Genomic DNA, 71607 nt, shown 5'->3' with positions numbered 1-71607 from the left:
ACAGTCAAAACTCTCTGTTCAGCCAGGCAGGCCTTCCCCTCTGGGCTTGTCTTTTGGCACATAGAGACAGCTTGCTTCTGCACAATTAAGAATTCCTTCTTAAAGAATATCCAACCTTTCTGGACTCCTTTGCCCTACAGGAGTGCACGCAGGCTATAAAAGAGGTCCTTATCTCCATGAAGGCGTAATGTTGAGTAGATATGCATTCAGATTTGACAGTAGACTTACAATAGTATCATGTTCAGTTTTCAGGCAGGATGCTGAAAACTGGAAATTGGTCATGGAAGAGCCACAACAATAAAGCAGATATCAGGTCTTATACTGGAAAATTCAAGGAACTTAGTCATCTTTCTTCATTGAAGGGAAGCTTAACTGGAGGTTGAGGTATCTCGTGTCCAGAGAAGGGCGACGAGGCTGGGGAGAGACCTCGAGCACAAGCCCTACGAGGGGAGACTGAGGGAGCTGGGATTGTTTAGCCTGGAGAAGAGGAGGCTCAGGGGTGACCTTATTGCTGTCTACAACTACCTGAAGGGTGGTTGTGGTCAGGGGGAGGTTGCTCTCTTCTCTCAGGTGGCCAGCACCAAAACGAGAGGACACAGCCTCAGGCTGCGCCAGGGGAGATTTAGGTTTGAGGTGAGGAGGAAGTTCTTCACTGAGAGAGTCATTGGGCACTGGAATGGGCTGCCCGGGGAGGTGGTGGAGTTGCCGTCCCTGGAGCTGTTCAAGGCAGGATTGGATGTGGCACTTGGTGTCATGGTCTAGCCTTGAGCTCTGTGATAAAGGGTTGGCCTTGATGATCTGTGAGGTCTCTTCCAAACTTGGTGATACTGTGATACTGTGATACTGTATCAGTTTACAAGAGTCCATGTAAGTCATCTCTATTCTGGTAGGCAGTATCTAGAAACTTAGACTTCAAATTAACATGCAGAATTTTAACTGGAAAGTAGATTAACTGTTGAAGCAACTTCTTAAAGCTTCTCATCACAGATTCATAAAATCAAAATAGATAATTCCTTTAAATCTAGTGTGTGATGGGGACCAAAACAAAGAATGGCTGCAGCTTTGACATTGAATTATGTAATGAAAACTAAAACCTGGAAAAAAAAAGAAATTTAGCTTCCAGTTAATTTTATGCAATGAGTTTGATCTATTTTGCAGAGCATTCTATTTTTTTTTTAATTTTGTATTTCCTCTGCTCCTTAACTTTGCTTATTTCAGATATTCCTTTGTGTGATGCAATGGCCTAGATAGTTTGCCTTACAAAAGATGCCAGGGAGTTTATGCTAACAATATTCTTACAGTCCAGATGACTTGTATTCCATCCCTGCAATAATGTTCTTTCAATAAACCAACCAAATTAGAGTATTAGAGTATTCCCTAAGCATCTATTGGTGCTTACAGAATCTCTCTGAATAAATCAATCTCAGCATTCCAGACTCCATGCTGATCTGTTTCAGGAGTGTGATCCACTCTTTTAGATAAACAGAATCCTTCCAGGCATGTCCCTCAGGAAACAGAGTCTGGTGCAGGCAGGTTGGGAAAAAAAAGTATATGAGTAACCAGAACACTTTTAAAGACAAAGGTTTAGTTGTTTGGTTTTGTTGCCCCCCTTTTTTTCCTTCACTTTAAAATGTGGCTATGTGATGTCACGTTGTTTCCATAACAGCTAGAAAAGTTCCTCAATCTGCTCTGTGGTCCATACCTCAAAATTTCCACTGAGCGTGAAGTTCAGCCATAGTTTCCTTTTCTATTCTTTGTAAGCGGAGCAGGCTGCTTTGTGAAAGGCATCTTTAGCTAATCTGAGTTTTCTTACTACATGAAGAATGCTAAAAGGCATTTTGCAAACCATTGGGAGAAGCCCAGAATGATAGCTACAGTCAAGCATGTTTCACAGATTTGTTTGCAGGGTGATAGTGATGAAACTAAAACAACAGCTATCAAAAAATAATCAAAATATGTAATACTGTTCACTTTATGGGTACAAATGACTTGCTCTGATGCCACTCTAACAGATTCTGTGACAAATATGCTCACTTGTATGTAGAAAACAAATTTTATTTTATTTCTGACTTTACAAAATTTCCTTGGCAGTTAGGCACATTTTTTCCCTTGGTTTTAAGTGTCATGTACAAATGAAGACTCTGTAGTTTGAGACCTTGTCATAAGACATCCCTGGAGATGCAAGAAGGACAGATACAAAAAATACCCCTTTGGAAGGAGTAATGCTAAATGCTGTTGAGTTTTAAATCTGGGGGAGCATCTCTTAGCCTGGAGAAGAGGAGGCTCAGGGGTGATCTTATTACGGTCTACAACTACCTGAAGGGGCATTGTAGCCAGGTGGGGGGTGGTCTCTTCTCCCAGGTAACCAGCAATAGAACAAGGGGACACAGTCTCAAGTTGTGCCAGGGGAGGTCTAAACTGGATATTAGGAGGAAGTTCTTCACAGAAAGATTGGCATGGAATGGGCTGCCCAGGGAGGTGGTGGAGTCACCATCCCTGGAGGTGTTCAAGAAGAGACTGGATGAGGCACTTAGTGCCATGGCCTAGTTGACTGAATAGGGCTGGGTGCTAGGTTGGACTGGATGATCTTGGAGGTCTCTTCCAACATGGTTGATTATATGATTCCATGATTCTACTCTGCTGAAAAGGACCTGAAGATCTCAGTGGACAGCAGTGTGCCCTGTCAGCAAAGGTCAACAGTATCTTGGCCTGTATTACAGGATCACAGGATGTTGGGAGTTGGAAAGGACATCCACCAAGTCCAACCCCCCCTGACAGAGCAGGACCATAGAATCCAGCTCCGGTCACACAGGAATGCATGTAGACAGGGCTTGAAAGTCTCCGGAGAAAGAGCCTCCACAACCTCTCTGAGCAGCCTGTTCCAGTGCTCTGGGACCCTCACAGTAAAGAAGTTTTTCCTCATGTTGAGGTGGAACTTCCTGTGCTGTACTTTATACCCGTTGTCCCTTGTCCTGTCACAGGGTGCAACTGAGAAGAGTTTGTCCCCTCCCCCTTGACCCCCAGCCCTTAGATATTTATAAACATTGATTAGATCCTCTCTAAATCTTCTCTTCACCAGAGCAAAAAAGCTCCAGGTCCCTCAGCCTCTCCTCACAGGGCAGTGCTCCAGCACCTTCATCATCTTCTTAGTCCTCCCTTGGACTCTCCACAGTAGATCCCTGTCCCTCCTGAACTGGGGAGCCTGAACCTGAACAATATTCCAGGTGAGGTCTCCAGGGCAGAGTGAAATGGGAGGAGAACCTCCTGTAATCTGCTGGCCACACTCCTCTTAATGCACCCCAGGATTTCATTGGCCTTCTTGGCCACAAGGACACATTGCTGCCCCATGGGTGGCTTCTTGCCCACTAGGACTCCTAGGTCCTTCTCCACAGGACTGCTTTCTACCAGACCACTTCCCAACCTGTATTAACAAGAACAAGGGTAGTAGATTGCAGTCATCACTGATTATGTCTAGAATTTGTGTTCAGTCTTGGGCCTCCCAGTCCCAGAAAGATGTAGACAAACAGCAGAGGAGTCAGTGCAGTGACACTAAGAGAGTTGGAGGCTTGAGCATTTGCCATATGAGGATACACTGAAGGAAATGGATTTGTTCAGCCTGGCAAAGAGCAAAGTTTGGGGAAATCAAACAGCAGTTTTGCAATACCTGTGAGACAGTTATCAAGAAGATAGAGTCCAATTATTTACTGTGGCCATGGAGGACAAGAGACAAGGGGCACTATTTGAAACTAGATTGGCTGTGAGCAAATATAAGAGAAAACATTTTCCTCATGAGAACAGTTTAGTGGTGGAACAGGTTATCCAGATTGATACAGGAAAAGGGATAGAGAACATAGAGTGTAGGAGCCTTGTTAAATCATTAACTGTGTGAGAACTGATATAAAGCATCATCGATCAGATAAACAGAAAGGAGGTGGGTTAAGATTGAGAAGGTCTTGAAACACTCTCATGGAGAAGAAGAATACTGTAATATGTTGGTTCACAAGCAAGAGGCCTAGACAGCCCAATACATAGAATCATAGAATCATAGAATCAACCAGGTTGGAAGAGACCTCCAAGATCATCCAGTCCAACCTAGCACCCAGCCCTAACCAATCAACTAGACCATGGCACTAAGTGCCTCATCCAGGCTTTTCTTGAAGACCCCCAGGGACGGTGCCTCCACCACCTCCCTGGGCAGCCCATTCCAATGCCAATCACTCTCTCTGTGAAGAACTTCTTCCTAATATCCAGCCTATACCTCCCCTGGCACAACTTGAGACATAACATGGAACTGGGAGAATAATCCCTTGGACCTAAGTGGACCAGACCATTCAAGTCCTATTGACATCATCCACTGCCATCAAAATCAAGGAGCGAACAGCATGGATTCATTATTCAAGAGTCAAACCTGCCACAAAAGAGAAGTGGAAGGTGAAGAATTTGGGAGACAACCATTTGATATTACACAAGGATGGGAACAGCCCATCATAATCATAATTTGGATGATGATACAAGGGGTTGAGACATGGGAACAAAATGCATTTTTTCAAGTGAGAAGAGTACAAAGCTGGTGAAAGGCCTGGACAACAAACCCTATGAGGAGAGGCTGAGGGAGCTGGGGTTATTTAGCCTGGAAAAGAGGAGACTCAGGGCTGACCTTATTGCTGTCTACAACTACCTGAAGGGAGGCTGTAGCCAGGTGGGGGTTGGTCTCTTCTCCCAGGTAACCAGCAACAGAACAAGGGGACACAGTCTTAAGTTGTGTCGATGGAGGTCTAGGCTGGATGTTAGGAGGAAGTTGTTGCCAGAGAGAGTGATTGGCATTGGAATGGACTGCCCAGGGAGGTGGTGGAGTCGCCGTCCCTGGAGGTACACCTGGAGGTGTTCAAGCAAAGCCTGGATGAGACATTTAATGCCACAGTCTAGTTGACTGGCTAGGGCTGGGTGATAGATTGGACTGGATGATGTTGGAGGTCTCTTCCAACCTGGCTGATTCTATGATTCTTTGATTCTATGAAGTGGCACAGTCAATAGTACATAGCTTAAATGTATGTGACTGTTGGGTATGCATGGCTCTTCCCAGAGGACACAAGGAGGTGCCCCTGTTTAGAATACCACATGGTAATTGGACACAATCTTCAAAACACAGAAGGGCAATGTAAATAAGGGCAAGGCATGGGGAAAGGAGTCCAAGATATGAACTGCTGCTCACAAAGGCCACAGCCCAATAAAGATTGCCACTGGATGTGTTATAATGCTGAAATTTTGCATCAAATGACATTGGATAATACTTCATGAGGACTCCAGGAACTTTGGGTAACAGCTTACTTCATGGTTACCCAACTTAAAATGGTTAAAACAATTATTGTTGTTGATTTTGGCTTTTGTACTGTTTTCTGGAATCACTAATTGTTGTCTGGTCTGATGTACCTTAAGTATTAAGAGCATACGTAGGACACAAAAAAGGGGGAACTGATATGGGAAAAGGGATAGAGAACATAGAGTGTAGGAACTTAGTTAAATCATTAACTGTGTGCGCACTAATATAAAGCATCATCGGTCAGATAAACACAAAGGAGGTGGGTTAAGCTTGAGAGGGCCTTGAAACACTCCCATGGAGAAGAATACTGTATTCAAAGATGAGAACATCAGAGACTCTAGCCAAGAATGTGACCCACAACTGATGCCCGGTGGACGAAAGGTAGAGAGGTCAGACTGAGGAAGACATTGGCCTTCCTCCCAAAGACCCCAAAAGGCAACCACCAGGTGGCAATGAGCATGCGTAAAGAGATGAGACATTATGGAAGTCAGTTCCAGGAACTGATTGTAATAACTCCACCAATTCCCAGAACTAATTGAAATAACCCTACCCCTATAATGAATATGTATGATTTTGTAGTATAAGCATTTCACCTGAACAAGGTGAAGTTGTGCAAGGGCTTTGGAGGATAACCTCCGCTTGTCACCCAGTGCCTTACCTAATAACACTTTGCATTTTGTGAGGTCTCATTTTGCATAAGTCAAGGTAAGCTGTGCAGTCTGTCTTCTTGAAGGTTTTCAAGACCTGACTATGTAAAGCTGAAAATGAATGAGATGCTGTCTAGCATCTTTGCTTATTTTATAACAACTGTGATGAGAGGAATGAAAAGTGTGCCCAGGTGGCCAAGAGAGCCAATGGCATCCTGGCCTGCATCAGGAACAGTGTGGCCAGTAGGACAAGGGAGGTTATTCTTCCCCCGTACTCAGCACTGGTCAGGCCACACCTTGAGTGCTGTGTCCAGTTCTGGGCCCTTCAATTCAAGAGAGATGTTGAGGTACTGGAACATGTCCAGAGAAGGGCAACAAAGCTGGTGAGGGGCCTGGAGCACAAATCCTATGAGGAGAGGTTGAGGGAGCTGGGCCTGTTTAGCCCAGAGAAGAGGAGGCTCAGGGGTGATCTACAACTACCTGAAGGGACATTGTAGCCAGGTGGGGGGTGGCCTCTTCTCCCAGGTAACCAGCAATAGAACAAGGGGACACAGTCTCAAGTTGTGCCAAGGTAGGTATAGACTGGATATTAGGAAGAAGTTCTTCACCGAGGGAGTGATTGGCATTGGAATGGGCTGCCCAGGGAGGTGGTGGAGGCACCGTCCCTGGGGGTCTTCAAGAAAAGCCTGGATGAGGCACTTAGTGCCATGGTCTAGTTGACTGGCTAGGGCTGGGTGCTAGGTTGGACTGGATGATCTTGGAGGTCTCTTCCAACCTGGTTCATTCTATGATTCTATGATTCTATGATTCTTTCATTACTGAAATCAAAAAGTATGACTTTTGCCATCTCCAGGTAGCACTGTGGTTAAACAGAAATGGCACCTCTCAATGTCACTTTTAAATGTGTGCTAGATTTCACCCTTGGCTTTGCCTTACAGGCACTGTGAATTTTATCCTTAATTTATAGAGAGAAATCGATCCAATAGCATTATAACTAAGAAAATGGAAACAGTCCATTGCTACCTCCATTTAGTTCGGAAGCATTCATACTGTGAAGGGAAATGTAAGGGGAGTTTCGTGACCTTCAAATAGTCTACTCTTCATTTAAAGATTCTCTGAAATGTTTTGAATGTCATTTCCTTTGTCTTCTGTAGTCACTTTGCATTCAAGATTTGTCATTGTGGTGGCTTTGCTAGCAACGTTTTTAGATATGCTTTAGAACAGCAGAGCTTTGACTTAATGACTCAAGACTTGACAAGCTTATGGCCTTGCTACATTAACATAACACGAGTGGTTGTGTGTACTTTGAGAAAAGCCTGTACTTATCTTGTACTACAAACATCACACCTGTTAATTAAAAAAGTAACAGCAGGACTTGTCAGCATCTAAGACTATGCTCACACTCACTTCAGTTCAACATGGGCACTTTGTCCTTTCTCTCTGTCTTGTAACACTGGTTCATCATTTCTTTGTTTTCAATATGTGTGTATGTATATATGTAAAGAGATGTAAATAGGTGTATGTATGTATATGTATATATATATGTGTGTGTGTATATATATATATATATATATATTTATACACAAACATGAAGAAAGCAAAAGCTCTCCTTGCCCAGTTATAGATAGGAGTACATTTTCCTCTAAAGAATTTTAGCTGCAGCCTGGTTAGCCATTAATTGCTGCTTTTCTAGGAAATTACTGCAGAACTTCACAGATATTATTAGTATCATACAGCACGTTTAGAATTAGGTCTTGATCATAGTAAGTGCTATAGAAATATTGCTATTTCCAGAGAAACAGCATTTAATTATACCAGTGCAAGATTTTTCTTGGGCACTGTTAATAGACTTAAGAGTATGTATAAAAATCAGATCATTGTAATATGTATTTTAAAAGCCGAGTGTGCTGAAATCACCTGGAATTCAAGGAACTGTGTCCTCAGGACTAGATTAAATACACAGCAAAACTTTGCAGTGCCACAAGAGCTGAAGTTCGGATAGCACATGTTGCAATTGATTTGCATTTTTCCTTTTTAGCCTTGTAATGATTAAGAGTGACACAATGAAACCAGCATTTCTCTCAAAGTGGGCATGTCATTCACAGTGTTTCTGGGAGGAAGCTTAACAGGGAAGAAGGATGGTCTTGTGGTTGGGGTTCTACAGTAAGGATATATCTCTCTGTCAAGTGAAACATAAAACGGAAGTGTTGAAGCTGGCTTCAAGTGAGTTAATTAGCCAATTCAGGCACTGGGGTCTTGCTAAAACAGAGGCTAGTAATCATAGTGCCATGGCTAAATGTGGAGCAGCTGAGCTTCATTCTACATTACGTGGCAGGCACAGATCCTCAGAAGAAAAATTCATCTTTCTGAAAAATGAAAAACACCTTTTTTCTTTTACATCCTTCCTTTGGCAAAGAAATCAGGAAACAGAAGCTTTCAGCTTCGTTACATGTCAGTGAGATCTCAAAGAATCCATAGCAAGGTTTTTTCTTTAGTTTCAGAGGTAGATATTAATCTCTTTAAGTTATTTGCTTAACATCTTCAGCAGCAATTATTTTTTACTTTAAAAGAACTAAGGTTTTAGTACCTCAGCCTATTTGGCTTATCTTCTCCCTCACCACTTCCTTTAAAATTTGTTGAATGAAATGCCCATGGCATATTTTTTACCTTACGTTGTTTGGATTACACAGGCTGCTCAATAATCAGCACAGCTTTGGTTTTACCCCAAGCAAACTACCCTAATTTAATATTTGTCTTTATTTGATTCAGTGCTAAGGAAAGAAATTAAACATTATGTTATTTCATTCCTCTCATGCTTGATTGTGTGCCCAAATGGTTAAAATGCAAGACTCCTTAAAAGATCCAGAGCTGACAAAGGAAGGGCTAGGGTGGGTTCTCAGAACCAGATGAATTAGAAGTAAGAAACAAGTTTCCTCTTCTCTACCACTACCCACATCTGAACATACAAACAACAAAAACAATGGTAAGGTAAGGAACAAAATGAGGACAAACTCAAAAAGAAGAAAAAAAAAAGAAAAAAGAGCTGGTACTCAGATAAGATCAAAGATTGCCTCTTACCATCAGTTTGTTTTGGAGCATTTATATTCACAAGATGAATTTTTGTCTCTACTAAAATCAGGGGATTGTTTGTTACTGATTTCAAACTAAATCAATTTTTCATCTGAAGATTTTACCTTTTGGTTGCAGGAAACTTCATCCTAAAGTTCCCAACAAAAAGCCAGTCATGACTTTTTTTTAGAAAAAATGTTCATCTGTGATTGCAAGAGATTAGAGGAGAATGCAGAACATCAGAAACTGATTTATTCTAACATTTGTTTTTTAAAAGGTTCACCTCTAGTTTAGATTGAATTCCAACTTCACACTCCAGTGCCTGGACTTCAATATGCTTTGTATTGTAAGCTGAAAATCCTTCTTTCTTCTGGAAGCTAGATGCAATGACCAAATGTTTTCATAATCTTTCACATATGGAACAAAAATAAATTTCTTCTGTCTCTCTCCATATCATAGAATCAGCCAGGTTGGAAGAGACCTCCAAGATCATCCAGTACAACCTAGCACCCAGCTCTAGCCAGTCAACTAGACCATGGCACTAAGTGCCTCATCCAGGCTCTCCTTGAACACCTCCAGGGATGGCAACTCCACCACCTCCCTGGGCAACCCATTCCAGTGCCAATCACTCTCTCTGGCAACAACTTCCTCCTAACATCCATCCTAGACCTCCCCCACCACAACTTGAGAGGCTGAGGGAGCTGGGGGTGTTTAGCCCAGAGAAGAGGAGGCTCACGGCAGAGCTCATTGCTGTCTACAACTACCTGAAGGGAGGTTGTAGCCAGGTGGGGGTTGGGCTCCTCTCCCAGGCAACCAGCAATAGAACAAGGGGACACAGTCTCAAGTTGTGCCAGGGGAAGTATAGGCTGGATGCTAGGAGGAAGTTCTTGACAGGGAGTGATTGGCATTGGAATGGGCTGCCCAGGGAGGTGGTGGAGTCGCTGTCCCTGGAGGTGTTGAAGCAAAGCCTGGATGAGGCATTTAGTGCCATGGTGTAGTTGACTGGCTAGGGCTGGGTGCTAGGTTGGACTGGATGATGTTGGAGGTCTCTTCCAACCTGGTTGATTCTATGATTCTGTCATTCTATGTGAGCTTGAGTCTGCATTTCTAAATATAGAGGGTGCAAGTAACTCTGTTCAGTTCTGGTATCAGCAGTTGCCTGCAGATTATAAAAGGATAAATGAATAATCCAGATATGCAAGGCAGAGTTACAATGTCTAAGTCCATTTAAGAGTGTATCCTGTTGTCTAGCTCTGAGAGTGCTTAGACCACTTATATGAGTATATAAAACTAACACAGAGATGAGCTTGGTGCTTCATAACTAAGCCTCCAAGAAGAGTGATGTGACCAAGATGAACTGTTATGCACATCAGCAAGGAGTTAAGTGCTTTTGTCTATTAAACAGTGCACCTTCATGTGAAGAATGACACATACTTTCTGTAGTGAAGTGCTAAGAATACTTATCTTGTAGTGCACTCATATAATCAAAAAATGAGGCAGTGATTGGTGGCTGCCAACATGGCTTCACCAAGGGCAAATTTTGTGGCCTTTTTTGTTGGGCTAACAGCATTGATGGACAAGGAAGAATAGCTGACATAGTCTGTCTGGACTTGTGCAAAGTGTTTGACAGCCTCCCTCATGATACCCTGGTCTCTAAATTGGAAAGGCATGGATTTAATGGGTGGACCACTCAGTGGATAAGGAATTGGCTTGATGGTCTCACTCAAAGAGTGATGGTCAATGGCTTTGTGTCTAAGTGGAGACAAGAGATGGCTGGTGTTCTTCAGGGGGTTGGTATTGGAAATGGTGCCATTTAACATCTTTGGCAGCAACAAGTCAAGTGGGATTAAGGGCACCATCAGTGAGTTTGCCAACGTCACCAAGCTGTGTGGTGCGATTGATGTACTGGAGGGAAGGAATGCCATCCAGAGTGACCTGGACAGGCTTGAGAAGTGGGCCAAGTGTCAACATCATTAGGTTCATCATAGCCAAGAGCAAGGTCCTTCATCTAGGTTGGGGCAATCCCAAGCACAAATATTGTGTGGAGAAGGGACAGTGAGCAAGCCGAAGGAGAAGGATTTGGGGGAGGTGGTTGATGAGAAGCTCTACATGAATTGGCAATGTGTGCTTGCAGCCCAGAAAACAAACTGTATCATGGGTTGCACTAGAAGTATGGCTAGCATGTTGAGGCAAGTGATTCTTCCTCTCTGCTCTGCTCTTATGAGATCCCACGTGAAGTAATGTGTCCAGCTCTGGACCTCTCAACACAAGAAGGACATGGAACAGTTAGAGTAACTCCAGATGAGGGCCATGAGGATGATCAGAGGACTGGAGCACCTCTGCTATGAACACAGGCTGGAAGAGTGGAAGTTGTTCAGCCTGGAGATAAGAAGGCTCTGTGGAGACCTTATAGCAGGCATCCAGTATTTGAAGGGGGTCTACAGGATTGCTGGAGCAGGACTTTGTACAAAGGCATCTAGCAACAGGAGAAAGAGCAATGGTTTCAAATTGGGAAAAGCTAAGGTTAGACATTAGGAAGAAATTCTTCACCCAGAGAGTGGGGAAGCACAGGAAACAGGCTTCCCAGAGAAACTATGGTGTATCCAACCCTGAAAGTGTTCCAAGCCAGGTTGGATGGTTTGAAAGATGTTGAGGTGCTGGAACGTGTCCAGAGAAGGGCAACAAGGCTGGTGAAGGGCCTGGAACACAAACCCTATGAGGAGAGGCTGAGGGAGCTGAGGTTATTTAGCCTGGAGAAGAGGAGGCTCAGAGGTGACCTCACTGCTGTCTACAACTACCTGAAGGGAGGTTGTAGCCAGGTGGGGGTTGGTCGCCTCTCCCAGGCAACCAGCAACAGAACAAGGGGACACAGTCTCAAGTTGTGCTGGGGGAGGTCTAGGCTGGATGTTAGGAGGAAGTTGTTGGCAGAGAGAGTGATTGGCATTGGAATGGGCTGCCCAGGGAGGTGGTGGAGTCACCGTCCCTGGAGGTGTTCAAGAAAAGCCTGGCTGAGGCACTTAGTGCCATTGTCTAATTGACTGGCTAGGGCTGGGTGCTAGGTTGTACTGGCTGATCTTGGAGGTCTCTTCCAACCTGGATGATTCTATGATTCTAAATGGTCTTCATGCTAGTTGTATTGCATTAGTAGAGAAATGTTAATCAATTTACTACATAAGTATCCAAAAAGCACAGCTGTTCAATTAGGTTTAAAAAAGCATCAGATTCAAAGTATAGTGAGGGAAAAAGCTCTTTGTCTGTGAAGAGAAAGTACCAATATATCACAGTATCACAGTATCACAGTATCACCAAGGTTGGAAGAGACGTCACAGATCATATTTCATATTCTTTACCAAAGAATGCATGAATGTGAAAAATTACTGCTTAGAAATACTGGGATACTTCATAAAATTAAACATAAAGAAAGTTTTATATTGCTGGGTTTTTTTTCTGTATAAGCAGAGAACATATTGCAGAATGCCCTGGATGATTAAGAAATTATATTAAGGCAGAGATGCAATGGAAATAAACAGGTAAATGGCATTGAAGGAGGACATTCATAATCACATTGCCTAAGGAAAGATATGTTGCTGGCATGTGTTCTCATTTCCATTTTCAAATACCAAATGTGGGTACACTGAACTGAAACAGAAGATGGTGTGCTCCCAAGCTGCTCTGGCAACCGTTTGTGCTTCAATGGATTATTCTTTTTTAAATGCCCTGTTCTAGAAGCATATTTCAATAAGCAGGATACGGTGAACTGACCTAGTTTGATCCAAACAGGTTGCACTTCTAACACACCCACAAATACAGGCTGACCTAATTTGAATCATATGTTACTGGGGCTGACTGGTCCTTGCATTAAATTGGTTGTCATACTTATGTAAATGTGAAGGGCTTTGGAAGCTCTTCAGACAGCCAGAATGAATGAAACTGATGTCTCAGTAAATGCTGAAGCCAAGGTGACTTAGATGTAATCATTCAAATATATGAGTGTAACCAAGATGTTAAATATTTGAAATATTCCCAGGAAATCCCATATCAGGTCAGAATCTTTCTTATTTAGAATCATAGAATCAATCAGGTTGGAAAAGACCTTCAAGCTCATCCACTCCAACCTAGGACCCAGCCCTATTCAGTCAACTAGACCATGGCACTAAGTGCCTCAGCCAGGCTTTGCTTGAACACCTCCAGGGATGGCGACTCCACCGCTTCCCTGGGCAGCCCATTCCAATGCCAATCACTCTCTCTGCCAACAACTTCCTCCTAACATCCAGCCTAGACGTCCTCCAGCACAACTTGAGACTGTGTGCCCTCATTCTGTTGCTGGTTGCCTGTGAAAATAGACCAACCCCCACCTAGCTACAGCCTCCCTTCAGGTAAGTTTAAAGAGCAATGAGGTCTCCCTTGAGCTTCCTCTTGTCCAGGCCAAACACCCCCAGCTCCCTCAGCCTCTCCTCACAGGGATGTGCTCTAGTCCCCTCACAAGCTTCATTGCCCTTCTCTGGACACATTTAAGCCCTTCAACACCTCTCTTGAAGGGCACAGAACTGGACACAGTACCTAAGGTGTGGCCTGACCAGTGCTGAGTACAGGGCAAGAATAACCTCCCTTGTCCTACTGGCCACACTCTTCCTGATGCAGGCCAGGATGCCATTGGCTCTCTTGGCCACCTGGGCACACTGATGGCTCATCTTCAGCTACTATCTATCAGTACCCCCAGGTCCCTTTCTGCCTGGCTGCTCTCCAGCCACTCTGTCCCCAACCTGTAGCACTGCTTGGGATTGTGGTGGCCAAAGTGTAGAACCCTGCACTTGGCCTTGTTAAATCTCATCCCATTGGCCTGTCACCTTGGATTTGAAAAGGTGACAGACACCCGTTGTAAGACTGCTGCAGTACTGAGGACACCTTCAGCCTGTTTTACAGAGTCTTCCTTGGGTTTTGAATGCAGTCAATAGCATAGATTAGGAACTTGCTTTCTCCACAGATTCTTGCCTTCATGCAGTCAGGAATGGCAAGCGTCTGTCAGTTCAGAGAGACTATAAAGGACATGAAGTTAGAACCAGTTAACCTCTTCTCATCAAATGGCTTTTTAAAAAGTGACAGTAGCATTGTAATCGAAAGCTGATATTTTTTCTTCCTCAGTTCTGCAGGTGAATTATTTTGAGGTTCAGCTAGCATTTTTGAACAAAACCAATGAGAAATCCTCTTGAGGGTCATCCTGAGAGAGAAAAGAGGGGAAGGACAGAAACAGAATGAGACAATTCCCAGAGAAGGGAGTGGAGGTTGTGCATTGAAGGCGGTGAAGGGAAAAGGCAAAGTGACAGAATAACAGGGAAGGAGGTGATAGAGGTTATTACCTGAAGTATTTAGCAGACCTACTTTTAAGCAATAGAAAGATACCCAGGCTATGCCTATATTGCTACAGAGAAAACAAAGACTATCCTGCCCCGATGGTAAGCCCAGGCTGGCTGGAATCTAGGTTGTGTAGGATTAATCTCTGAAGTGCATGGTGTTTGCATCCACAGGGAGAAGGAAAGGAAGGGGAAGAGAGGGGAAGGGAGGGAGAGGGGAAGGAGAGGAGAGGGGGAGAGGAGAGGAGGGCAGGAGAGGGGAGGGGAGAGGAGGGCAGGGAAGGGGAGGGGAGGGGAGGGGAGGGGAGGGGAGGGGAGGGGAGGGGAGGGGAGGGGAGGGGAGGGGAGGGGAGGGGAGGGGAGGGGAGGGGAGGGGAGGGGAGGGGAGGGGAGGGGAGGGGAGGGAAGGGAAGGGAAGGGAAGGGAAGGGAAGGGAAGGGAAGGGAAGGGAAGGGAAGGGAAGGGAAGGGAAGGGAAGGGAAGGGAAGGGAAGGGAAGGGAAGGGAAGGGAAGGGAAGGGAAGGGAAGGGAAGGGAAGGGAAGGGAAGGGAAGGGAAGGGAAGGGAAGGGAAGGGAAGGGAAGGGAAGGGAAGGGAAGGGAAGGGAAGGGAAGGGAAGGGAAGGGAAGGGAAGGGAAGGGAAGGGAAGGGAAGGGAAGGGAAGGGAAGGGAAGGGAAGGGAAGGGAAGGGAAGGGAAGGGAAGGGAAGGGAAGGGAAGGGAAGGGAAGGGAAGGAATTTTGCACCTTGCTAAGCATTACTGTTTTCTATTTTCACCGTTAAGAAATAAAACTTCTTCAAAAGAGAGTTTTGTCTGATGTAGATAGCTGTAGAGTGCTGATCTATGAGAAACAAGCAGACCACAACCATTCATTCCCAACGCATGCACCCAGCAGCAGATTGCCTGTATGCTTGTGGCTCGTATAGAACAGTTCTAGCACATAAACCACAGGCAAAAGTGTCACATCGCACCCATGCCTAAATGAACCACTTGTACATCTTTAAGGTAAATTAAAAAATCTACACTGATCTCTTGGGGGTTTGGGGTTTTGTTTGTTTGTTTGTTTTTCCAGAAATGCCTGTGGTGGTTTTTTTTTTTCAGAACAAAATAACCCACTAGTTAATAGGTTTAAAAGAAGATGTGGTAGCATGAATTTCTGTATCTCTCCAAAGACAGGAAACTCAGTAGAAGAGCTGAGTTTTAATTAAGGTGATCAACTGGAGCTTGTAATCTGAAATAACTGTGGTAGACTATCTTTGCAGATGTAGTAAATGCTTGCAGCTGATTTGAAGACACTAGATTTTGTGGTTTTGCAGCAGATGAAAGGCTTTCAGAGTAAACTGTACGACAAGCATCATTAGGAGTGTCAAATCCATCGCTTGATGTAGTCGTTGTAATTCTTATTTTCAAATGATTTTTTTCAGGAGTCTTAGCCCCTCTCATTTTTGTCAGTCATTCACAAGCTGATCCAGAGATGTAGCATCACATTTGCGACTCAGAAACTCCATTTAGATTTTGGATTAAGAATTTTCACTTTGTATGTGTCGGTGCTTTGCAGCTTTAGTAACTCAAAGGGCTAACACGAACTACTGTAACAGTCCTGTTCGTACAACGTGATAAAACAGGAGGGAAATGAGCAACAAATAATCTAGTTGATGTGTTAGTAACAATTGTTCCCTTCAGGTCCAAGTACAGATGTTTGCAGCAAGTAAACTAAAAAGCATGTTTTGAAGTGTTGTATAAAACAACTATTACTCCAAAAACTATTTGTTAGTAACATATTAAGAGAGGTTGAAAGCTAAATGGATCCACTGTGGGGAGCTACCTTTGCCTCCCTGATGTCTTATGACAAAATCCCAGTGGTGCAGGAGGCTCCTCACTTGCTGCAGGGTTGCCTGGCCCTTGAACATCAGAAACAACCTTGTTCACCATCAGCATATCTGTTATCAAATCAGTTTCTTTCAAACAGCCCAGCTAAATAACCAGTTCGAACCAGCTGAAGTAGTTTACTCTCCATAGCCCCAGTGCAGTTATCTTCTTTCTGGAACCCTCTCTTTCATCAGGTAGATATTCTTCTGTTCATAGAACAGGAAATTTTGGGTGTTCAGCACTCAAAAAGTGTTGGCAATTTTTTGTTAGTAAGAACATTTTCATAGCATTCAGGACTATAATAGACTTTTTAAGCTACAAGTATTTGCTCCACTACATAAACAGGAAAACACAGGGTTTTGATAGCTTCCTATCTGAGTAACATTTTCTTGTTTGCATGTGTCTATGAGTCAATCATGAAGGAAATTGAAGATTCTGCATGAGTTTGTTAAAATACCATGTCTGTGGTGGTAGAAACCACTCTGAGATAGGAAAGGTGCCTGGGGCAGTTTCTTCACATGTATATAGGACCCAAAGCTGTGTATTTGTGGCAGAGACAGAACACGAGTGTGTCTTTATCTGATTCACAGTGCATTTCCTACCTTATATCCCTTACTGCTGCAGTCATCTACTTAATTAGAGTAAGAGCAATTTCCTGGTTTTACATGGCTGAACATTTTCAAAGAAAATAAAGTGAAGCTGACATAAAAGTACAAATCAAATTTCTTTGTCCAGATCAAGAAGTGCCTTTTTTTTGGCACAGCTTTTATGTGATTTCAGAAAGGAGTACAAATGAAAGGTTTTGTTATTCTTACTATTTTCTGAGCAGAATATCCTGAATTTCCCTGACTTAGTTTGAATGCTACCATGAATTCACTGGAAATGTACATTCATACATTCAGTGCCCTCATCTACTAATTAGTGCCTTTGTTAAGTCTCCAGTAGGGGAAAAGGACAAACTACTCCAAACCATGCAGCTGTTAAAATGCTGGTGCTCTTTCCAGTTTGCTTTCCTAACCAATGGTGTTCAGTATTTAATTCTTCCAGATTTCTGATCCTTTTCGGGTAATTCAATTCCAGAGATGAGTAGACCCAAAAAAAACCCAAAGAAATGAACAAAAAACTAAAGGTTACTACATAGTTCAGTTTGGCCACAACAACCCCAAGCAGTGCTACAGGCTGGGGACAGAGTGGCTGGAGAGCAGTCACATAAAAAGGGACCTGGGGGTACTGGTAGACAGTAGCTGAAGATGAGCCAGCAGTGTGCCCAGGTGGCCAAGAGAGCCAATGGCATCCTGGCCTGCATCAGGAAGAGTGTGGCCAGTAGGACAAGGGAGGTTATTCTGTCCCTGTACTCAGCACTGGTCAGACCACACCTTGAGTACTGTGTCCAGTTCTGGGCTCCTCAATTCAAGAGAGATGTTGAGGTGCTGGAAGGTATCCAGAGAAGGGCAACAAAGCTGGTGAGGGGCCTGGAACACAAACCCGATGAGGAGATGCTGAAGGAGCTGGGCTTGTTTAGCCTGGAGAAGAGGAGGCTCAGGAGGGACCTCATTGCTGTCTACAACTACCTGAAGGGAGGCCAGGTGGGGGTTGGTCTCCCAGCAACAGAACAAGGGGACACAGTCTCAAGTTGTGCCAGGGGAAGTCTAGGCTGGATGTTAGAAGGAAGTTGTTGCCAGAGAGAGTGATTTGCTATTGGAATGGGCTGCCCAGGGAGGTGGTGGAGTCGTTGTCCCTGAAGGTGTTCAAGAAAAGCCTGGCTGAGGCACTTAGTGCCATGGTCTAGTTGACTGGCTAGGGCTGGGTGCTAGGTTGGAGTGGAGGATCTTGGAGGTCTCTTCCAACCTGATTGATTCTATGATGATTCTATGATGACCAGGTTGGAAGAGACCTCCAAGATCCTCCACTCCAATCTAGCACCCAGCCCTAGCCAGTCAACTAGACCATGGCACTAAGTGCCTCATCCAGGCTTTTTTGGTTGATTGTGGAATTCTATTCTGTGATTCTATTGCAGTGAGTTTCCTTTCTGTGAGACAAAGCTAACAATTACCTATCTTAAAATTTCAGGGTTTTATAATCAATAGGTCCAAATGAATCTATAGAGATTGATTTCACTTTGTCATAACAAAGCATGTCTGGGATAATGTCAACATTCTCTGCTGTGAGCTGAAGGTAGCTGCAACAGAGAGAGGGATCCTGAGCAGCCAACCAGCCTCGGTACACAAGGGGTGGCTGCAACATCTGCATGCTTTTAAAACTTTTGTTAGCCATTCACTTCAAGTGAATGTACATTTATTTCTATTGCCAATTCTTTCCTGATCAGTTCTCTTTTTTGCAGATTCTAAATCCTGAATGAGTCAACATAAAAGCACTCTCAGCCTGGGCATTTCTCAAAAATATTATACATGCATTTTTCCTGTAACTGCCAAAGGACAATCCACTGTAATCAATAAAATTGCCCCACACAGACGTGTATTTAGGTAAAAACGTTGTGAAGTCAAAGGAACATTTTCTGGAGCAGCAGCCTTGTAAATAACTGTGGACTGTTGGGTCCTTTTTAAAACATTTCCTTAAACTCAGGTGCAGAAATCCATTTTTAGTTTTTCAGCTATATGGTCAGGTGTTTAAAGATAATGATCAGCTTTAAACAGGTCAAGGTTGAGGAGCTGTGAAATTCAAGGGAAATGCTAGGTAACAAAAAGAAATATTCTTCCCCTCTCTTTTTAGTTTGCTCCTTATCCCTTCAAAAATACTTTAAAAAATAATCAGAAGACAAATTTAAATGCAACAGCTGTGAAATTACGATTCCAGCTCATCCTGCAATGCACTTTCCTTGTTCCTGCAAAGTTTAGTTCACATAAATGCTGAGTGCTTTAGCTTGCAAAAAAAATTACATTGGTGGGAGGTGCAGATAAGTGAAGCACTGGCAAGCACTGACAGTCTTCCTTAATGATAAAAGTGTGATAAAGTTTAGGTAAAGAATTGCAGAGTTGCACTGTAAACATCAGCCTAATTATCCTGGACTACTAAGTGGTCGGTCTGTGGTTGTGCAGGATCTCACCACAGACTTCTGTTACTCACTGTTGCATTAGGCAGTTAAAACTTCTCCTGGCTTTCTTTGGAGTGGGGCTGAGTCTGTGGAGAAGATTTTAGTAATACCCTGTGAACTTGAGACTCAAAGGGCATTGAAACATCCAGGGAATGGAAACATCCAGGGAATGGAAACATCCAGGGAATGGGAACATCCAGGGAAGGAAATGCAAATGCTAAAGATGACTTCAGTTTGTCCAAGTGAAGGTCTGCCATACCTGTATGGTTTCTGGCAACACGGGATGGCACATGTCACAGGTGCCACAGGATCTCAGGGCGTTAGGGGTTGGAAGGGACATCCACAGATCACCATGGCCACCCCCCCTGACAGAGCAGGGCCATAGAATCTAGCTCAGGTCACACAGGAGCACATCCAGACGGAGCTTAAAAGTCTCCAGAGAGGGAGACTCCACAACCTCTCTGAGCAGCCTGTTCCAGTGCTCTGTGACTCTTACAGTAAAGAAGTTTTTCCTCATGTTGAGGTGGAACTTCCTGTGCTGTAGTTTATACCCATTGCCCCTTGTCCTGTCACAGGGTACAACTGAGAAGAGTTTGTCTCCTCTCCCTTGACCCCCAGCCCTCAGATATTTATAAGCATTGATAAGATCCCCTCTCAGTCTTCTCTTCCCCAGACCAAGAAGCCCAGGTCCCTCAGCCTCTCCTCACAGGGCAGTGCTCCAGCCCCTTCATCATCTTCAAAGCCCTCCATTGGACTCTTTCAAGTAGATCACTGTCCCTCCTGAACTGGGTAGCCCAAAACTGAACACAACATTCCAGGTGAGGTTTCATCAAGGCAGAGTAGAAGGGGAGGAGAACCTTCCTTAATCTGTTGGACATACTTCTCTTAATGCACCCCATTTGCCTTCTTGGTCCAGGTCCTTCTCCATGGGGCTGCTTTCCAGCAGATCATCTCTCAGCCTGTACTGGTGCAGTTTATTATTCCTTCCCAGAATGTCATGACATTAGGAATGTTTGAAGGCTCATGGTGCACTTCAGTAAGATAGTCATAACTTTGCTAGAGCAGGTTGCAATCCATGAGGGGCACAGGTGCAAGGCTTCTGGCTATCCTTGGGACAGGAGCAATGCTAACTGGATGGAAGGGACCATTGCCTCATGACCACAGGTCTCACTTCAGGCCTCACTTCAGGCCCTGGCCTTTCATCCTGCCATCATTGGCAGGAGCCTGCTCTCTTCCTATACCCAGGCACTGATTACTTTCCTCATTGCCATAGCTTCTCTTCTTAGCCAGATGTGTTGTGGCAAGTGGAGAGCAGATGTTCCAGACCTATTCTACCCTGTTTTTCACCACTCTCTCCTTGAGAGAAGTAGGCACTTGTGAATTCTTTTTCTACTTGATCACAGTGAGAAATAGGGGACAATGACTATATCACTGCCCGAGCCAGAGCTGCTCTGTCTGATCCTCCACTTTGCTTTCTGCTGCACTTGGAGTTAATATTGCACTCACAGCTTAACAACAGATTGCAGCATATGTGCATTTCACTAGTTGGTGTCTGTTGTGTTTGTTCTTTCTCTTTGGCTGCTTGATATTCTTTTTTTTGTTGTTGTTTCCCTTTCTGGTTTTGGTGGTTTGTTTTGTTTGTTTTGGTTTGGGTTTGTTTTGTTTGGGTTGGTTTGGGGGTTCTGGGCTGTTTTTTGTTTCTCTGTTTTCTGTTCCAGGAGGTGGTGCAGGTATATAAAACATTCTGGTTGTGAACACAAACACTTCCATGCCTATGGGTCCCATGGCCATTATACATAACCTGCACTAAGGCAGGGCATGTAGTGCTTGCCTTGTAGGGTGAAAACAAGGGGCTGTGCCTGTTTTCATGTGTTGTTACAAGCTCCACCTCAGGCCAAGGCTGCTGAAAGCTTGGGTAGCCTCCATAAGCTGTAAGCAAACTATGTTTATTTTGTTTCACCAGCATTGCTTCAGTTTGATAGGAGGCTTTGGCCTATGTTCATATTGCTGTCATCAGTTTCTGACTTGTCTTTGGTGTTTTGCTTGACTTTTAAGGCAACAACACCCCTTGCAAGTAACCTATCATGGAGTTAAGATTAAAGTCGTGTCTTAAATATGGAATTCTGTCCCCAGTACAGACAGCAGTATGTGATGCTAATCCATACACATGGTAGACAGTAAGACCCAGCATATAACTGACTGCCCTGTGTGCATTGAATTGAGGAGAAATCAGCTTTATGTAATGGTAAAATACGCTGGCTGTTGCTGTGCAAGAAGGAGTGCAAGAAGGGAGCTGCTGCAGGAACCAGTGAGGAAAAGGAACAGCCTAGCACCTCTGAGGGTCTGCAGATAGCCAGCTACACCTCTATAGACAGTAAAGGGCTCCTATCAGTGGAGCTTATGTGGTGAATTGAGGTGAATATCTAGTCTGTATCTGCAGCAAGAAGAAACTCCTGTAATGCTGTAGGGGCTGGCACCTCCTAAATTACAAGAAGGTATAACATCAGGGCAGTATGTTTGGCACCCTACCTATGTGTACAGACATGAAAACCAGCCAAGCCTTTTGCCTTCCTACTGTCTGGGACATTTTCTCCCATTCTTGTGATGCTAACATCACATTGCACATGTCCTAGGAGCCTTCTTCAAAAGCACCACACTGATCATACAGGAGAGCATTAGATAAGTGAGTTCTGCTGCAAATCACCTTGTCCTGATTGTGCTGTCCCTGCAGGCTCTGAAAGCTTTATTTCCATCTCTTCCCATGCACTGTGATTTTCATCCTTCCTTTCATGTTTGCTCTGCTTCCTCCGTGTAGGCAACATCACTCTTAAACCACAGTGCTGAAACTGGAAGGAGCAATGACCATTGCTTTGCTCTTAAGAGCCACTTTGAGCAATGTATTCCCTAATTAGATTTACCTGTTCTAAACTGTGATGACATCTGTTCAGCCTGTGGTGGGTATCACAGAACAACAGAACCACAGATCCTTAGAGGTTGGAAGAGACCTCCAGAGATCATTGAATCCAACCCCCCTGCCAAGGCAGGATCCCCTAGGATAGCCCACACAGGAATGCATCCAGGTGGGTTTGGAAAGTCTCCAAAGACAGAGACTCCACAACCTCTCTGGGCAGCCTGTGCCATGGCTCTGTCACCCTCACTGTCAAGAAGTTTCTCCTTATGTTGAGCTGAAACCTTCTCTGTTCCAGTTTGTAGCTGTTGCTCCTTGTCTTACTGCTGCTGACCACTGAAAAGAGATTGGTCCCATCCACTTCGCACCCACCCCTCAGATATTTGTACACACTGATCAGATCTCTCAGTCTTCTCTTCTCTAGACAAAACATCTCCAGGTTTCTGAGTCTCTCTTTGTAGGGCAGATGCTCAAGTCCCTTAGTCATCTTTGTGGCTGTCTGATGGGCTCTTTGTTAGGCAGCCTAAGCATGTGCACTGCTGACTATGGCAGGTCAGAAAAGCATGTGAGCAAGTGTCATGGAGGGGTTTTCTCTATTCCTCCCCTGTTAGGGGGAGGTGACAAATTAATTTGAGGTGGTATGAATTTTTATAAAATTATTTGTTAAAATTAATATTTACAAATTTGTACCACCCCCAACCACTATGTAATTAAGTTCGTTATGTGCAAGATTATGAAAACAGCTGGGATATATTCACAGGGATTGGATTATTAAATGGAAATATCAAATTATCAACAACTATAGACAGAGAGAAAGATTCCCTTAGGCTTAATGCCTCTTAACAGCTATACTGTTTGCCCAGCAAGGGCTGAAACTGTGTGTGCTCTTAAGACAGAGGTAACTTATATTACAAAGGACTTAAAGCTTGCTTAGATGTGTTGCTCTCAAGTATTAATCATTAATCACCCTCCCGGGATTGTGTCACAGTGTGTGCCCAGTATTCGGGGTCTTAGTAAAGCTGGTACCTGTCCTAGCTTGCAGGGGATGATAAGTGTTCCCAGTCTCTGGGGTAAACAGGATTTCTCTGACCTTCTCTCCTGGTGTGAAGTGGTCTCTGCCTCGATGCTGCTGCTTCTTCTGGATGCTGTGTCCAGGGATGATCAGCTGGCAGGATTTCCCCGGTGCAGGAGAAGGATCTGTCCGTGCAGCTTCTGACACAGTCTCACAGCTAGCAGGCTGTGTTTGTAGGTTTGCAGACCATCTGGAAAAGGTCTGCTGGGCCTAGAATTTTCCAGGCTTACAGGACAGCTGGCAAGCAGGGTCTATGCCGGGCTGCAGGGAGACTTGAGCTCCGTAGATAAATGCAGGATAGCAGCCAGTGTGTATGGCTGCTCTAGGCTTAGGCAGGGGGCTCTCAGCTCCCCATATATGTATGAAGTGCAGGCGTGCAGGCGCTCTGCTTCTCAAAGGGTTCGCAGACAGCTTCACTGCGCCTTCAGATCAATGCAAGAGGGCTGAGCTGCAGTAATGTTTGCAAGTGAGTAAGGCTTGATCCTGTGTCTAGGCCATGCAAGCAGGTCAGGGCAGCAGGGTGCTGCTATGTGGGTCAGAGCTGAGTCTGAATGCTCCGAACTTCTGAACAGTTTGAACCGTCTAACCACGTGATGTTCCTTTGCACCCCTCTTTATAGACTCTGGGCCAAGATTCATGGCTCATTTGGACATCTAAAGTGACCAATCAGGCTGGGAGTAAGCCAAACCTTACCTTAATAGGCAGTAGGTGTTTGCCTGGACCCTCCCAATAGGGGATTACCTGGGTGGACCCCCGGGGTACACAGGCTGGGCGTGTGTGTGTTACACAACCTGTTTACTGCCATAGGTCCTGGCAGAAAAACATGTCCAGGCATGTAGAGGCATAGAGAAGCCCCAGTTTTGGGGCTGCTGCCCCTCCACCACAGCAAGGCAAGAAACAGCTACCATGAAATGAAGCTATCACAGTCACAAGTGGACCTAACCAAAATTGATGCAATCAAACAGCAGCCTCACATTTGTGCAAGTCAGCTTTTGTACACCATATGGTCTGCAAATGTTTGCACTACACTTTCCAATTGGATAAAGGTCTGACCTCAGGGAATTAATGGCTCCAAAATGAAGTTTGATAAGGCTGTACATATTTATAGACATTGATGCGGTCACCTCTCAGTCTCCTCTTCTCCAAGCTAAAGAGCCTCAGCTCCCTCAGTTTCTCCTTGTAAGAGAGATGTTCCATTCCCTTCATCATCTCTGTACTGGACTCTCTCAAGCAGTTCCCTGACCTTCTTGAGCTGGAGTCCCCAAAACTGGACACAGTACTCCAGATGTGGCCTCAACAGGGCAGAGTAGAGGGGTAGGAGAACCTCTCTCAACCTACTAACCACAGCCCTTCTGATACACCCCAGAATGACACTGGCCCCCTGGCTACAAGTGCACGTTGTTGGCTCATGGTCAGCCTCCCATCAACTAGGACCCCCAGATCCTTTTCCTCTTCACTGCATTCCAACAGGTCAGTCCCCAGCCTATACTACTCCATGGGTTGTTCTCTCCCAGGTGCAAGACTCTACACTTGCCCTTATTGAATTTCATTCAATTTCTCCCTGCCCAACTCTTCAACCTAAGTCTCACTGAATGGTAGCACAACCCTCCTGTGTGTCAGCCACTGCACCCAGTTTGGTGCCCTCAGCCAGGTCATAGGAGCAGGGAAGTTGCTGCATTTCACACCTCCCTCTTCCAGGCACTTTACACCCAGGGTCACAATGTTATCACCATACAAAATTAATGACAGTAAACCCGTAAAGCAGAGGTCAGGTTCCTACAATGATGGAACAGTCTTCCCTGCAGCAGAAGACTGTCTGAAGAATATCAACCTCTCATCTTTTTATTAGGCTTTATTTTTGATACCTGGAACAAGACTTGAAGTGGAGAAGGAACAACTACAGCAACTTCCCTGCTCCTATGACATAGCTGGAACAAAGGGTGCTGATAACCTCATGTGCTCTTTTCTCCCTTTCTCCTTTTTTCTGCTCTTAGGAACTGTGTCATCTTTAAGGCACAAGAAAACAGAAGCTTCCCTAGTGTGCATATAACTCCCCTTGACTCAAATAAACTTAACTAATCAGCCATTTGTTTTCAGTTCACCCTAATTTAATTGAAGGGGATCTTCTAATGTAGCACAGCTCCTGATGCTGCCAAGGGTAGCTTGGCAACCAGTTTGTGGCAGTCATGAAAATCTGTTCTACCTTATAAAAGCTCAAATGATGTTTGTGGTGCTGTAGCAGCTTAAGGCTTATTGGAAAATTCCAGTAAGAGAAATCAGGGCCGGGGCAGGGGGGGATGAGGACTGTGTGTGTGATTTCCTACACCCACCATACTTATGCAGTGCAGCATGACCTAGAAATACCTCCTGTGGATCTAGTGAACCATGGTGGTGAGATGGCAGTGCTGACACAATATCCACCTAAGCTCACCCCCCATTAGAGTATATTAGGTGAATCACAGTGAAACATGGATCCTGAGGAGCAAGGAGGAATGGCAGGAATACAAACAGTGAAAACAGGCAGCAATAAGATGTCTTAACAGAGATTAAAATAAAGAGATTTTCTGATGGGCACTGAAAGAAGAGTGTATCTTCTATCCAGCATGTGGGCTGAGAACAGCTACCTGTGTTAGACTGCATGGATTTCAGCTTGACAATGTGAAAAACATGGAGCCACCTCACCTGGTTTTTAAGTGCTCACTGTAATGACAGTATGGTGGTAAATCTGCGTGCCAGCTCTGTAAGCCAGCTTCCCGACACAGCTTTCATATGTCCCTCTGCAGTTAGGGCCTTGTATATGTCCCTCTGCAGCTAGTGCCTGATCTGCATGTTCCTTTTTACTCCTGGTTTACCAGGCTCTTCCTCAGGGCTCACTCCAGTCTCTGAGTTCAGGGGTAAGGACCCAGCTATTGTGGGGCTGGCATTGAAGTGCTACAGTACAAAACCCATGTAAGTGTTATGAGGGGATAAACACTGATGGGGCCAACTCCATAGCAGGGCACTCACTGCAGCAGCCACTTCCCTTCCCATCCCACCTTGCTGCCACTCCCTGGGGACCACAGGCACCCTGGCTTTGCCACACCACCTGTGCTTGACACCACCATTTCAAACTGAAGTTTCATCTTTCACTTGTGTGATGGTTAGGGCGTTACCTGCCCCCCATCCCTCCCACTTTAGCAATCACCCAGACTAGACTCAGCAGCTCTGGAAACTGAATGAAGCTTGTATTTACAGCTTAGCACAATATACAAGCAGATATTTACATTATATAGAGACACATACAAGTTAAAAAGGAATACAGAAACACAACAGCCCAGGACAGCTGGACTCCTGAAGTGGTGGATGGAGTCAGGGTCCAGTATAGTCCCCCTCTAATCCATGAGGAAGCAGTAAGGGATCTGCTAAGTCACTTGGATCCTCACAAGTCCATGGGACCTGATGGGATCCATCCTAAGGTGCTAAGAGAGCTGGCAGCTGAGCTGGCCAAGCCACTCTCCATCATTTATCAGCAGTCCTGGCTCACTGGAGAGGTCCCTGATGACTGGAAGCTGCCAATGTGATACCCATTCACAAGAAGGGTCATAAGGAGGAGCCAGAAAACTACAGACCTGTGAGCCTGACCTCAGTGCCAGGCAAGGTCATGGAACAGGACATCTTGGGTGCCATCATAAATCACCTACAGGATGGCCAAGGGATCAGGCCCAGCCAGCATGGGTTTAGGAAGGGCAGGTCCTGTCTCACCAACCTGATCTCCTTTTAGGATCAGGTTCCCTGCCTGGTGAATGTGGGGCAGGCTGTGGATGTAGTCTACCTGGACTTCAGCAAAGCCTTTGACACTGTCTGCCACAACAAGCTCCTGGCCAAGCTGGCAGCTCATGGCTTGGACAGATTCACTCTGTGCTGGATCAAGAAGTGGCTGGATGGCAGAGCCCAGAGAGTGGTGGTGAATGGTGCCACATCCAGTTGGCAGCTGTCACTAGTGGTGTTCCCCAAGGATCAGTGCTGGGCCCAGTCCTGTTCAATATCTTTATTGATGACCTGGACGAGGGGATTGAGTCCAGCATCAGTAAGTTTGCAGATGACACCAAGCTAGGAGCAGGTGTTGATCTGTTGGAAGGTAGGAGAGCCCTGCAGAGGGACCTGGGCAGGCTGGATGGGTGGGCAGAGGCCAATGGGATGATATTGAGCAAGGCCAAGTGCAGGGTTCTGCACTTTGGCCACAACAACCCCAAGCAGCACTACAGGCTGGGGACAGAGTGGCTGGAGAGCAGCCAGGAGGAAAGGGACCTGGGGGTAGCTGAAGATGAGCCATCAGTGTGCCCAGGTGGCCAAGAGAGCCAATGGCATCCTGGCCTGCATCAGGAACAGTGTGGCCAGTAGGACAAGGGAGGTTATTCTGCCCCTGTTCTCAGCACTGGTCAGGCCACACCTTGAGTACTGTGTCCAGTTTTGGGCCCCTCAATTCAAGAGAGATGTTGAGGTGCTGGAACATGTCCAGAGAAGGGCAACAAAGCTGGTGAGGGGCCTGGAACACAGCCCTGTGAGGAGAGGCTGAGGGAGCTGGGCCTGTTTAGCCTGGAGAAGAGGAGGCTCAGGGGTGATCTTATTGCTGTCTACAACTATCTGAAGGGAGGCTGTAGCCAGGTGGGGGGTGGCCTCTTCTCCCAGGCAACCAGCAATGGAACAAGGGGACACAGTCTCAAGCTGTGCTGGGGGAGGTCTAGGCTGGATGTTAGGAGGAAGTTCTTGCCAGAGAGAGTGATTTGCATTGGAATGGGCTGCCCAGGGAGGTGGTGGAGTCACCATCCCTGGATGAGGCACTTTGTGCCAAGGTTTAACTAATTAGAAGGATTAGGTGATGGGTTGATGATCCTAGAGGTCTTTTCCAACCTGATTAATTCTGTGATTCTGTGTAATTATGTGTTTGAGTATCTATGTAACACATAAAATCATAGAATCAGAGTTGGAAGGGTCCACAAGGATCATCTAGTTCCAAGCCTCCTGCCATGAGCAGGGACATCCCACCTTGGATCAGATGGCCACAGCCTCATCCAGCCTGGCCTTAAACACCTCCAGGGATGGGACCTCAACCACCTCCCTGGGCAGCCAATTCCAGGCTCTCACCACTCTCATGCTGAACAACTTCCTCCTCACATCCACACCACCTACTCATCTCCAGCTTAGCTCTATTCCCCCTAGCCCTGTCACTCCCTGATAGCCTAAAAAGTCTCTCCCCAGCTTTTTTTGTAGGCCCCCTTCAGATACTGAAAGGCCACAATAAGGTCACCTGGGAGCCTCCTCTTGTCCAGACTGAACAGCCCCAACTCTTTCAATCTGTCCTCATAGCAGAGCTGCTCCAGCTCTCTGAGCATCCCATGATCTGTTCTAATGAGATTCTGGTTTATTACTTGCCTTAACTCTACCAAACTTTTTCTAGGAGCAACAAGAGAAAGACATAACCATGGCAATAGACACATTTTTAGTCTTAGGCATCAATCTGTAGCTGGAGTCACTGTCCCTGGAGATGTTCAAGAAAAGACTGGATGAGGCACTTAGTGCCATGGTCTAGTTGACTGGCTAGGGCTGGGTGCTAGGTTGGACTGGATGATCTTGGAGGTCTCTTCCAACCTGGTTGATTCTATGACTCATTTACAATGGCTGCAACACAATCCAAGAAGGCAGCAGATCGTGTGCATCAGTCAGTGAGGAAGGCTGAGGAGCTGGTAGCACCACATGGATGGCACAAACTTGTGAACTATAGGGCACTAAAAAACTGCTTTCCTCAGTCATAGGGGTTGTAACCTGGACTTTATTGATGACTGAAAATGTGAAAGGTCCAAAGCAGGATGGTGAGACCCATAGAGGTCTGGAAGACCCAAGAAGTGTGGTATGCTGTGGTGGAGGGTTGCACAGGCCCCAAATGGCCGTGTTTACAAATCTATTCATGCCCGGAGATATTGTCCCCCCAAAGGGTGTTACCCTGCCTAAACTTGGGGTAAACAAGTTAAGGGGGACAAAGGAAGCACAATAACATTGTTGTCTTCCAGTCTGGCCTTGCCTGCCTGAAGGTTGAAGTAAACACGTTGTGTAAGCTCACGTGCCTAGGGTGGGGATCCGCCTGAGCCCTCTCCATATCTAGGGGTACTGGGCCCATGGACTTCACCTTATTTAGTAGGTTTTGGGCCTGCTGCCAAACCCTTATTGGACAGAATTGTGGCCAAGGACCATCAATCTCGCAATCAGACCTCATAAAAGGGACAATTTAGTGTTTCTGCTACCTCCTGCCACCTCGCTCCTCTCTCCTGCCACCCTCCTCCACCTACTGCTTCCAGCCGCTTTGGGGGACCACCGCCGCTGCATGACTCCAGCCCACAGCACCAGCCCAGGGAACTGACCAAGGCACTCCCGGCCAGCCGCCACTGCAGCTGCTGCTCCCAGCTTGTCTGTGCCCATGGAAGCTCCAGACAGTGCGCCCCAATAACCCCTGAGCTGAACTATTCAAGCCCACGATATTTGGGACCATCGAAACTGACTCCAGCCAGTGAGTAACTGAGCAAACTTGAGCTAAACCAGCATAGACTCTCAGTAATTTACCAGTGGCACTTTCATGCCACAGACTCTCTTCCTAAATCCTTTCAAACCTCTGCTAAATTCCCAATTTGCTGTAGATAGACATTCTGTAATATCATCTCAGAACCGCATACAAAGAACGTGTGTGGGGTAGCTGTAAATAAGTTTGGGGAAGGGGGAATTCCTTGTGTATATGATATTACATTATTTAAACCCTTTTAAATTTTGCCTCATATTTCATTCCCCCAAAATCCAGACAAACCCCTTCACAACAATGCTTTTGCAGAACCATCACAGGACCACCAAAACACTTCCTTGTTTAAACTGTTTTTCATCCTTTTGTCATGTGGAACTCTGAACTGGGAGGTAAAAGCAGTGTACATTAATTGCAAATGAGAAGCCATCCAATCTTCTGGCTTCCCTTCTTCTAGCCTCTCCTAGGTACTGGCACTTCAGTTGCTCTAGGATTTAGACCCTCATACATTTGATTTCCTATCTCCAGAGCATTAGAGGAAGACATCAGCAAGTTTGCAGATGACACCAAGCTGGGGGCAGATGTGGCTGGGTTGGAGTGCAGAAGGGCTCTGCAGCGGGACCTTGACCGCCTGCACAGATGGGCAGAGTCCAATGGGATGGGGTTCAATAGCTCCAAGTGCAGGGTGCTGCACTTTGGCCACAACAACCCCATGCAGAGATACAGGCTGGGGTCGGAGTGGCTGGAGAGCAGCCAGACAGAGAGGGATCTGGGGGTGCTGATTGATACCCACCTGAACATGAGCCAGCAGTGTGCCCAGGTGGCCAAGAGAGCCAGTGGCATGCTGGCCTGCATCAGGAATGGTGTGGTCAGCAGGAGCAGGGAGGTCATTCTGCCCCTGTACTCTGCACTGGTCAGACCACACCTTGAGTACTGTGTTCAGTTCTGGGCTCCCCAGTTTAGGAGGGACATTGAGATGCTTGAGCATGTCCAGAGAAGGGCGACGAGGCTGGAGAGAGGCCTTGAGCACAGCCCTACGAGGAGAGGCTGAGGGAGCTGGGATTGGTTAGCCTGGAGAAGAGGAGGCTCAGGGGTGACCTTATTGCTGTCTACAACTACCTGAGGGGTGGTTGTGGCCAGGAGGAGGTTGCTCTCTTCTCTCAGGTGGCCAGCACCAGAACAAGAGGACACAGCCTCAGGCTGCGCCAGGAGAAATTTAGGCTGGAGGTGAGGAGAAAGTTCTTCACTGAGAGAGTCATTGGACACTGGAATGGGCTGCCCGGGGAGGTGGTGGAGTCGCCGTCCCTGGGGCTGTTCAAGGCAAGGTTGGACGTGGCACTTGGTGCCATGGTCTAGCCTTGATCTCTGTGGTAAAGGGTTGGACTTGATGATCTGTGAGGTCTCTTCCAACCCTGATGATACTGTGATACTGTGAAACATCAAGGTGAGACTGACTGACTCAAATATCTCTAAGAAATCAATTTTTGAAGTGAAACTGCAAAAAAAACATACTTTGGGTTCAAGGCTTTTCTTTATAATACTTTTTTCCCCCCTTGTCATTGTGGTCCCTGCTTTCCCCACACAAAGAACATGCTGCTATGACAAGGTGGAAATCCCCTGAGCAGAGCAACTGTGATAATAAGATTGCTGAAGTTCAACCAAAATATTCTGTCTGAAGTCTTTTTCTTTTAGTTTGCTCCATCTGAAAACATGAGAAAAAATACAAAACCAAACAACAACAACAAAAAAAAGGATCAAAGAGATAGCCTACAGGAAAAAAAATTAAGTGAGAAGGTGCTACTTCCAGATAGAGATCAGTTTGCACAGGAAAGCCCTCCTCTATTGATATTTTTGGCTAAAAGTGAGGTAGAAATCATCCTGAGGGTTTGTAGAAGTATATGATACTTATCTTCCTAACAAGGAGAGCCTGAGTGAGCTGGGGCTCTTTAGCTTGGAGAAGAGGAGACTGAGAGGTGACCTTATCAATGTTCATAAATACCTACAGGTGAGTGCCAGGAGCATGGAGCCAGGCTGTGCTGGGTGATGCCCAATGGCAGGACATAGGGCAATGCGTGGAAGTTGATGCATAGGAAGTTCCATGGAAACATGAGGAGAATTTTTTCAGTGTGGGGGTGACAGAACACTGGAACAGGTTGCCCAGGAGGGTTGTGGAGTCTTCCTCTCTGAGGATATTCAAGATCCCCTTGGATGAGTTGCTGTGTGACCTAGTATAGGTGATCCTGCTCTGATGGGAGGGTGTGGGGGTGTGTGTAGGTGGACTGAATGAGCTTTGGATGTCCCTTCTAACCCCTAACCTTCTGTGATTATTATTATTAAGCCAAGTGATGAAATCCTGAAAGAAACTTTTTTTGAAGCAAGTTGGGGCAGGTCTCGGGGATATGAAGTTACTGGAACAAATATAATCCATTTAATTTTGGTTTCAGTGAGCTCTAGGTCAGAGATAGGAATCTGTGAAGGTAACTGGTCCCTCTTCTGCTTGTGGCTATCTGCCAAGCAGACATCTAGCCCTTTCCCCCTTGCTCCCCCCAACCCTGGGCTCTTTTTTAATGCAATAAATGTATTTAGGAGGGTTAGATTTCATCTTCTGAATGTCTATATTAGGATGAGATGAAGCATGTTCTTTGCTGGCTAGATAAGAGCCAAGCTTGAAAAACTCTGACATAGCAGTATGCTGTGTAAACACCTACATAGTGACTATTGAATCCAGACCCATTTTGCTATACTTACCTAGGCTAAGTGCACCTTCAAGGAACCCTGTGGTGGAGACCATCAGGGTCCTACCACCTACCACCATTCCTACCAGTAGGAATTTAATGCAGATAAGAGAGATGCCCATATTTGCAGCAGCTCTTGTGGAGAGAGGGCCATTTATTCCCATCAAAACAGGGCAGGGGAGCCCAGAAAGACACTCTTGGCTAGCCACTGTTTCCTGTTTAGGACAGCAAGTAGCACTGAAGGACAGTCCCTGATGTCCTGGCAAGAGTGGCAGTTTTCTAGACACCAGGACTGAGGCTTTCATCATTTTGGGGAGTGGCTTACATTATTTTCTTGCAGATGAATGGAATATAGTGCAGCTTCCGTATTGAGCATACTTTTATTATGTTGTCTTTCTTAAAAGCCCTTTTTAACTGTCAAAAGACTGGAATAAGATCTCTCTGGAACCTTCTCTTCTCCAGGCTGAAAAACTCTAACTCTCTCAGTTTGTCCCTGTAGGAGAGATGTTCCAATCCTCTGGTTTCTGGTGCTACTCTGGACTCAGTCCCACGAGTTTGTGTCCTTCTTATGCTGAGAATTCCAGAACTGAGCACAGTATTCCAGTTGAGGTGTCTCCAAAGGGGAGCAGAGGGGCAGCATCACCTCACTCCACCATGCTTCTTCTGATGCCAGCACTTAGAGAACAAATAACAGCAACTACAGTTAGTGTTTCAGTCACCTTTTCCTCCCTTGGATATGTGTGCCTTCATTGGAATGGGCTGCCCAGGGAGGTGGTGGAGGCACCGTCCCTGGGGGTGTTCAAGAAAAGACTGGATGAGACACTTAGTGCCATGGTCTAGTTGACTGGCTAGGGCTGGGTGCTAGGTTGGACTGGATGATCTTGGAGGTGTCTTCCAACCTGGTTGATTCTATGATTCTATGATTCTATGATTGAGAGGAAAGCAGGTGAGAGAACTAAACCATGCTCCTCAGGAAATCAGGAGGAAAACTCCCACTGACCAAGCCAGGAACACTGTGCATGAAATATGCTCCTGATCTAATATGTTCTTGACCAAAAGTGGCCCATCAAGTCAACGGGCCTGATCCAGAAGGTCTTTAGTTTGAAGAGGGAAGCATGTTTCAAAGTAAAAGTTCTGCAACTGTCTTCATGCTGACTTTCTGCTCTCTGCCACTAGTCATCCTTGTCGGCGTGTTTACATTTCCCCTACCCTGTGGTCTCTTTATCAGGCAACAGGTTTGCTCTGCGCTTAGCACAGAGTAAGCGAGTGCCAGGTTAGCACATGCACGCGCTGCACCTATGTGGTGTGATCAGGATGACACAGACAAGTTCAGCGTTGGGCATTTTCATCTTGCTTCTCCACACTGCTTTTGGGGAAAGTGGTTGCACCTCAGCAGACGGTGATGGTGAGTCATTTAATCTTCATCTTTCCACTGATGTATGACCTTGAAAAGCCCAAGTTAAGAGATCCAAAATGCATTTGCTGGGTTAAATGTGTTAGGGGCTTAGCCTTCAGTCTCTTTCAGTGCCAGTGCCTGGGGTGGACATAGAGATTATCTATTTAATTTCATTCCCAAATCTGCTGTCCTTGTTACACCTGACTTTGTATGAAATGAAGGAGACTGTGTCTGTATGAAGAGGGCATGTGAGATCAGACCTGTTAATCCTGCTTCATTTTATGTAGTGTTTATATGAGATGTGTCTGGGAGTGAGGAATTGCTTCACGCTTCTGCCATCCATGGTCACTCTGAGCTGCCATCAGAAAGGAGAGAAGTTCTGGCTTCACTTGCTCTTGGCAGTTCTCTCCACAAAAAATGTTTCAGTGTACCTGAGACTTGACCCAGCTGTTCTTCAAACTTTCTCTCCTTTTCATCAAGCAATTTCATGAAGCACAGTTGGAGGATAGTCCCAGTTTCCCTTGCTGTATGGCTGAAGCAACAACAAAACCAGGGGTTTCTCACAGCCCGTCACCAAGACCATTAATCTCTTAATCAGAGATTAATTATAAGTCAATTCAGCAGCCTAAGTGGAGGCTTATTGCTGATTTAATTTTCTCGCTTAAAGAAGTGAAAATTACTTAGCAGCATCTAAGCAAAAATCAAACCATGAAGAGCAGCAATTAAGTGTTTCAGTCTGCAGTAATTTTTTTTCTTGAAAAACAGCTGAGAATTTTGATTTGATCACAGATTTGATCACAGATTCAGTCCCAGATTTGTTAAACTGCTACTTGTCTAATACTAAACACACTGCAGTGGAAGAGTTTGCTGCACTGCACCTGGAGGACCTGGGCAGTTGCTCGTTTATGGGGCTGTACTGTTTGTGTGTTACAGCACACATATATCTATGTGCACATACACACACAGGACCTCTGTGTGACGAGGTCTTTTAGCTAGAAGAAAAGAGAGTGGCTCAGAACTGTGACTAATAACCTTGGGGGCCTTTTTTTTTTATTTTCTTTGCCTTTTATTTGTACAACCTGCAGCTGTTCAGAACCAGCTTTGGCAAGAAGCTCTGGTGGTAAATGGTCAATGCTGGGAATTTATTGCTGGTGTCACTGAGCTCTTCAGGGCTTCCTGAAAGCAGACCTTTTCTTGTTTAGTCACTAAGTTCCAGTAAATCATAATTTGCTTAAAGGCAAACAAATTGTGAAAATCCCCACTGAGCAATTAACAGGATTTAGGATCTCTTTATGAGACATGTGGGTTTGGCCAGCAATTTGAACAATTCAGGGTAAAATCACCCCTGATGGAGATTTGGCTTTCTCTCTTTCTAACTTTCTCTGCCTCCTGTCAAAGTGCCACCAGCCAACACAGTCATAGAATCAACCAGGTTGGAAGAGAGCTCCAAGATCATCCAGTCCAACCTAGCACCCAGCCCCATCCAGTCAACTAGACCATGGCACCAGGCTTTTCTTCAATACCTCCAGGGATGGTGACTCCACCACCTCTCTGGGCAGCCCTTCTTCATGAGCTCACCCCTTCTTATGGGCAAAGGAGGGAAAAGCTCATTGCAGCATTTGCCTTCTTCTCACCCTCTTTTCTGAGTGTCAGACTGTGTCACAGAAGCTGTCCACCAGCCTGGCAGAGGCGATGGGAATCTCTAAAAGAGCTACAACCAGAGTTAAGAAGGGGCAGCCACAGAAGTGCAGGAGGGCATGGGCAGAGGGAGCAGGAGGTAATAGGTTGTGGGGTCTTATGGGCAGGATTTCTGGCTTCAGTGATCCTCCTACTCAGACTCCTATGGCTTATCCAACTGCTCAAAACTTTTGTGGTTAAGCCAAGTTCTGCCAAAATCAGATGAGACAGGAGTTTCACCTTACTCTGTCCACAGAGACAGGCACTTCACTGACTCTGTAGATTTGGTGACCACCACTGCTGATGCTTAGGAGTGCCTTTGGTTCCATGTGTTGTTTTTAGTCCTGGTGGTTTCAGAGCTTTAAGTTGAAGCTTGTCCACAGCCTCTGCTAACATTCTTATCTTGGTAAAGGGTTGTGAGATTCCTACTGAGATTCCTACTGTGAATTGAACTGTCCTTCTGGCTGTGGTCCAAACCCAAGGGACTCTGACCTGAACTAGATTCTATGGTCCTTTTCTGGCAGGGAAGGTGTTGAACTCAATGATCTATGAAGGTTCCTTCTAACCCCTAACATCCTGTGATCATGAGAACCATTTCTGTGAAGGATCTGCCATGCCTGTAGCTATGAGAGCAGTTTTTCTCGCACTAGAATTAATCCATCTCAAGCCCAATCTTGATTTCAGCAGAGGCAGGGTCAGGGTTTTGCATGTTCTGGAATTCTCAATTAAAAAAAATTAAAACAAAATCTTGTAAACTTTTAATTGTATACAGAGTCCTTAGCAGCATGACTCATTTTGGAGTCATCACAACCATTCATGATATAAAGAAATTTGTGTGTGGTGCTTGTGAGGTTTAAGGAAGAAGTGTAACTGAAGCTACATTGATATTTACATCACAAAACAAAACAAAACAAAACAAAACAACAAACAACTAAAATACTGCCAGCCCAGAAAAAAAAATCAGATTGCTTCATTAACAGTGTCAACGAAGTTTAATTAGTATGTATTTTATGGTTAGGAGGTTGTTCCATGCATGAGGAACTATGCAATGATATTGTGGATGTTCTGTGCCAAAGAGGGAAAGTCAGCTCTCTTTGCAGTGCAGCACCAAAAGCAGTGGGTAAATACAAAAAGAGCTGTTTGAACTGCAAGACAAAACCTGTTTTTTCTTTTCATTTTGCAGACAGTCTGATAGAGAAGGAGTAAACATGTCTAGCACTTTCCAGCAAAGAGGTAGTGGGCAGATAAAAGACTTTCTTTATTTTTTTTTTTCCTGATATGCCATTTACTAATCTGGTGATCATCAGTTTTTGGTGTTTACATGAAATCTGGTAGATGTGCTTTGCATACTCAAAGAGTAACAAGCAGTGTCTCTTCCTTACATAAGAAGATCAGTCGTCCTCGTTCGTGAGTCTTGATGTTGTCTGGAGGTGGTTGTGAGCATAAATAAGCCTGGCAGCTGCACATAAATCCTTAAAGGGGCATAAAATGTGACATATCTGTGCATGTGAGCTTTAAGTTTATCTATGTATTTAAAAAATATAGGGTTTGGCTTTCCCCCCCTCCTCCCCCTCATGTTATGCAGATTCCTTTCTGCTGATTCCACTGTTCTCTGGTTTCAAATATATATATGTATCTTATAGGCATGAACTTTAGCACACAGATATGGAACTTTATGAAATATACATTTCTGTACATGTATGCCTGCTTGGGTGGCTCAGGGCAGTATTGGTGAAGACTCTCACCTGTGTGAAACTAGTGCAGGGCTTGTTCTAGAGACGCACTGACTTTCCTTGCATGTGATGGTCAGATGGAGCACTTTGTGCAGTATCTACTTTATCTGTGTCTGCATGGATGGAGCAGCTCTGTGCAGTACCTGCTTTATCTCTGTCTGCATGGATGGAGCAGCTTTGTGCAGTACCTGCTTTATCTGTGTCTGCATGGATGGAGCAGCTCTGTGCAGTACCTGCTTTATCTGTGCCTGCATGGATGGAGCAGCTTTGTGCAGTATCTGCTTTATCTGTGCCTGCATGGACGGAGCAGCTCTGTGCAGTACCTGCTTTATCTGTGTCTGCAGGGATGGAGCAGCGTTGTGCAGTACCTGCTTTATCTGTGCCTGCATGGACAGAGCAGCTCTGTGCAGTATCAGCTTTATCTGTGTCTGCATGGACAGAGCAGCTCTGTGCAGTACCTGCTTTATCTGTGTCTGCATGGATGGAGCAGCTTTGTGCAGTACCTGCTTTATCTGTGTCTGCATGGATGGAGCAGCTTTGTGCAGTACCTGCTTTATCTGTGTCTGCATGAGCAGAGCAGCTCTGTGCAGTATCTGCTTGATCTGTGTCTGCATGGATGGAGTGTAGGATTAGATAGGTATAAGCTCTTCAGAAAAGAGAGGTGGGGGCGGGAGGGGGCGTTTCCTTGTACACCAAAGACTAACTGGAGTGAATGGGGCTCCACCTGAGGACAGATGAAGAGATGACATAGAGCTTATAGTTGAGGGTTAAAGGGAAAGCAAGGCAAAGTACTATTGTAGTGGGAATCTGCTACTGGTTATGTGACCAAGAAGACTGAGTGGATAGGGACCTCTATAAACAAATAGGAGCAGCTTCACATTCACAAGCCCTGCTTCTCATGGGAGATTTTGACCGCACAGATATGTGTTGGAAGGACAACCTGTCTGGGCACCAGCAACCTATAGCTGTCCTGGAGTGCACTGATGATAATTTCCTTCTCCAAGAGGTAAAAGAATACAGAAAGAAAAGTGCTATGCTGGACTTCATCCTCACCAGCAAGGAGGGACTGATGATCAATGTGAAATTTAAGGGCAGTCTTGGCCGCAGATATCACTGCATCCAAGATCCTCAAGGCATCAGAAGGTGTGAAACAAGCTTACTACTCTGGATTGTGAAGACAGTAAACTTTATTCTCTTCAGTGATCTGCTTGGCAGAGTGTCGTGGGATACAGTCCTGGAGGGAAGAGGGGCCCAAGAAAGCTGGTCAGTATTCAAGGACCATGTCCTCTAAGCTTAGGAGTAGTTCATGCCAAGAAGAAAGAAAGTAGGCAAGAGTTCCAGGAGAGTGGCACAGATGAACAAGGTGCTCCTGAGCTTGGGCTAAAAGAGAGAGTCTATCAGTAGTGGCAACAAGAATGGGCCACGTGGGAGGACTACAGAGAAGTTGTCCAAGCACTCAGAGATCAGTTAGGAAATTGAAAGTGCAGATAGAGTTAAACTTGGCCAGCGACTTTGAAAGGGAATAAGAACTTCTTTAGGTACGTTGGTGACAAAAATAAGGCTAGGGAAGATATGGGACCTCTCTGAAAGGAAAATGGGGATCTGGTCAGGAGTGATACAGAGAAAGCTGAGGTGCTAATGACTGATTCACTGTTGACCAGCAAGGGGTCTAGCTCTAGGAAAAATAGTAGAAAGTGGTAAAAGAAAGATCTGGCCACTATAAGTGAAGATCAGGTTCAGGGCCATCTGAAGAGCCTGAAGGTGCACAAATCCACAGGGCCAAATGAGATCTACCCATGGGTCCGGAGGAAACTGGCAGTTGAAGTTGCCAAACCACTATCTGTCATATCTGTAAAGTCACAGCAATCTGGTAAAATCCTTCCTGACTGAAAAAGGGGAAATAGAACCCCCATGTGCAAAAAGGAAAAACAGGGAGACTCCAGAAACTATAGGCCAGCCAGTCTCACCTCTTTGTCTGTCAAGATCATAGAGATCCTCCTAAAGGTTTTGCTTAGGCATATGAAAAATGAAGAACAGGTGATTGGAGGTAATCAACATGGCATCATCAGGGGCAAATCATGCTTGATGGACTTGTTGGCTTTCTGTGAAGGAGTTACAGCACCAGTGGATAAGGGAAAAGCAACTGATGCCAGCTACCTGGACTTTTGTAAAGCACTTGACACTGTCCTGCCTGACAGCCTGGTAACCCAGTAGGAGAAGCATGGACTTGAGGGGTGGACCACTCACTGGTTAAAGAGCAGGCCAGATGGCCATGCTCAGAGAGTTGCAATCAACAGCTCAGTGTCCAAATGGAGACCAGTGATGAGTGAAGTCCCTCAGGGATCAATTCTGGGGCACTGCTGTTTAACATTTGTCAGTGGTACATACAGTGGGACTGAGTGCACCCTCACAGGATCACAGGATATTAGGCGTTGGAGGGGACCCAAGGAGATCATCGAGTCCAACCCCCCTGTCAGAGCAGGACAATACTATCTAACACAGATCACAGAGGAACACATCCAGACAGGCCTTGAAAGTCTCAGGAGGAGACTCCACAACCTCTCTGGGGAGCCTGTTCCAGTGCTCTGTGACCCTTACAGTAAAGGAGTTCCCCCTTGTGTTGAGGCTGAATCTCTTGTGCTGCAACTTACACCCATTGCTCCTTATCCTATCACAGGGAGCAGTGAGCAGAGCCTGTCCCCCAGCTCCTGGTCAGCCCTCAGATACTTATAAACATTTAAGTCTTCCTTTCTCCAGACTAAAAAGCCCCAGGTCCCTCAGCCTCTCCTCATAAGCCATGCTCTCCAGTCCCCTCATCATCCTCATAGCCCCCCACTGGACCCTCTCCAGCAGATCCCTGTGCCTCTCCAATCGGGGAGCCCAAAACTGAACACAGTATTCAAGATGAAGTCTCACCAGGGCAGAGTAGAGGGGAAGGAGAACCTCCCTTGATCTGCTGGACACACTCTTCTTAAAACACCCCAGGATCCCATTGGCCTTCTTGGCCACAAGAGCACATTGCTGTGCCATGGTTAAGTTGTTATGCACCAGCACTCCCAGGTCCCTCTCCACAGGGCTGCTCTCCAGCAGATCACCTCCCAGCCTGTACTGGTGCAGTTTGTTATTCCTCCCCAGATGCAGAACTCTGCACTTGTCCTTGTTGAACTTCATCTGTTTCCTCTGTGCTCAGCTCTCCAGTCTGTCCAGGTCTCTCTGGATGGCCACACAGCCTTCGCTTGTATCAGCCAAGCCTCCCAGTTTGGTGTCAGCAGCAAACTTGCTGAGCAGACACTCTGTGCCCTCATCAATATCCTTGATGAAGATGTTGAACAGGGATGGAGCCAGCACTGATCCCTGGGGGACACCACTAGTCACAGTTGTCCAGCAGGACCTGGCACCATTGATCACCACCCTCTGAACTCTATCTTGCAACCAGTTCCTAACCCACCTCACTGTCCACTCTTCCCTCCCACACTTCCTCAGCTTGCTCACTAAAACTTCATGGGAGATTGTGTCAAAGGCTTTGCTAAGGTCAAGGTAGACTACATCCGCTGGTTTCCCTGAGTCTATCCATTCAGTTATGGCATCACAAAATGCTATCAGGTTAGTTAAGCACAACTTCCTGTTGTGGAGGGGGTTTCTCTATGCCTCCCTTATTAGGGGGAGGTGAGAAATTAATTTGAGGTGGTATTATTTTTTTATAAAAATATATTTATTAAAATTAATATTTACAAATTCTTGCCACCCTCAACCACTGAATAGTTCTAGTGCAAGTTTATGAAAACAATTAGGATATGATATATATATATATATATATATATATATATATATATGTACAAGGATTTGGTTAATAATTGTTAAATATCATCAACTATAGACAGAGAGATATTTCCCTCAGGCTTAATGCCTCTTAACAACTGTGCTGTCTGCCCAGCAGGGGCTGAAAGCCGTGTCTGCTCTAAGGCAGAGGTAACTTATACTACAGAGAAATTAAAGCTTACTTAGATGTGTTGCCCTTAATTATTAATCACCCTCCCAGGGTTGTATCAGCCTGTGCCCAGTGTTTGGACTTCTGTGAGGCTGGAATCTTCCTGGCTTGCGAGGGGAATGATAAGTGTTCCCAGTCTCTGGGGTAAACAGGATTTCTCTGACCTTCTCTCCTGGTGTGAAGTGGTCTCTGCCTTGACGCTGCTGCTGCTGGATGCTGTGTGTCTGGGGATGGTCAGCTGGCAGGATTCCCATGTGCAGGAGAAGGATTTGTCTGTACAGCTTCTGGCACGGTCTTCTCACAGCTAGCAGGCTGTGTTTGTAGGTTTGCAGACAATCTGGAAGGTCTGCAGAGCTGATTCTCCAGGCTGTAGCAGTGGGCATGCAGTGTGTGCCAGGCTGCTGGGAGACTGAGCTCCGTGGATAAAGGCAAGATAGCAGCCAGTATGCGCAGATGGCTCTAGGCTTAGGGGGCTCTCGGCTCCCCATATACGTATCAAGTGCAGGCTTGAATGTGCTCTGCTTCTAAAGGTACACAGACAGCTTCACTGCTCCTTGAGATCAATGCAAGAGGGATGAGCTTCAGAAAGTATGCAAGTGAGGGCCAGACTCTATGTCTAGGCCTTGCAAGCAGGTCAGGGCAGCAGGACGCTGCTCTGTGGATCAGAGAGCTGAGCTTGAACAGCTAAGTTTGAATACTCTGAACACTCTGAACACGTGGTGCTCCTCTGCACCACTCTTTATAGACTGTGGGCCGAGATTCATGGCTCTTTGGCCATCTAAAGTGACCAATCAGGTTGGCAGTAAGCCAAACCTTACCTTAATAGGCAGGAGCTGTTTGCCTGGACCCTCCCAAATATGGGGATCACCATGGGTCCTGGCAGAAAAGCATGTCCAGGCATGTAGAGGCATAGGGAGGCCTCTGTTTTGGGCTTACAGCCCCTCCACCACACTTCCCCCTGGTAAATCCATGCTGACTGCTCCTGATAACCTTCTTCTCTCCCAAGTGCTTTGAGATGCCCTCCAAAAGGAGCCACACCATCATCTTTCCAGGGATGGAGGTGAGGTTGACTGGTCTATAGTTTCCTGGAACCTCTTTCTTGCCCTTTTTGAAGACTGGAGGGACGTTGGCTCTCTTTCAGTCATCAGGCACCTCTCCTGTCTGCCATGATTTGGCAAAGATGATGGAGAGTGGTAGAGCAATAATATCAGCCAGTTCTCTTACCACCCTTGTGTGCATCTCATCAGGGCCCATGGACTTGTGAATGTTCAGTTTGTATAACTGATCCCTAACCCAGCCTGCACAGACCAGTAGGGAGCATTCCCTCCTTCAGACTTCCTCTGCTTCTTCCAGGGTCTGGAGTACATAGGTGAGTTCAGCCTTGGGTGTAAAGACTGAAACAAAGAAGGCATTCAGCTACTCTTCCTTCTCTGCATCCTCAGTTATCAAGGCTGCCTCCTTGTTCAGCAGTGCCCCCACACCTTCCCTATGCTTCGTTTTCCTACTGATGGATTTGAAGAACCCTTCTTGTTCTCTTTTACTTCCTTTGCCAGCTTCAATTCCAAGAGGACTTTGGCCTTCCTTGTTGCTTTCCTATAAGCCCTGACTACTTCTCTACAGTTCTCCCAAGTGACCAATCCCTTCTTCCATGAATTGTAAGATTCCTTTTTCCCTGAGATTTCCTTCAGGAGCTCCTTATTCAACCATGCAGGTCTCCTGGCATGTCTACCTGATTTTTTTATTCAGGGGAACACACCTTTAAACTAGGTTGGAAACGGGGGAGAGTGGAAGCCAGTCTTACTACAAGCAAGCCTGAGACAATTGTGGGGCCATGTGTCAGCTCCACTGGCAGCTCCACTGGTGGTTCAGGGGAGGTAGGTAACAGTGAGTTGTGTGCTGGAGGAAAGGCAAGATAAGGCATATCAGGGAGGGAGGCTAACAGGAGCCTTCAGCCTGTTACCCTGCAGCACACTGAGGACACACAAGAACTCTTTAAATCTTGCAGAGATGGACCACAAGGATCAAGCAATGAGGAATCAGCACATGAAGAGCTTACTGCTAGGTTGGGGGCCATGGAAGGGGCTGGGAATGGTGAGACAGCGAGAGCGGAAGCTAATGGATTACCTCCCTCTCTGAAATGCTTGTTCACCAGTGCACAGAGCATGGGGAATAAGCAGAAAGAGCTGGAGATCTGTGTCAGGCTGAATGACTATGATATTATTGTCATCACTGAAACGTGGTGGGACAGCTCCCACAACTGAAATGTTGCCATGGATGGCTATGTGCCTCACCAACCTGATCTCCTTTTATGATCAGGTTACCTGCCTGGTGAATGTGGGGAAGGCTGTGGATGTAGTCTATCTGGACTTCAGCAAAGCCTTTGACACAGTCTGCCACAACAAGCTCCTAGCCAAGCTGGCAGATCATGGTTTGGACAGATTCACTCTGTGCTGGATCAAGAACTGGCTGGATGGCAGAGCTCAGAGAGTGGTGGTGAATGGTGCCACATCCAGTTGGCAGCTGTCACTAGTGGTGTTCCCCAAGGATCAGTGCTGGGCCCAGTCCTGTTCAATATCTTTATTGATGATCTGGACGAGGGGATTGAGTCCAGCATCAGTAAGTTTGCAGATGACACCAAGCTAGGAGCAGGTGTTGATCTGTTGGAAGATAGGAGAGCCCTGCAGAGGGACCTGGACAGGCTGGATGGGTGGGCAGAGGCCAATGAGATGAGATTGAACAAGGCCAAGTGCAGGGTTCTGCACTTTGGCCACAACAACCCCAAGCAGCACTATAGGCTGAGGACTGAGTGGCTGGAGAGCAGCCAAGAGGAAAGGGACCTGGGGGTACTGATAGATAGTAGCTGAAGGTGAGCCAGCAGTGTGCCCAGGTGGCCAAGAGAGCCAATGGCATCCTGGCCTGCATCAGGAACAGTGTGGCCAGTAGGACAAGGGAGGTTATTCTTCCCCTGTACTCAGCACTGGTCAGGCCACACCTTGAGTACTGTGTCCAGTTCTGGGCTCCTCAGTTCAAGAAAGATGCTGAGGTGCTGGAACATGTCCAGAGAAGGGCAACAAAGGTGGTGAGGGGCCTGGAACACAAATCCTATGAGGAGAGATTGAGGGAGCTGGGCCTGTTTAGCCTGGAGAAGAAGAGGCTCAGGGGTGATCTTATTACTGTCTACAACTACCTGAAGGGGCATTGTAGCCAGGTGGGGGGTGGCCTCTTCTCCCAGGCAACCAGCAATGGAACAAGGGGACACAGTCTCAAGTTGTGCCAGGGGAGGTATAGGCTGGATATTAGGAAGAAGTTCTTCACAGAGAGTGATTTCCCATTGGAATGGGCTGCCCAGGGAGGTGGTGGAGGCACCGTCCCTGGGGGTCTTCCAAAAAAGCCTGGATGAGGCACTTAGTGCCATGGTCTAGTTGACTGGATAGGGCTGGGTGATAGGTTGGACTGGCTGATCTTGGAGGTCTCTTCCAACCTGGTTGATTCTATGATTCTATGATTCTATGATTCTATGATTCTATGTGCTGTTCAGGAAGGGTAGACCAGCAAGACAAGGTGGGGGAGTTACCCTCTATGTGCAGGAGCAACTGAAATGTGATGAGTTCTGTCCAAGGCAAGGGGCAGAATAGGTTGAAAGCTTGTGAGTAAGAATTAGGGGATGTGGAAAAGGAGATTAAATTGTTGTAGGGGTCTGCTATAGACCACCAGACCAAGAGGGAGATGTTGATGAGGCCTTCTACAGACAGCTGGAGGTAGCCTTTAGAGCTAACTCCTTGGTACTCGTGGGAGACTTCAACCACTCTGATATTTGCTGGCAAGCTCACACAGCCAGGCACAGACAGTCCAAAAGGCTCCTGCAGTGTATCAATGATAACTTCTTGATGCAGGCAGTGGAAGAACCAACAAGGAGAGGTGCACTGCTGGACCTTGTATTAGCTAATAAAGAGGGACTGATTGAGGACATTAAGGTTGGGAACAGCCTTGGGGACAGTGATCATGACATGGTGGAGTTTAGTACTCTAAAGGGTAGAATCAGAGCAACAGGTAGAATTGCAACCCTGGACTTCTGCAGAGCTGATTTTGTGCTCTTCAGGGACATGCTTACAAACATCCCATGGGTTAAGGCTCTGGAGGGTAAAGGAGCCCAAGAAAGCTGGCTGATTTTTAAAGACTGCTTCCTCCAAGGCCAAGCTAGGTGTGTGTGTGCTCCCTCAGCATCTTTGTGGATGACACCAAGTAGTCAAGTTGGTGTGCTGGAGGGCAGGGATGCTGTCCAGAGGGATTTGAGCAGGCTTGAGATGTGGCCCATGCCAACCTCATGAAGTTCAGCAAGGCCATGTGCAAGGTGCTATACCTGAGTTGGGTCAGTCTCAAGCACAAATAAAGTCTAGATGAGGAGTGGCTCGAAAGCAGTCTCAAGCAGAAGGACCTGGGGGTGTCAGCTGATGAAAATGTCAGCATGAGTTGGCAATGTGCACTTGCAGCCCAGAAAGCTGACCATGTCCTGGGCTGCATCAAAAGAAGTGTGACGAGGAGGGTGAGAGAAATGGTTCTCCAGCTCTACTCTGCTCTTGGGATACCCCACCTGGAGTACTGTGTCCAATTCTGGTGAATCCAGTGTAAGAAGGACATCAGATTGCTGGCGTGGACCATGAAGATGATCAGAGGGCTGGAGCACCTCCTCTATGAGGACAAAGCTGTTCAGCCTAGAGAAAAGAAGGTTCAGGGAGACCAGGTAGTGTCTTTCCAGTACATGAAAAGGATGTAAAAGAGAGCTGGAGAGGGACTTTTTACAAGGGCTTGTTGTGATAGGCAGTGGACTGAAGATTGAGGAGTGTAGATTTAAATTGGATATTAGAAAGTAATTCTTTACATTAAGTGTGGTGAGACCCTGAAACAGGTTGCCCAGGAAGGTCACAGATGCCCCCTTCCTGGAAGAGTTCATGGCTGGGTTGGATGGAGACTTGAGCAATCTGGTCTAGTGAAAGGTATCACTGTCCATGGCAGTCAAGTTGGAACTTCAGGGTCCATTCCAACCCAAACCATTCTATGAATCTATGTGCAGCATAGGGTGTCTCCTCAAAACAGCAGCACTGGTGGAAGAGATTTCATTGCCTTTCAGGGAGAATTGGGCACCCAGAGCTGTGGTGAGAATGGAAGACCAGAAATTGCTCATTAGTACCAGTTGCCAAAGGTGGAAAACAGAAGCTAAATCTTTACTGGAGGGATACATCTGCCCCTGGGTTCTGGATTAGTGGAGTAAGAGATGCTCCCATCCCTCCTGCTGTCCACCATGGGTGCTGATGGCAGCACCCCCCTTCCTATTCCCTGCACACTGCTTTTGTGTTTTGATCTGTGCTGTGGATTGATTTTTTTTTAAATTTATTTATTTCCTTCCTCAAAATGCAGTTCCAGATACATCTCATCTCCAGGGCTAAGAGGAAGCACTGCTGACAGCTAACCTGTGAGGTGGAGCTCTTTAGAATCATAGAATCATAGAATAAACCAGGATGGAAGAGTGTTGCGAAGGGGGTTTCTCTATGTCTCCCTTATTTGGGGGAGGTGAGAAATTAATTTGAGGTGATATTAATTTTTTGTAAAAATATATTTATTAAAATTAATATTTACAAACTCTTGCTACCCCCAACCACTGTGTAATAATATATAGTTCTAGTGCAAGGTTATGAAAACAAGTAGGATATGATATATACAGGGATCTGGTTAATAACTGTCAAATCACAGTAACACACAGTATCACAGTATCACAGTATCATCAGGGTTGGAAGAGACCTCACAGATCATCCAGTCCAACCCTTTACCACAGAGCTCAAGGCTAGACCATGGCACCAAGTGCCACGTCCAACCTCGCCTTGAACAGCTCCAGGGACAGCGACTCCACCACCTCCCCGGGCAGCCCATTCCAGTGTTCAATGACTCTCTCAGTGAAGAACTTTCTCCTCACCTCCAGCCTAAATCTCCCCTGGCACAGCCTGAGGCTGTGTCCTCTCGTTCTGGTGTTGGCCACCTGAGAGAAGAGAGCAACCTCCCCCTGGCCACAACCACCCTTCAGGTAGTTGTAGACAGCAATAAGGTCTCCCCTGAGCCTCCTCTTCTCCAGGCTAAACAATCCCAGCTCCCTCAGCCTCTCCTCGGAGGGCTGTGCTCAAGGCTTCTCACCAGCCTCGTCGCCCTTCTCTGGACACGCTCAAGCATCTCAATGTCCCTCCTAAACTGGGAGGCCCAATTATCAACTATAGGCAGAGACAGATTTCCCTCAGGCTTAGTGCTGCTTAGGAGCTATGTTGTTTGCCCAGCAGGGGCTGAAAACGGTCTGCTCTAAGGCAGAGATAACTTATATTACAGAGGAATTAAATCTTTACTTGTCAGTGTTGCATTTAATTATTAATCACCCTCCCGGGGTTGTGTCACAGCCTATGCCCAGTGTCTGGACTCTGTGAGGCTGGAATCTTCCCAGCTTGAGAGGAAAACTAAGTGAATCCTCCTGGCTTCAGGGGGGATGATAAATCTTCCCAGTCTCTGGGGTAAATAGGTTTCCTCTAACCTTTTGTCCTCCTGGCGAGGGATGGTCTCTGCCTCGATGCTGCTGGATACTGCGTGTCCAGGGATGTCCAGGAGGCTCAGGGGTGATCTTATTACTGTCTACAACTACCTCAAAGGGCATTGTAGCCAGGTGGGGGGTGGCCTCTTCTCCCAGGTAACCAGCAATAGAACAAGGGGACACAGTCTCAAGTTGTGCCAGGGTAGGTATAGGCTGGATGTTAGGAAGAAGTTCTTCACAGAGAGAGTGATTGGCATTGGAATGGGCTGCCCAGGGAGGTGGTGGAGGCACCGTCCCTGGAGGTCTTCAAGAAAAGACTGGATGAGGCACTTGGTGCCATGGTCTAGTTGATTGGCTAGGGCTGGGTGCTAGGTTGGACTGGGTGATCTTGGAGGTTTCTTCCAACCTGGTTGATTCTATGATTCTATTTTATGATTCTATGATCAGCTGGCAGGATTCCAGGAGAGATGGATGTTGTCCGTGGAGTTTCTGGCATGATCTTTCACAGCTAGCAGGCTGTGTGTGTACGTGTGTTGGCAGACATTCCAAAAGGTCAGCAGTCCTGGTCCTCTTACCAGGCAAAGCTGGGAGTTTGAGCTCTGTAGGTAAAGCAAAGTAGCTGGCCAATATGCACAGCTGGCTCTAGGCTTAGGCTTAGGGGCTATCGGCTCTCCATATATGTATCAGGCGCAGGCTTGAATCTGCTCTGCTTCTAAGGCATGCAGACAGGTTAACTGTGAATTGAAATCAATGCAAGAGGTCTGAGCCTCAGAAAGCATGCAAGTGAGGGGCAGACTCTATGTCTGGGCTTTTGCAAGCAAGTCAGGGCACCAGGATGCTGCTATGTGGATCAGAGCTGAGCTGCACTGCAGGCAGGGTCAGAGAGCTGAATCTGAACAAATCTGACAAGAGCTGACCCTGAACAACTGAGTCTGAACACGTGGTGCACCTCTGCACCCCTCATTATAGACTGTGGGCCGAGATTCATGGCCCTTTGGCCACCCAAAGTGACCAATCAGGTTGGCAGCAAGCCAAACCTTACCTTAATAGGCAGAAGCTGTTTGCCTGGAGCCTCCCAAATATGGGGAGTACAGGGGAAGAATAACCTCCCTCGTCCTACTGGCCACACTGTTCCTGATGCAGGCCAGGATGCCATTGGCTCTCTTGGCCACCTGGGCACACTGCTGCCTCATCTTCAGCCTAGTATCCACCAGTAGCCCCAGGTCCCTTTCCTCCTGGCTGCTTTCCAGCCACTCTGTCCCCAGACTGTAGCGCTGCTTGGGGTAGTTGTGGCCAAAGTGCAGAACCCTGCCCTTGGCCTTGTTCAATCTCATCCCATTGGCCTCTGCCCACCCATCCAGCCTGGCCAGGTCCCTCTGCAGGGCTCTCCTACCTTCCAACAGATCCACACCTGCTCCTAGCTTGGTGTCATCTGCAAACTTACTGATGCTGGACTCAATCCCCTCATCCAGATCATCAATGAAGATGTTGAGCAGGACTGGGCCCAGCACTGATTCTTTGGGGAACACCACTAGTGACAGCTGCCAACTGGATGTGGCATCATCTTAACTTATATTTTAATCAAAAATTCTTCTTTGGTTTCTCTCTGCTGTCAAATTGTGACCATTTTGGATCTTCAGATAGCATACCAAGTTGGATGAGGTCTGAGTCTTCCTGTACTCTGGCAGAGTTGGCCAAGTATCTTGAGACATCACAGCATCCAAGTAGCTGGTCACACCTCAATGATCCAATTAACTGAGTGACATAATTTTCTCTGGAGGGATTTCCTGTTAGAAATTTTTCCACGGGCATCTCCCCACACCATTTGTGAGTGTGAGTCATTGATATTCCTGGTATAGTCAAGGTCTTGCTCTCATTATGGCAGATGCTCCACATAACAAGGGCACTTCTGAGAAGTGCACAGGAGAGAGCAATAGTCTCTGGACGTGGAAAAGAGTGTTGTTGATTGTCACAGCATTGTAATGACAGAGGCATTCCTGCCCCAAGGATTCACCCAGGGGGCTCATGGCAATAACTTTTTGCCTATCCACTCAGCTATGGTGGGTAGTATTTCATGGAAGGAATCTGAATGGGAACTTTCCACCAAGGCAGACTCCTCTCAGAAGCGTCAGATTTTGCTTCACTAGTCTCATACCTACCTAGTGTAGTACTTGAGACACATACTCTTAGTCAAACCAGAAGTGTTTCATTAGTCATCGATGCAGACTTGCAGGAAGCCACCCATTGTGGCAGAAAGTCTGAGCCCAAATGTGTGACATTTCAGAAAACTTGGCAGTACAATCAAAATGGGGCTTGGCTGCCTAAACCCAGCTTCTTCTCAGGACCCTGCTGGTAGGCCAGACATTCACAGCATGGACAGGGGCATGGCAGGGGCAGGAGGACACTGCTTGGGCACTCTCAGCTGTCTGCAACATGACTGATCCTGATGCAGGTGTAGCAATGGCAAGTGAGCGTGTGTCCTCAGCTGTGGGTCTGCTGCTTCAGAGTTACAAGGTGTTGGAGGTACTTTCAAGTAATCCTGGGCTGAAATTCCCATGCAAGGAACTCACTAGTTCTTTCTCTTTAGCAGACATAAGTCCCGACCCCAGACACCTCTGGCAGGAACCGTGTGGAAACTTTCTAAAGCCATAGAATTTTCATAGAATTTCATAGAATCAACCAGGTTGGAAGAGACCTCCAAGATCATCCAGTCCAACCTAGCACCCAGCCCTAGCCAGTCAACTAGACCATGGCACTAAGTGCCTCATCCACTTTTTTCTTGAAGACCCCCAGGGACGGTGCCTCCACCACCTCCTTGGGCAGCCCATTCCAATCCCAATCACTCTCTCTGTGAAGAACTTCCTCCTAACATCCAGCCTATACCTACCCTGGCACAACTTGAGACCGTGTCCCCTTGTTCTACTGCTGGTTGCCTGGGAGAAGAGGCCACCCCCCACCTGGCTACAATGTCCCTTCAGGTAGTTGTAGACAGTAATAAGATCATCCCTGAGCCTCTTCTTCTCCAGGCTAAACAGGCCCAGCTCCCTCAACCTCTCCTCATAGGATTTGTGCTCCAGGCCCCTCACCAGCTTTGTTGCCCTTCTCTGGACATGTTCCAGCACCTCAACATCTTTCTTGAATTGAGGAGCCCAGAACTGGACACAGCACTCAAGGTGTGGCCTGACCAGTGCTGAGTACAGGGAAGAATAACCTCCCTTGTCCTACTGGCCACACTTTTCCTGATGCAAGCCAGGATGCCATTGGCTCTCTTGGCCACCTGGGCACACTGCTGCCTCATCTTCAGCTTACTATCTATCAGTACCCCCAGGTCCCTTTCCTCCTGGCTGCTCTCCAGCCACTCAGTCCCCAGCCTGTAGTGCTGCTTGGGGTTGTTGTGGCCAAAGTGCAGAACCCTGCACTTGGCCTTGTTCAATCTCATCCCATTGGCCTCTGCCCACCCATCCAGCCTGGCCAGGTCCCTCTGCAGGGCTCTCCTACCTTCCAACAGATCAACACCTGCTCCTAGCTTGGTGTCATCTGCAAACTTACTGATGCTGGACTCAATGCCCTCGTCCAGATCACCAATAAAGATATTGAACAGGACTGGGCCCAGCACTGATCCTTGGGGAACACCACTTGTGACTGGCTGCCAACTGGATGTGGCACCATTCACCACCACTCTCTGGGCTCTGCCATCCAGCCAGTTCTTGATCCAGCATCTGGATGCATTCCTGTGTGTGCTGGTTTAAAGCCAATTGGGATATTTTAATGAGAGAAATTAGATTATAGGCTGTGAAAAGGAAACACTGGTGATGTCTGCTTCACTCACAGGCTTGCTGAGATGTCTTGGAGCAAGGACACAAACATAGATAAGATAAATGTAGTTTGGTGTCTATGTTCTCTCCCTGTGCTTCTGCTGTTCTGCTTGGATCTGTGTAACCCAACTAATCATTCTGCTTCTAGTACCCCTTGCAGATCCTCCCAGCTCTCCTTGCATGTAAGGCAGACTCTGGGATAAGGTAGAGGGGTGGAAAGAAGGTAGAAGGGTGGTTGGCAGTCCCTCCTGGGGACTCTGATTTCTGGGAGAATTGTTGTGTTTCTGTATTACCTGTAACTTGTATATAACTATAAAATATTTGTAATATATTGTAGATATCTGCTTGTATATTGTGCTAAGCTGCGAATGTAAAGCTTCATGCCTTAACTTCCATCCATCTAAGTCTAGTCCAGGTGATTTCATTGTGTGTGTGGGTAGTTAACCATCACACTGTGTGAACTAGTTTCTAGTCTAGTTGACTGGATAGGGCTGGGTGCTAGGTTGGACTGGATGATCTTGGAGGTCTCTTCCAACCTGGTTGATTCTAGATGATCCTACCTCAGCAGGGAGGCTGGACTCAATGATCTTTGGAGGTCCCTTCCAATCTCTAAAGTTCTGTGATTCTGTGCATAAATGCCCCAGTGCATGTTTCTATTTCTTCTGTGTTCAACAGTGTTTTGATCCTTACTTCAATAGTCTGCTTCTCAGCAGGCATCATGAACGTGCAACAGGTACCTCACTCCCCTTCACCTACCCAAGGGGAGCAGCATTTTGTGGTTCCTTGTAGGAAAACCTGTTTGAGAAATTTCTGACATAATATTCAAAAGGTATTGCTCCTGCTTTTGCCTTGCTATAATGTTTGTCTGTAACTTTCCCTGTTTCTTGGGAATTGAAGGTGCAGGGTGAACGATGTACTTCCTGGTTTGCATTTGACACTCTGACAGTCTCAGAGAGGTTTTGAGGCTGACATCACCCCTTTTTGCCCATGATAGAATTCATAGAATTCATAGAATCAGCCAGGTTGGAAGAGACCTCCAAGATCAGCCAGTCCAACCTAGCACCCAGCCCTAGCCAGTCAACTAGACCATGGCACCAAGTGCCTCATCCAGTCTTTTTTGAACACCTCCAGGGATGGCAACTCAACCACCTCCCTGGGCAGCCCATTCCAATGCCAATCACTCTCTCTGGGAAGAGCTTCCTCCTAACATCCATCCTAGACCTCCCCCAGCACAACTTGAGACTGTGTCCCCTTGTTCTGTTGCTGCTTGCCTGGGAGAGGAGACCAACCCCACCTCGCTACAACCTCCCTTCAGGTAGTTGTAGAGAGCAATGAGGTCAGCCCTGAGCCTCCTCTTCTCCAGGCTAAACAGCCCCAGCTCCCTCAGCCTCTCCTCATAGGGTTCGATTAATAGAAACTAAGAGATATAGGTTACCCTGTCTGACCAGACCATTCATGACTCTGTCTCCTAACAGTTCACTGACCAATGATGCAGCCTTGTGTGTGGTGAGTGGGCTTCACTTGACAGTTTTAAGCACCTTTTGACTGCATTTTAGGCAAACTTTCTATGCTTCTTATGAATCAGGTGGGTTGATCCTCTTCCTTTCAGGTGACAGTGTAAAGAAAGAACCTCCTATACAAAGGAGTGCGGGCTGAATACATTCATGGGTTTGCTTCTGTAACATCCTGTGAATCTCTCTGTAGGGACATTTGGAGATGATGAATCAGGCAATTTTGACATCGACTGCTTCAGCCAGCTGGAATTTAAGGAGTCTTACAGCAGCCTGACCTGCAATTTTACTGAACTGCCGCCTCGAAACACTAATTATACCCTGGCCCTGTGGTAAGTGCAGCCTATCCCTTAGTAAACTTCTGGGATGTAAAGTGCTAAGCACCAGTGAGTCATGTTGCCATACACCAGGAAACAGGACCAGCAAATCTAGAAAAATCCAGATTGTTTTCTGCTCAGTTCTGGGCTCCTCAATTCAAGAGACATGTTGAGATATTGAAATATGTCCAGAGAAGAGCAACAAAGCTGGTGAGAGGCCTGGAACACAGCCCTGTGAGGAGAGGCTGAGGGAGCTGGGGTTTTTAACCCTGGAGAAGAGGAGGCTCAGTGGTGACCTCATTGCTGTCTACAACTACCTGAAGGGAGGTTGTAGCCTGGTGGGGGTTGGTCCCTTCTCCCAGGAAACCAGCAACAGAGCAAGGGGATACAATCTCAAGTTATGCTGGGGGAGATATATGCTGGATGTTAGGAGGAAGTTGTTGCCAGAGAGAGTGACTGGCATTGGAATGGGCTGCCCAGGGAGGTGGTGGAATCGTTGTCCCTGGAGGTGTTCAAGAAAAGCCTGAGTGAGGCACTTAGTGCCATGGTCTGGTTGATTGGACAGGTCTGGGTGCTAAGTTGGACTGGATGATCATAGAATCATAGAATCAACCAGGTTGGAAGAGACCTCCAAGATCATCCAGTCCAACCTAGCACCCAGCCCTATCCAATCAACTAGACCATGGCACTAAGTACCTTATCCATTCTTTTCTTGAACACCTCCAGGGACGGTGCCTCCACCACCTCCCTGGGCAGCCCATTCCAATGCCAATCACTCTCTCTGGGAAGAACTTCTTCCTAACATCCAGCCTATATCTACCCTGGCACAACTTGAGACTGTGTCCCCTTGTTCTGTTGCTGGTTGCCTGGGAGAAGAGGCCACCCCCCACCTGGCTACAATGCCCCTTCAGGTAGTTGTAGACAGTAATAAGATCACCCCTGAACCTCCTCTTCTCCAGGCTAAACAGGCCCAGCTCCCTCAGCCTCTCCTCATAGGATTTGTGCTCCAGGCCCCTCACCAGCCTTGTTGCCCTTCTCTGGACACGTTCCAGCACCTCAACATCTCTCTTGAATTGAGGGGCCCAGAACTGGACACAGTACTCAAGGTGTGGCCTGACCAGTGCTGAGTACAGGGCAAGAATAACCTCCCTTGTCCTGCTGGCCACACTGTTCCTGATGCAAGCCAGGATGCCATTGGCTCTCTTGGCCACCTGGGCACACTGCTGGCTCATCTTCAGCTACTATCTACCAGTACCCCCAGGTCCCTTTCCTCCTGGCTACTCTCCAGCCACTCAGTCCCCAGCCTATAGCGCTGCTTGGGATTATTGTGGCCAAAGTGCAGAACCCTGCCCTTGGCCTTGTTCAATCTCATCCCATTGGCCTCTGCCCACCCATCCAGCCTGTCCAGGTCCCTCTGCAGGGCTCTCCTACCTTCCAGCAGATCAACACCTGCTCCTAGCTTGGTGTCATCTGCAAACTTACTGATGCTGGACTCAATTCCCTCGTCCAGGTCATCAATAAAGATATTGAACAGGACTGGGCCCAACACTGATCCTTGGGGAACACCACTAGTGACAGCTGCCAACTGGATGTGGCACCATTCACCACTACTCTCTGAGCTCTGCCATCCAGCCAGTTCTTGATCCAGCACAGAGTGAATCTGTCCAAACCATGAGCTGCCAGCTTGGCTAGGAGCTTCTTGTGGCAGACTGTGTCAAAGGCTTTGCTGAAGTCCAAGTAGACTACATCCACAGCCTGCCCCACATTCACCAGGCAGGTAACCTGATCATAAAAGGAGATCAGGTTGGTGAGGCAGGACCTGCCCTTCCTAAACCCATGCTGGCTGGGCCTGATCCCTTGGCTATCTTGGAGGTCTCTTCCAACTTAGTTGATTCTATTCTATTCAATTCTATTCTTGGAGGTCTCTTCCAACTTAGTTGATTCTATTCTATTCAATGAAGTAGTGATTACTAAAGCAGAAAATAACTCCCTAATAAGCAAAAAAAAAAAAAAGCAAACCAAAAACCACACACTAAATACCTCTAAGTATCTATAAAAGACATTACAACACCTTCAGTACTCCTGATCTTGCCTCTGTTGCTTTGCAACACCTATAGTTATGGATGCAGCTCAGCATCAACTAGAGATAATGTCCCCTTTAAATTAAATTATATTAAAAGTCCCCTCAAAGCTAGCTTTTATCGAGTGCAAAAGAGAAGTTTTTTGGGTTTTTTTTTTAAGAGGCAGATCCTTTCCACAGAAATTTCTTTGTCAAGAAGGCTGATTTTCTACTGCAGGGAAAATTCCCTGAGATAGGTCAAGACAAAAGTTAAACCCAGAGGAATGCGCACTACAAGTATGCTGAAACCGAACAGCTGCTAAGTACATCAGTTGTCTACACTTCTTGTAGAGGACTTGAAACTCTTTCCCACCTCATTTTAACTGTTAAATGCAGCTAAAGAAGACATAGATTTCAGTTTCTCAGCATAGAATTACAGAATCAAGCAGGTTGGAAGAGACCTCCAACATTATCCAGCCCAACCTAGCACCCAGCCCTATCCAATCAACCAGACCATGGCACTAAGTGCCTCATCCAGGCTTTTCTTACACACCTCCAGGGATAGTGACTCCACCACTTCCCTGGGCAGCCCATTCCAATGGGAAATCACTCTCTCATACTTATGCTTTTCCATTTGCCTGCATATCCTGAAACAGAAAATTATGCTCCAATCAGCAAAAAGGAGTGTTTGGATTTTATTCTTTTAGAAGTTGTTATTCCAATCACTACTCATTTTTTCCCCACCCAGTTTGTTATAGCTTTTCTATTCTCATGGGATTTGCTCTGAATTTTGGCAGAAGCTTTGTGACAGTCCTTTAACACAAGTGACACAGGTAAAGGAACACTCTGAAACTGTGCCATATGACTCCTTCATGTCCTAACTGACTTTGCAGCACTTCAGTCAGCAAATTTCCCTATCTTCACCAAGCATCCCATTGTTTCATATTAAAAAGTGGCAGCAGCAAAATAATTCTTAAAGATACAGAAGTCTTTAGTACATGCATCACCCATTTTTGCTTGGAGAGCTCCATGACTCTTAGTGTGACTCACATCACACGATCACTGTGCTCTAAGACTACAATGAAAAAGACTGCCAATCTTTTAACTTCCTTATGGTATTCATTGGTACTCATGGAGGCCTCAATACAAGAAGGACATGGACCTGATGGAGGGATCCAGAGGAGTGCCACAAAAATGACCAGGGGTGCTGGAGCAGCTCTGCCATGAGGACAGGCTGAGGGAGCTGGAGTTCTTTAGGCTAGAGAAGAGGAAGCTCCAGGAAGACCTAATGCAGCCTTTGAGTACATGAAGGGAACCTACGAAAAAGATGGAGAGAGATGAAGGCCTGCAGTGACAGGATGAGGAACAATGGCTTCAAACTAGAGAAGAGCAGATTCAGACTGGCTATAAGGAACAGGTTCTTTACTATGAAGGTGGTGGATCACTGGAAGAGGTTGCCCAGGGAGGTGGCTGTGTCACTCTCTCTGAACATACTGAAAGTGAAGCGCAACAGGGCTCTGGGCAACCTGAACTACCTGAAGGGAGGCTGTAGCCAGGTGGGACTTGGTCTCTTCTCCCAGGCAAACAGCAACAGAACAAGGGGACACAGTCTCAAGTTGTGCCAGGGGAGGTGTAGGCTGGATGTTAGGAGGAAGTTCTTCCCAGAGAGAGTGATTTGCCATTGGAATGGGCTGCCCAGGGAGGTGGTGGAGTCACCATCCCTGGAGGTGTTGAAGAAATGCTTGGTTGAGGCACTTGGTGCCATGGTCTAGTTGACTGGCTAGGGCTGGGTGCTAGGTTGGACTGGATGATCTTGGAGTTCTCTTCCAACCTGGTTGATTCTGATTCTATGATTCTATGATCTAGTTGAGGATACCCCTACTGACTGCACAGGGACTTGGAATAGATAACTTTTGGAGGTCCCCTCCAACCCAACCCATTCTATGATTCTATGATATTTCACACAGAGTATCCAGTTAGTATGAAATGTGCAAATGGGATTTGTCCCTTACAATGTAGTCATAAGACTCTGAAGAAACTAACATTGTGCTGCTTTGGTCAACAGCACCAAGGAAGGCAACAATTACCTGTGCTTCGATATGGAGAAACAGGAGGATGTGTATTTCTCACAATTCAGTGACATACTCTCAAATAAAGACATTTGTGTGAATGCCGAGACAAAGAGAAAGGTCTGCTGGAGTCTGGTTGTAACTGACGTTGGTAAGATGCCTGACACTTTCCATTTATCCATTTATTTATTTGTTTGTTTGTTTATTTTTATAACCTGGCATACAGGTGGCTGGGGTGGGTGGAAGAGGTTATTTTTCCCCTGTACTCAATGCTGGTCAGGCCACACCTTGAGTCCTGTGTCCAGTTCTGGGCCACTCAATTCAAGAGAGATGTTGAGGTGCTGGAATGTGTCCAGAGAAGGGCAACAAAGCTGGTGAGGGGCCTGGAACACAAACCCTGTGAGGAGAGGCTCGGGGAGCTGAGGGTGTGTAGCCTGGAGAAGAGGAGGCTCAGGGCTTATCTCATTGCTGTCTACAACTACCTGAAGGGAGGTTGTAGCCAGGTGAGGTTAGTCCTTCTCCCAGGCAAGCATAGAATCATAGAATCATAGAATCAACCAGGTTGGAAGAGACCTCCAACACAAGAAGGGGGGACAGTCTCAAGTTGTGTCAGGGGAGTTATAGGCTGGGTGTTAGGATGATGTTGTTGCCAGAGAGAGTGATTGGCATTGGAAGGGGCTGCCCAGGGAGGTGGTGGAGTCATCATCCCTGGAGGCGTTCAAGAAAAGCCTGAATGAGGCACTGTCGTGGAGGGGGATTTCTCTTATTCCTCCCCTATTAGGAGGAGGTGAGAAATTAATTTAAGGTGGTATTAATTTTTTATGAAATTATTTATTAAAATTAATCTTTACAAATTTGCCTCCCCCAACCACTGAATAGTTCTATATCAACTACAGACAGAGAGAAATTTCCCTTAGGCTTAATGCCTGCTTAGGAGCTATGCTGTTTGCCCAGCAGGGGCTGAAAGCTGTCTACTCTAAGGCAGAGATAACTTATATTACAAAGGAATTAAAGCTTATTTAAATGTGTTGCCCTTAAATATTAATAATCACCCTCCTGGGATTGTGTCACACCGTGCCCAGTGTGTCCAGGCCTTTGTGAAGCTGGAATCTCCCGTCTTGTGAGGGGAATGATAAATGTTCCCAGTCTCTGGGGTAAAAAGGGTTTCTCTAACCTTCTCTCCTGGTGTGAAGTGGTCTCTGCCTCGATGCTGCTTGTCTTCTGGATGCTGCGTGTCCAGGGATGATCAGCTGGCAGGATTCCCAGGTGCAGGAGAAGGATTTGTCTGTGCAGCTTCTGGCACGGTCTTCTCACAGCTAGCAGGCTGTGTTTGTGGGTTTGCAGACAATCTGGAAGGTCTGCTGACCTGATCCTCCATGCCAGAGCAGTGGGCATGCAGAGTGTGCCGGACTGCAGGGAGACTTGAGCTCCATGAGATAGCTCTAGGCTTAGGCAGGGGCTCTCAGCTCCCCATAGATGTATGAAGTGCAGGCGTGCAGGCGCTCTGCTTCTCAAAGGGTTCGCAGACAGCTTCACTGCGCCTTGGGATCAGTGCAAGAGGGCTGAGCCTCAGTGAGTGTGCGAGTGGGGGCCCGAATCTGTGTCTAGGCCTTGCAAGCAGGTCAGGGCTGCTATGTGGATCAGAGAGCTGAGCTTGAACAGCTAAGTCTGAACCTCTGAGCACTCTGAACACGTGGTGCTCCTTTGCACCTCTCTTTATAGACTCTGAGCTGAGATTTGTGACCCTTTTGGCCATCTAAAGTGACCAATCAGGTTGGCAGTAAGCCAAACCTTACCTTAATAGGCAGTAGCTGTTTGCCTGGACCCTCCCAAATATGAGGATTACCTGGGGGGGACCCCAGGGATACATGAACTGGGTGTGTGTGTGTTACACAACCTGTTTACTACCATGGGTCCTGGCAGAAAAACATGTCCAGGCATGTAGAGGCATAGAGAAGCCTCAGTTTTGGGGCTGCTGCCCCTCCACCACAGGCACTCAGTGCCATGGTCTAGTTGACTGACTAGGGCTGGATGCTACGTTGTACTGGATGATCTTGGAGGTCCCTTCCAACCTGGAAGATGATTTTGTGAATGCCTAAGCATCAATCTGGGTGACATGGTGGAAGCATACAACAGCAGGGCGTGTAGACTGGACTGGGGTGTTGACAGAGTCTGGTGTTCCCCTTGCTTCAAAGCTGAACATGATTAATGTCCACTCAAAATGTGCAGCTGAATTCTGGCTCATTCTAGCACTCTTCCCAGAGCTGGGCATAAACTGTGTCAGGCACACAGGCGAAGCAGCTATTCCTGAGATGGATGAACTGTCAAGCAGGGACATTTTACTGATCTTTTCCTAGGGATCATGCTGTTTCAGGATTTCCCACTCCATGGGTTTGACAGCACAACAGCTGCAAATTTGCACGATCTCATTTCACACCTTTTCTTGGGGAACTTGTTGTCTGAATGCTCAAGAATGCTGCAGTACAGAATGGACATTGAGAGCCCATGATGAATGGGCTCACCAAAGCCATGTCAGGGACCTGTCTGAGCCAAGAAATAGGAAATTCAGGGAAAGTGTTCCTTAGGAGCTCCTTTTGGAAGCTCAAGGAACACAGGGAAAAAGTCTTTAGGACTTACCCCTCTTGGAAGCTGGTCTTATTCAAGAGCATCAGAGAAACCTGTGTGCATGGCAGATCTGTCCTGCTATTGTGCCACGTTGCTTTGTGATTGTTTGGCACTGTGGCCTCTCTCTCTTAATGAAATATTTCTGCACCAGTCCAATAGTTTTGTAATAATTTTACCTTACCTCTCAGTTTGTGGAACATCCTGGGTCACCTCTGGTGGACTCTCTTTTACCAACTGCTCATTGGGGATGCAGAAGTGTGCATAATTTTCAGCCACATGCATTTTAGTGAGAGGAGAGAGGTATAGGCCATCTGTTCCTGGGACAGCTGATGTGCTTTGTGTGGTGCATGCAGGAAGCCTCGGTGCCAGTGTGTGTCCCTGCAGATTTAGGGCTTGTCCAGCTCAAGCACACAGGTTGGGCAAAGTACTGAGGGCTGTGTTTTGAACTCAGTGCACAGGTGGTCATTTGACACAGTCTCATGCAGACCAGGTCAGGTGTTACAGGGACTTGGAGTTACAGCTTCCTTTCTATGTCTAACACTGTTGTACTCTGTCCCTTCTTTTGCCCCATCATGTGACAGCCACTGGCAGTCGTAACTGTACCCATTTTCCTCCCCTGTGTCTTCTTCTCAGAACAGTGATGGGTATTGTTGTGAGGTCTCCATCTCAGAGTACCAGTTCAAGGGACTGAATTTCTCAAGCAGTGTTATGGCAGGGGCTGGCATACTCTGGTATTGTCATCCAAGACTAAATATCACATCCCTAGGAAGTGCTAGAAAGTGATGGTTACATTGCTTCCTTCCTTTCTTTCTTTCTTTCTTTCTTTCTTTCTTTCTTTCTTTCTTTCTTTCTTTCTTTCTTTCTTTCTTTCTTTCTTTCCTCCTTTCCTCCTTTCCTCCTTTCCTCCTTTCCTCCTTTCCTCCTTTCCTCCTTTCCTCCTTTCCTCCTTTCCTCCTTTCCTCCTTTCCTCCTTTCCTCCTTTCCTCCTTTCCTCCTTTCCTCCTTTCCTCCTTTCCTCCTTTCCTCCTTTCCTCCTTTCTTTCCTTTCTTCTTCTTCTTCTTCTTCTTCTCCTTCTCCTTCTCCTTCTCCTTCTCCTTCTCCTTCTCCTTCTCCTTCTCCTTCTCCTTCTCCTTCTCCTTCTCCTTCTCCTTCTCCTTCTCCTTCTCCTTCTTCTTCTTCTTTCTTTCTTTCCTTCCTTCCTTCCTTCCTTCCTTCCTTCCTTCCTTCCTTCCTTCCTTCCTTCCTTCCTTCCTTCCTTCCTTCCTTCCTTCCTTCCTTTCTTTCTTTCTTTCTTTCTTTCTTTCTTTCTTTCTTTCTTTCTTTCTTTCTTTCTTTCCTTCCTTCCTTGCTTCCTTCCTTCCTTCCTTTCTTGCTTTCCTTCTTTCTTTCCTTTCTTCCTTCCTTGCTTCCTTCCTTCCTTCCTTTCTTGCTTTCCTTCTTTCTTTCCTTTCTTCCTTCCTTGCTTCCTTCCTTCCTTTCTTGCTTTCCTTCTTTCTTTTCTTTCTTTCTTTCTTTCTTTCTTTCTTTCTTTCTTTCTTTCTTTCTTTCTTTCTTTCTTTCTTTCTTTCTTTCTTTCTTTCTTTCTTTCCTTCCTTCCTTCCTTCCTTCCTTCCTTCCTTCCTTCCTTCCTTCCTTCCTTCCTTCCTTCCTTCCTTCCTTCCTTCCTTCCTTCCTTCCTTCCTTCCTTCCTTCTTTCCTTCCTTTCTTCTTTTTTTAATTGCAGTGATGTTATTCTAATCCTTTTGTATCCTGGCTTGCTATCATTTGCAGTTAAGCCTGAAGCCCCATTCAATATAAACATCACATACCAAAAGGAGGCCAACGAATATCTCGTTCATTATAGTACACCACATTCGTGGAAGAAGTACTTGAAGGACAAATTAATACACCAAGTAGCCTACCGTCAGGAAGAAGACACCTGGAAGGTAAGGGATGATGTGCTGGGGAGCTGTTGCTTCTTTTCTTTTTGAATTAAGTATTATCAGAAATACCAGCATTATTTAAAAACCCCTCAGATCTTCATCTCTACCTTTCTCCATCTGAAAGCCTGGAAAGGTGCAGCACTTGGCATTCAGAAAATTCATCAATCAAAACAATTCAAACTCACAGTGTCTGCTAGACACCTCCCTGAGCTAAGGAAGTTTTGTTTACCTGGGCTTTGCAGTGGGAAATGAAGACAACATAATGAAACATTCTGAAGGTTTGGATGGCTTAGTCTCTACCGTGGTGGTTTTGCTCTTTTATTCTGTGCTCATCAGTCAGAAATCACATGGCCTCCTGTCTTATCTATCAACAGTTTCTTCCTGTCCCTTTTTCACTGAGCCTTTCTGAGTTCCTGGTACAGCCCTGCCTCTCTTCCACCCCCTGACCATGTATTGGGGTGCAGATGACTGTGAATGCCTCTGATGTGATCTGCCCAGCTGCTAGGACCTCTTTATTCCTTGTCACAAGAGCAACCATTCAAGCACTTGTTGAAATGCTGGGTTGAAAATGTTTGAAACCATGGTCTATATCTGTTTGTTTGTTGAGGTTTTGTTTGTTTGTTCATTTGTGTTTTGGGTTTTTGGCTTGGTTTGGTTCTTTGGTTGGTTTGGTTTGTTGGGTTTTTTTTTAAGAGGGTACCTTGAAGACAAGGGGGAACATAGGAGAACTGTAAATAGAAAAAGAAAACCATTCAGGCAGCCAAGCACATTGAAATAAAGAGCACCAGTGCTGTACTGTGATAGTTCAACTCCTTTTCTGTAGCTGCACTTTCAGAAGGTGTCTTTTAATGCCACACAAATGTATACTACCCACCACCTCTTTTCTGAGCCTGACTAGGGAAGCATGGAATCCCCACTGCAGTGTCAGCAGTAGCAAAGCACATTTAATACTTCCATCTGTTTTCCAAAGAGCTTTTACCCAGCATTAGTCTCTCCTCTTGGTGCTGTCTAGATGACTTTGCTGGTAAACCAGGCTGACTCTGTGATGGCCATCTCTATAACTAACCAAAGACACAGGTCAAAGAGCAAAGGATTGCAGGAATGCACCCAATCTTGCACATTTTGCTGAAACCCAAGAACCCTTGTATCAGGTTGAGGAACTTCCCCTCCCCCCAGTTTAAAATTTACTAGAACAGCTCAGACATTCTGGAAGTAAGATGAAGCTATCTTTACAGCTGTGATGGTTTGGGTGTTTCCCGCCCCCTCATACTTTGTAAATCACCCAGACTAGACTCAGTGGCTCTGGAAATTGAATGAAGCTTTATATTTGCAGCTTAGCACAGTATACAAGCAGGTATTTACAATATATGTACAGTTATACACAGAAATATACAATTAAAAAGGTAACACAACAGCCCTCCCAGAAACCTGAGTCCCCAGGAGGGACTTTCAACTGCCCTTCCACCTTTCTCCAATCCCTCTCCCTTACCCCAAATCTTGCCTTATGCCCAAGGAAGATTGGAGGGTCAGCCAAGGGGGTTAGGAAGAAGATGGATTTGGTCACAGAGATGGCAGGTTAGGTTAGAGAGAGATGCAGCCCAAAGCCCAGACAGAGCATCTGTCTTACCTATAAGAACTCAGCAAGCCTATGAGTGAAGAAGACATGACCACTGTCTCCCTTTCTAATCTAATCTAATTCTTCCCACCAAAACATTCTAGCTAGCTTCGAACTAGCACAACAGCAGTGCTAAATTTACAAGCATATATACACAATATATTTACAGGTATTTACAACTGTATACAATTTAGAAATAATGCAGAAATCCAAACTCCCCTCTCAGACGAAAGAAATAAGCCCAGAAGGGGCCCAACACCACCATCTCTCTCTCTCTCTCCCCCAGACAGAAAACAACCAGCAAAGCTTACTTGCTATGTGTTAGCCAAGGTTAATGGAAGAGATTAGAGAGAGGAGCAAACAGAACCAGTGCTGAGAAGCAAAAGAGGTGCAAGTTGTTTATACTTCGGGGTTTTTACCCCTTTTATCAAGCCAATGTATGATACAGACTGTATCACTTATTTTCTTTTTTTCAACCAATGACCTAATTTCTCTTATTAGAACATCCCAATGAGCACAGTGCTTTTCCTGTGTCCTTTAGAAAAATAATTGCTTTTTTTTTTTTGTGTGTGTGTGTATGTGCTTAGACAATAGAGTCATCATTCCTTCAGGTAAAACTGCTGGGGAAAAAGCTTCATAGTGATGCATTGTATGAAGTCAAAGTACGTTCACAGCCCAATGGAGATTACTTTAAGGGCATGTGGAGCGAATGGAGCACTTCCAAGAGCTTCAGGACTGCAAAGGAGCAGCACTTCACAGAAAGTTGTAAGAGCAAAAACCATTTTCTTCTCTGTGGAGGAAAGCAAAACTGAGGGTCCTTGGCTTCCTAGAGGGCCCTAGCTGCAGAATTGAGAAGAGCATGGAAAAGGAAGAGCCTATAGCCACAGCAGGGTCATCCTTCACAGACACAGGGCACCCCAGAGGAGATAACACAGAAAGCAGCAGTATTGTTCTGGTCTTGAGCTAACTCTTCACATGAGTGCCATGGTCTAGTTGATTGGATAGGGCTGGGTGCTAGGTTGGACTGGATGATCTTGGAGGTCTCTTCCAACCTGGTTGATTCTATGATTCTATGAAGTTAAATCTCACTCAAGGACATTAAGAATAGATTAAATGCTGCTGTAAAGGCATGAGGGGGATGCAAAGGGAGATGAATGCAGACTCGCTCCTGCTTACTGCCAGCTGGCATTGCAGGAGGAGGAGCATCTTGCACTGAGTGTTTTAGATAAGGTACAAAGAGTGGTGAAAGAAGAACTGTTTCAGGGCCCAGGATTCGTGGGCAAAAAAGACATTTCAATTATAGATATGACATGAGATAAGATCTCACCATTTCATTTGAAAACATCAATACCCTGGGGCACCTCAACATTATGCATGTTAGCAGTCACTGCATCACTACTGTAAGGATACATCAGTGGTGGCTTCAATACACTAGTGATGATAGCAGACTTCAAGCTGCTTTAATACAGCCTGGGAACTCAACTTGGAACTCAGTCAAACACAGATGTTCTGGCAACCTACCTCTTTCCTCCTTCAGGGAGACAAGAGAAATGCACCACTGCACCAGTTCAGTGACAGACAAGTACAATGCTTGGCACTGCTTTCCATTTTAATACCTGAAGAGAAAGTATAATTAGAGTGGCTTAACACTGTAAGTAACATTTACCTGCATTATCTCATGTTCTTTGTTTTTATTTAGCCAGCACTGTGGTCCTGGTTATGCTCTCCATTCTGGGGTTCATGCTGATCATCATCATGATTGTTCTTGTCATAACTTTCTGGGAAAACAGGTAATCTAAGACTGTATCAGAAAAATTATTGTAAGTTAGTCCTGTTCTGACACTCACTGCTTTCCCTGTTATACTTGTGAACTATTTTCATCCCATCTCTGGACCTCTATATTAAGCCAGATTCAGACAAAGAGTAAAGTGTGCAATACGAGAGAGGGTGCTGGCAGACTGCAGACTTCAATCTTGGGTGTGAAACACTGAGACCTTTGGGGAGCTGAAGTCACCAAAAAATACTCGGAGAGTCAATGTCTCACTGAAGGCAAAACTGAGTCAAAAGCTTTAATCAAAATCCAGAGGAGAAGGCAGCCTGCAGGTTTTAGTAAAGTCCCAAGAGATCTGGAAACTCTTTCACTTTCATAGGCTGACTTCCCAGGGTGCTTGCCCTGCAGTGCTCTTGAAAGTAGCAGGGCAGGGCTGTTTGCATCGAGGAGGTGATGGCATCAGCCACCAGCCCAGCTGTGTTCAAATCGAGGCAGTCATGTGTGAAACCAGGCTCTGTATCTCGTACCAAAACAGACATGGCAAAAGTGGGACTGCAGATACATTCATTATACAGGAAATGGAAATAATGAGAGAATGATATTAGGAAGAAGTTCTTCACAGAGAGAGTGATTTCCTATTGGAATGGGCTGCCCAGGGAGGTGGTGGAGGCACCATCCCTGGAAGTCTTCAAGAAAAGCCTGGACGAGGCACTTAGTGCCATGGTCTAGTTGACTGGCTAGGGCTGGGTGCTAGGTTGGACTGGCTGAAATTGGAGGTCTCTTCCAACCTGGTTGATTCTATGATTCTATGAATGAGAGCCCTGGGGCTGTTTGGTCTGGGGAAGAGAAGACTAAGAGGAGAGCTGATCAATGTGTACAAATGTCTGAGAGGTGGGTGTCCAGTGGCTGGGGCCAATCTCTTTTCAGTGGTCAGCAGCAGTAAGACAAGGAGCAACAGCTACAGCCTGGAACAGAGCAGGTTTCACTTCAACATGAGGAGAAACTTCTTTACAGTGCAGGTGACAGAGCCATGGAGCAGGCTGCCCAGAGAGGTTGTGGAGTCTCTGTCTTTGGAGACTTTCCAAACCCACCTGGATGCATTCCTGTGTGAACTATCCTAGGAGATCCTGCCTTGGCAGGGAGATTGGACTTGATGATCTCTGGAGGTCCCTTCCAACCTCTAAGGTTCTGTGACTGATTTTGTGAAACCCTTTGTCTCTTGCTTTCTTTTGGTAGGTTGTCTACACAGCAGTAGGTAAATAGCTGTAAACATATTTTAAAATATGTGGCTCTATCAGTTCATGTAGAATAGACAGTTGGCAAATTTAAGAACATTTACAGGCATGTAGATAATCTGGTGAGACCATAATGTGAAGTGGAAAGGGGAGATAAACTACTGGCAAAGCCAGAAAATCCTAGGCTGTTTGGTGGTATTCAGAGCAACCCATCTCAAGTTGTGCCACAGGAGGTATAAAATGGATATTAGGAGGTAGCTCTTTACAGAGTGATTGGCATTGGAATGGGCTGCCCAGGGAAGTGGTGGAGTGGCCATCCCTGGAGGTGTTCAAGAAAAGACTGGATGAGACACTTAGTTCCATGGTCTAGTTGACTGGATAGGGCTGGGTGCTAGGTTGGAGTGGAGGATCTTGGAGGTCTCGTCCATCCTGGTTGATTCTATGATTCTATGACAATACCCAGCTGCATTCAGAGAGAAAGCTACATGTAAGCTGCTTTTTGAGAGCAATGCTTGGGTGCTAACTCCCGACTTGCACATGGGAATTTCCTGGGAATGTGCTGTTTGGACTCCATCAAGCCACACTGAGGACAGTTTTAATAGTCAAACATTCTAGACACTGGAGTCATCCACCAGGGAATGCTCCCTTGATTTTATTTGCAAATATAGATATGGTTTGAGATTTATGGATCTTTTTACTGTTGTCGCAGAGGGGTATTCTGCCACCTACACCCATTGTGGCAGAGGGGAGAAATTAATTGGTGAGAGATGATATTCTATACAAATATATATTTATTAACTTCAATATTCTGAACTCTCACCATCCCTAACCACTGAAATTTAATATTAAATGGATCTACATGGTCATGAAAACATTCTAGGATTAATATCCAACCATAACTTATTAATAATTAGCAAACAGTTCAAACTATAAACAGAGAGAGGATTTTCCTCGCCACTTAATGCTGCTTGGGGTCTATATACTATTTGCCCAGCAGGTGGGCTGAAAGCTCTTTCTGCTCTATGGCAGGAGGCAATAGAAATTACAGAGGCATTAACAGTTCTTATTAATTATCAATCACCCTCTGGGGCTACGTCACAGCTTATGCAAGTGTCCAAACTTCAGGGGAGTCTTTGCCTGTGGACTTTGAGGCTGGAATCCTCCCAGCTTTAGGGGAAAGAAGAATCCTTCCGGCTTCTGGGGAAAGGATGCAGTCTCTGACTTTGTACTGCTGGTTTCTTCTGGGTGCTCTCTACAGGGATACGTAGGCAGGATCTCAGGTGCAGAGGAAATACAATGCCATGCAGTCTGAGCATGGCCTAATGCTGAATACTCAGGCTGATCATGTGCAGACAAGTGGGTCTGCTCCTGGCAGCTTTTGGCAATGGCGCACACCAGGTAATCATATGGCAGCAGGTGTGCAATAGTATACGCAGCTGCATGGGAGTCTGAGCTCTGTAGGTAAAGGCAGGCAATACAAGATCTGATCCTGATCACTCACCACAGTGGTGTGCAGGTGTGCACAGCTGGCCAGGAGCCAGCAAAGCCAATAGGCATAAGCAGTGCTGGTGAACCTGAATCTAATAATGAGCGAATGAGCCTGAACGTAAGCGACTGGGGGAGTCCGAGCACGTTGTTTATCTGTGCACACCCACTTATCAAATGTGGGCCGAGATTAATGGTCCCTTGGCCACTAGAATGACCAATCAGGTTGGCAGTCAGCCAAACAGTACCATAATAGGCAAAAGCCACAGGCCTGGACTTTCCAAATATGGTAAGCACACAGGCTAGCACCGGCAAGCATGAGCTGGGCACATGGGCTTACATAAACATGTTTACACAAACAGGGGTCCTGGGCAGGCCAGACTTCATGACACCGGGCCTATTATGCCCCTTTTTAATGTGTTTACCTCTGGTTTGGGTAGAAAAACATGTCCAGGCAAGGCAAGGCATAAATAAGCCTATTTTCGAGCCTACAGGCCCTCCACAAGAACTGTTGCTGAGCAGCTGCTGGTCTCTAATTTTGAGAAGTTCTGCTTATGCCAAACTGCTGAGGAAACAAGGCTTTTTCATGGTAAGACTTCTTGGATGCAGAGGTTTAGCTTTTAAAACAGGAAGAGAGATTATACATGTGTGTATGTATACCTACATATACAGACACAGCTACAGAAGTATGTATTCATATACTTCTATGACTGTATTTATAACCCTGCAACACTTAATGTCACTTGGGCAATATCACACAGAATCAATCAGGTTGGAAAAGACCTGAGAGATCATCAAGTCCAACCTATCACCCAGCATTATCTAATCAGCTAAATCATGGCACCAGGTGCCACATCCTGTCTCTTTTTAAACACTTCCAGGGACAGTGACTCCACACCTCCCCAGGCAGCCCCTTCCAATGACCAGTCGCTCCTTCTGTGAAGAACTTCTTCCTTACATCCAGACTTCTTCCTGAGATCCAGATATTGTCTAGATGCATCATAGTAGAGGGTTTGCTGCAGCACAACATGAGCACTTCCTTGATCAAGGCAGTAAAAATGAGGTCTCTCAGACAAGGCTACAATGCAGGTGTCTGAAGCACAGATATCTGGCCCGTGAGTGGGACCACATGAAGTCCTTCAATTTAGGTAAATATGCAGAGGCAAATATCAACAAATTTGCACTTTAACCATAGCATCTTTTTTCACTTGCAGAAATTGGTTTCAACATGCAAAACCATTTAAAAACAGCTAAACAAAAATGAGGTCTGCACCAGCATAATTTGCTGCCTTTCCTCTACTTGGAGAATTGGAGACTCTGATAATTTGTGCACTGAAGAGAGCAATAAATATTCAGATACCTCCAAAACTTCTCTTCTCCTGTCTTTTATTCTGGGTAATGCAAGCCTGCCCTAATGTATGAATGAGTAGAAATTATGCAATATGAACCCCATGTCCCTCTTTTGCTGCTGTTGAGCCCCTTATTGTGTACTGTTGTTATTTCAGGATCAAGCCTGCTGTGTGGCCCAATCTTCCTGATCATAAAAAAACACTTGAGCAACTATGCAAGAAACCCAAAAATGTAAGTACTTCCACTGTTGTTTTCAGTTGAATATAGGCCATTTGGAACAAATTAACACTCGTGAGGGACAGAATATGTATTTGCTGCATGAAGTGGGACATCTTTGAGAAATTGCTTCTACATTTCAGAGAAGAGAACAGAGTTTTGCATAGGCAGAAGCTAGTCAAGTGCATGGAAATAACAGAAAATCCAACTAGTGCTTGAGCAAAGTACTTGTGCAAAGTAATTACAGGGGGCTGGAGAGCTTGTTATATGCAGAAAAAGTGAAGGAAATGAGTATGTTTATAGAAAAGAGGAAGCTGAGGTTGTGGACTACTAAGCACAGCCTCCCAATACGTAAAGCGTAGGTAGAGAGAGGGCAGAGGTGCTCCTACCCCAAGGTGGCACGGTGACGGGGCCAGAGGCAGCAGGCCACATGCTGCTTAGAGACAAACCTAACTTGGGTATAAGGAAAAAAAAAAACTTTCTTCATGAAAACAACCAAATATTGTGCAGGTTGTGTGGAGATCTCTTCCAACCTTGATGATACTGTGATACTGTGATACTGTGAGGTGACCTGTGTTGGCCTTTGTTGGAAATTTCCATGTCTCAGATAACTTAGTCCAGGTCCTGTTTCTGGCAGAAGGTTGGACCACTTGGACTCCATTGATCCTTTCCAACCAAGAAGCTTCACTGGTTCTATAAGACCATGGTTATGGGGCTGGAGAAGGACTCTTTGCTAACATTCATGGTGTACTCTTACACAGCTAGCAGAGTTCCTCATGCGTTACACAGTACATGAGCTGCTTTGCCAGACAAAAGCCAGGTGGACAAATGTTACAAGCCATAAGGTGTGGCAATAACCTTAAACTATGCATTTGTCAAACGAATAATCAGATTATTTATCAAAGTACCTCCTCTTTTAAGCTAACACCCACTGTTAACTGACCATGCTGTTCCTTTACCATGCAGAGCTTTGATATAAGCTTTAACCCAGACAGTTTGGGTTATGTTCATATCCATAAAGTGGACGGCATTAGAGCAAGAGGTGAAGTGGAAAATTTTCTGCAGCCACCAACTACTCGAGAGACAAACCTTCCAGAAAAACTTAGGAGCGCATCAGACCTGAAGACAGTCCCTGAGATGATAGACAAAAGCAACTTGAACTTGTCTGTGACTTATGGAGGAATCTGGCCAGCTGAAGCCCTGCACAGACTCCTGGGCACCAACCAGCCTACAGGCAGTGAAGGAAACTGTAGCTCCTGCACATACGAGGTGTGCCACAGCAATGGGGGGCCTCTATGTGATGAAGGTTTCAACCTTTCCTCCACTGCTCCTCTGGATTCTTCCGGCCAGCCCAGCCAAGAGCCCTTTAATGGTGACACCACATTGCAGAGGCTGCCTACCAGTGAAATGTCACCAAGCAGTGAGGAAGCCTATGTCACAATGTCTAGCTTCTACAAAATCCAGTAAACCTTACCAGAATGACAGCGTGCCATTTCTTCTCTAACACAGACAGGGCAACAAAGCTTTCTGCTTTGTTTTTCCTGTGTCCCGTGAGTTCCCACCTCCACAGTTCACCCTGTTCTCAGTGAAGTGCTATACCTGTGAGGAAGTGGTTTCTCTCACATTTCAGTGAAAAGTGGTCCAACCTCCGCTCTTAGTATGCCAGTAGCAATTAAATTTAATTCAACCTG

General features: G+C 46.1%; 1 protein-coding gene across 1 annotated transcript; it reads left to right on the top strand.

The window, feature by feature from the left end:
• Positions 1 to 33877: 33877 nt before the first annotated feature.
• IL7R (interleukin 7 receptor) lies at positions 33878 to 71383 on the top strand. Its single transcript, XM_064140579.1, has 8 exons — positions 33878 to 33971; positions 53445 to 53583; positions 57693 to 57847; positions 62093 to 62247; positions 64447 to 64624; positions 65559 to 65649; positions 69856 to 69931; positions 70883 to 71383. The coding sequence occupies exons 1-8, from the start codon at positions 33881 to 33883 to the stop codon at positions 71381 to 71383; spliced, it is 1386 nt and encodes a 461-aa protein (XP_063996649.1). The 5' UTR covers positions 33878 to 33880.
• Positions 71384 to 71607: the final 224 nt, after the last annotated feature.

The sequence above is a fragment of the Pogoniulus pusillus genome, chromosome Z (genome assembly GCF_015220805.1).
Source record: "Pogoniulus pusillus isolate bPogPus1 chromosome Z, bPogPus1.pri, whole genome shotgun sequence".
Lineage (NCBI taxonomy): Eukaryota > Metazoa > Chordata > Aves > Piciformes > Lybiidae > Pogoniulus > Pogoniulus pusillus.
This window is presented reverse-complemented; position numbering and strand designations above follow the sequence as displayed.

Bases quoted from the DNA above. Each gene is read 5' to 3' on its own strand.
- IL7R (XM_064140579.1), top strand. From the start codon at position 33,881: ATGACACAGACAAGTTCAGCGTTGGGCATTTTCATCTTGCTTCTCCAC. The intron at 33,972-53,444 runs GTGAGTCATTTA...ATCTCTCTGTAG, and splicing joins CACCTCAGCAGACGGTGATG to GGACATTTGGAGATGATGAA. The intron at 53,584-57,692 runs GTAAGTGCAGCC...TTTGGTCAACAG, and splicing joins AATTATACCCTGGCCCTGTG to CACCAAGGAAGGCAACAATT.